The 55,676-nt window shown below is 41.7% G+C and overlaps 6 protein-coding genes across 16 annotated transcripts; 3 read left to right on the top strand and 3 right to left on the bottom strand.

The window, feature by feature from the left end:
- Positions 1 to 2,609: 2,609 nt before the first annotated feature.
- Positions 2,610 to 4,293, bottom strand: LOC144704803 (uncharacterized). Its single transcript, XM_078577334.1, has one exon. The coding sequence runs from the start codon at positions 3,421 to 3,423 to the stop codon at positions 2,827 to 2,829; it is 597 nt and encodes a 198-aa protein (XP_078433460.1). The 5' UTR covers positions 3,424 to 4,293; the 3' UTR covers positions 2,610 to 2,826.
- Positions 4,294 to 4,448: 155 nt separating this feature from the next.
- On the bottom strand, positions 4,449 to 12,058 carry TUDOR1 (TUDOR-SN protein 1). 2 transcript variants are annotated; one of them, XM_078577326.1, is made up of 17 exons: positions 11,902 to 12,058; positions 11,206 to 11,371; positions 11,020 to 11,094; positions 10,816 to 10,929; positions 10,636 to 10,740; positions 9,574 to 9,780; positions 9,287 to 9,493; positions 9,107 to 9,214; positions 8,856 to 9,026; positions 8,564 to 8,761; positions 8,141 to 8,467; positions 6,968 to 7,198; positions 6,465 to 6,653; positions 6,306 to 6,383; positions 5,574 to 5,768; positions 5,120 to 5,500; positions 4,449 to 4,788 (listed from the first exon to the last, which is right to left on the bottom strand). In XM_078577326.1, exons 2-17 carry the CDS (start codon positions 11,353 to 11,355, stop codon positions 4,597 to 4,599), a joined length of 2,928 nt encoding a protein of 975 aa, XP_078433452.1. In that variant the 5' UTR covers positions 11,356 to 11,371; positions 11,902 to 12,058; the 3' UTR covers positions 4,449 to 4,596. The 2 variants fall into 2 exon arrangements, with proteins under 2 accessions (XP_078433452.1, XP_078433453.1); XM_078577327.1 differs by having other exon boundaries at positions 11,858 to 12,019.
- Positions 12,059 to 12,352: 294 nt separating this feature from the next.
- LOC144704802 (P-loop containing nucleoside triphosphate hydrolases superfamily protein) lies at positions 12,353 to 14,744 on the top strand. 2 transcript variants are annotated; one of them, XM_078577333.1, is made up of 3 exons: positions 12,353 to 12,539; positions 12,654 to 12,725; positions 12,806 to 14,744. In XM_078577333.1, the coding sequence occupies exons 2-3, from the start codon at positions 12,704 to 12,706 to the stop codon at positions 14,290 to 14,292; spliced, it is 1,509 nt and encodes a 502-aa protein (XP_078433459.1). In that variant the 5' UTR covers positions 12,353 to 12,539; positions 12,654 to 12,703; the 3' UTR covers positions 14,293 to 14,744. The 2 variants fall into 2 exon arrangements, with proteins under 2 accessions (XP_078433459.1, XP_078433458.1); XM_078577332.1 differs by having other exon boundaries at positions 12,353 to 12,564.
- A 238-nt stretch (positions 14,745 to 14,982) lies between these two features.
- Positions 14,983 to 21,022, bottom strand: LOC144704801 (Amidase family protein). Of its 3 annotated transcripts, XM_078577328.1 has the most exons (13): positions 20,793 to 21,022; positions 19,682 to 19,780; positions 19,433 to 19,546; positions 18,821 to 19,045; positions 17,839 to 17,921; positions 17,673 to 17,773; positions 17,465 to 17,588; positions 17,215 to 17,369; positions 16,900 to 17,036; positions 16,652 to 16,822; positions 16,368 to 16,592; positions 15,260 to 15,493; positions 14,983 to 15,186 (listed from the first exon to the last, which is right to left on the bottom strand). In XM_078577328.1, the coding sequence occupies exons 1-13, from the start codon at positions 20,958 to 20,960 to the stop codon at positions 15,079 to 15,081; spliced, it is 1,944 nt and encodes a 647-aa protein (XP_078433454.1). In that variant the 5' UTR covers positions 20,961 to 21,022; the 3' UTR covers positions 14,983 to 15,078. The 3 variants fall into 3 exon arrangements, with proteins under 3 accessions (XP_078433454.1, XP_078433456.1, XP_078433457.1); XM_078577330.1 differs by lacking the exon at positions 19,682 to 19,780; XM_078577331.1 differs by lacking the exons at positions 19,433 to 19,546; positions 19,682 to 19,780; positions 20,793 to 21,022 and adding an exon at positions 19,123 to 19,398.
- A 10,516-nt stretch (positions 21,023 to 31,538) lies between these two features.
- Positions 31,539 to 33,545, top strand: LOC144704207 (SNARE associated Golgi protein family). The gene is made up of 2 exons (XM_078576523.1): positions 31,539 to 32,003; positions 32,895 to 33,545. The coding sequence occupies exons 1-2, from the start codon at positions 31,711 to 31,713 to the stop codon at positions 33,322 to 33,324; spliced, it is 723 nt and encodes a 240-aa protein (XP_078432649.1). The 5' UTR covers positions 31,539 to 31,710; the 3' UTR covers positions 33,325 to 33,545.
- Positions 33,546 to 34,782: 1,237 nt separating this feature from the next.
- LOC144704208 (Cysteine proteinases superfamily protein) lies at positions 34,783 to 48,530 on the top strand. Of its 7 annotated transcripts, none has more exons than XM_078576530.1 (11): positions 34,783 to 34,926; positions 36,263 to 36,463; positions 37,934 to 38,007; positions 42,527 to 42,581; positions 42,671 to 42,745; positions 42,854 to 42,927; positions 43,033 to 43,081; positions 43,174 to 43,258; positions 43,383 to 43,439; positions 43,551 to 43,618; positions 48,328 to 48,530. In XM_078576530.1, the coding sequence occupies exons 2-10, from the start codon at positions 36,302 to 36,304 to the stop codon at positions 43,595 to 43,597; spliced, it is 678 nt and encodes a 225-aa protein (XP_078432656.1). In that variant the 5' UTR covers positions 34,783 to 34,926; positions 36,263 to 36,301; the 3' UTR covers positions 43,598 to 43,618; positions 48,328 to 48,530. The 7 variants fall into 7 exon arrangements, with proteins under 7 accessions (XP_078432656.1, XP_078432652.1, XP_078432650.1 ...); XM_078576526.1 differs by lacking the exon at positions 48,328 to 48,530 and adding an exon at positions 43,768 to 43,956; XM_078576524.1 differs by lacking the exon at positions 48,328 to 48,530 and having other exon boundaries at positions 43,551 to 43,766.
- The last annotated feature ends 7,146 nt before the right edge of the window (positions 48,531 to 55,676 follow it).

Raw genomic sequence — 55,676 nt, 5'->3', positions numbered from 1 at the left:
TTGGATGTTACATTCATATTCCTCTTTTTTAAAGTTTATAAAATCGAATAAGAATCTCGGCATAAAATATTATATGCAACTTCTTTTCTATCATTTTTACTGAAGTTCAATAATTTTTTTAGTGAAAACATGTTTGTATCAATAGAAAATGAATGAAGACTCCCATAAATAGTTAATATTTTTGTATGCTAAAATATCATTCCCCTGATCACATTGTTCACCCCATTCTTCTGAGCTCTAGAAATTGAAATAAGCTTGATATCTGCATTAGAAAGCTTAGCTTTTGAACACAGTATTTGCAAGTTTCCAAAATTTATTTTCAGGGATCTCGGATCCAAAGTTCCTTTAATTTGGGGATATTGGATCCGAACAAGAGAAACATCCATATATATTATTAAAGACCAAATAATCTCCCTAAGAATGTAATTTGCTTCGTCCCATCTGTCCTGTCTCGTCCACTGTCTAGTGCCCCGAAAAGGATGGTTTCTTTGTCCATGGATGAGAAAAATATCTCATTCGGAGACCGGCGGATGCTTCAACGTCCCGTCGTTCATCTGAACGCTTGGACAGGATGATTTTTTTGTCCACGGATGAAAAATGAAAAAAACTGTCCCATCCGCGTCCGTGCACTTTAGGTGTAGCTTCCAACCCATGGCCTAAAAACACAACCTATTGATTCTCTTAAATCAATACTTAAATAACTAAATGTTACAGACCCATGGGAGTCATAAACTATAGGGTCACATGCTAGTAGTATTTTGGATACAATTAGGTATTCTAAATTTCTAGGATTTTTAATGAAAAAATCTCGTTGAATAAAAATAAGAGAAAGCCCTAAAAAATCTAACAAGGCAAGAGTTATTCAGGCACCTATCCTTTTTCTACCCTATATCTCAGGTGCCCTCCACTCCTGATGCAATTGGGATGAGATTAGACACACTGGGGATTGCATGGAAACATCTGGATGTTGGTTAGTTGAACACCATTATATGTCTTACTTAAGGGGAAAAAATCACAAATGCAATCAATGCGAAGGTGATTTAATAATAATATTTTAATTGTTTGAAAGGGATGTTATGGTTCTGTTTTATCCTTTGCTGTTGTAATTTTTTAAATGAGCATCTCAGCCGCACGATTAGAACCCAACATTGAGATGGTCAAGATCTTATGATGCAATATGACTTAACTTGTCAGTTCATTTTTGAATGAATCATCCATCAAGTATTGGTTGAGATTTTTGAAAACACTAAGGAGAAAAACATGTATATTAGAGAATATCTGGAACTAGAATAGAGAATATATGGAACCAATAAAAAACATGTCTCAAATATCATCTGACATCTTTAGATAGTGAGTTGGAATTTAGTTCCTATTTTAGTGAAATAATTCTATTAGAGAATCAAGATAAAAAAATACATACACTCCTAACATATATATTTGCAGATTTATGTCCCATCATGTTCACGAGAAAAAGAGGACTATTAATTTCCCATAGAAGCAACTCAACTGTAATTAAAATATCAATGAAATAGTTAATGATATACCTCTATTTTCTAGTATTCTCCATGAATTGACTTTGTGGTTTAAATCATTTATAATCACATATAATACTTCTTATTCATGATTTGAAAGTTCCATTATTTTTATATTTCATGTTATTAATACTAACATGAGAAATATAATTCTGGGATAATTTTTTATATTTCTTTGTCATCAATAATTAACTCATATTTTTTCAAAGGAAATAAATCATTAAAATAAATTTTATAATATAGTTTCATATCGTATGTTCATCTTTGATGTATATAAAGCTCCGTCATTGGGCTTATGATGTAGTTTTTCATTCTATGAAAACCTCTTAATGCTTAATGTTATCAAGATGTTTTTATATATACTGTCGCAACTAATGACGGAGAATGTCTACATTAATAGTGGGTCAAATGTGATTCTGCTAGCCCTAGAGCAGTTCGAAAATGAAACAACCAAACATCAATGGAACATGTGGCTATCATTGTGCTTTTCTGCTAAATTTAGACTTCATTCAAATCTCAGAATATATTTAAGACTTTAAATTTTGATTTTGTTGCACTATTTTTGAAGGAAGCATAAAATAATATAAGGTAAAATTATATACTCCCAAATGGATCTTATTTGGTGAGTGATCCAAACTTTTTCTTCAACAAAAACTCGGTGGAAGTCTTTGTTTGTGATGTTGGATTTATGATTGGAAATTTAAGACGAAACAGTGAGTTATTATTATATTCATATCGTGAGATGAAAATTCCATTTTTAGTTTTCTTTTGCTTGTGCCGTAATCAATAAAGCTATCCCATCAAATCCCTTTTGACATTTCCCTGTATTAACGTGGATAATCTTACAGCTTTTGGATACTTGAGCAAAAAATAATACTCTCTTTGTACAGTACTGATGAAAGTTGCTTTCCTTTAATAAAGATCACATTGACTGCACTACCTAGACTATAACCTTTTCGATTAGATACTTTCTTCGCATTAAATGTCTAAGAAAGAGAATATTTATTTCAGAATAGAGACGGGTCAGTCGACTTGCTTTCTAAATTCTCACAGCCAAAGCACACAACCCCATCAAGATTCCGAGTCAAACCCTGCAAAAACCCAGTTCAAGTTCAAGACCTCTATCGGGTCAATAGCAACAGTCACGAAGGACAAAGAGGCAGAGTAGAAGAGCCCAAGAAATGATCACCGAAGGCAAAAGATCAAGAAAAGAATAAAGATGAAAAAAAAATTACAGACTGTTCAATCTTTTTCCTCTCATCGCATATCATCCTTTCTTACTCGAGTACAGAGACTAACGAAGAGGGGATTGGTGAATTATCAACCGTCCGCGAACCTTATCGACGAGCTCAATTGCACCAGAGACCATCCTTGTTCTCCCAGTCGGCGTCTCCTTGATAGTCTCCAGCTTGGGTTTCCAAAGCTTGGCCTTGTCAGCGTTAACGAGCCTTCGGTAGTCCTTCTCGAGAGCGGGCGTGGTGCAGACACGGCCGGCCGGGGCGTCGTCGGAAACCCTGATCTGAAGCTGGCCGGACGACGTTCTGTGCACGTCGAACTTGCCATGCAGAACGATGAGTTGACGGGCTATGGCGGAGAAGGAGAGGACGGACTGGAAGACGTGGACGGGCAGGAGGAAGTACACGTGTCCGGGGAGGAGAAGCTCGTCGCCGGCCATGGCGGGGATCTTCTGGCCGACGGTGAAGGCGTCGGAGCGGCAGAGGAGGTGGCCGGGGTGCCAGGTCAGCAGCTCGGACGCGCTGATTGGCTCGAGGAAGTACACGTGGCCGTCCGGTTTTATGAGCTTGGCGCGGCCGCCGTCGGTGGCGGCGGCGGGGGTGGCGGCGGCGCCGAGGAGGGATTGGAAGCGCCGCCGTAGGAGATTGGCTTTCATTGGGAGAGGGTGGAGAGGTGTAGAGAGAGAGAGAGAGAGAGAGAGAAAAAGGCCAGATAGAATGCTTTTGCGCAGCCTGTCTATTGAGGACTACACGAGCGTGTCGTGCCACCTAAGTACGATCTAAGCAAGTCTCTCTCTCTCTCTCTCTCTCTCTCTCTCTCTCTCTCTCTCTCTCTCTCTCTCCTTTTATTTATGGGTTGTCCCGCTCTCTCTCTATTCCTCTCTTCTTTTCTCTCCTGATTTTCTTTATCCTTCTCTCTTCGACTCTTTCTCTCTCTCTCTATTCCTCTCCTCTTTTCTCTCTTGATTTTCTTTATCCTTCTCTCTCTCTCTTTCTTCTGTCCTCGACTCTATCTCTCTATTCCTCTCTTCCTTTCTCTTTATTTTCTTTATCATTCTCTCTCTATTTCTCCCTTTCTCTTTCTCTTTACTCCTATTTTCTTCTCTCTTTGACTCCCTCCCTATTTCTCTCTTTCACTTTCTCCCCATTTCTCCCTTTCTTCCCTATTTCGCTTCCCCCCATTACTCCCTTTCTTCTCTCTTTCACTTTCTCCCCATTTCTCCCTTTCTTCCCTATTTCGCTTCCCCCCATTACTCCCTTTCTTCTCTCTTTCACTTTCCCCCCATTTCTCCCTTTCTTCTCTCTTTCACTTTCTCCCCATTTCTCCCTTTCTCTTTCTATCTATTTCTCTCTTTCTACCTCTCTTTATTTTCTTTATCCTTCTCTCTCACTTTCTCTCTTTCTCTCTTTCTCTGTCTATCTAGTTCTCTCTTTATTTTCTCTCTCTATTCAATGTAGGGCTTTTGCTTTGTCTGGGGTCTTGAGTTTTGACTGCCAGGCTTTGCCTCTCACCTTTCCCCAGCGGCTGCCAGCACCACTCCGACAGTCTTAATCCCTACTTCATTTCCAACCCATCCCTAATTCCTTACTTTGCCAATCAACTCTCTCTCTATATCTACACAGTGCACAGGACTCCAGCCCGGCATGGCAGAGAAAGACAAGTACAGAGCCAACATAGCCCTTGACCGGTCAGAGAACCCAAATTATTCGGAAAAGCCAAAAACGATGTTCCCAAAACTCTGTCCAACTAAAGCATAATTAAGACTCTTCTCTCTAAATCTTCTCTCTCTCTCTCTCTAGGGTTTCTAGCCGCAAGGAGGGAGGTTAGTCTACTTGCGGGCCCCACCGGGCCTTCTCGCCGGTGGGCCCGAGTCTTCGTCATCGGAGCCCACGTCCCCATACTGCCATATGCCCAGCCTCTCCAGCTTAGCCTTCTTCTCATGTTCTTCCAAGTTCTCCAGCGACGCCTGTCTCTCTCTAGAATCCCATCTCTTCTTCCTCTCCAGCCTCGCCAGCCCTTCCTGCGCATTCATCCCACATCATCAATTTCAATAAATAATCCACATCCGGTGTTCGTCATCACCGCCCACGACGACGAAAGGACGAGGACGACGACTCTTCATAGTCAACTTCTTTTGCCTCTGTGATGGTCAACAGTTGACGAAGAAGTGGTCATCGTCCTCGTCATTCGTCTGCCACTAGGATGAAGATGAGAATTCTGTACTCATCATTCCAAGAGCAGATGAGGCCGATGGCGAGTCGGCCCCGTCGTAGATGAAGAACTCGTCATCGCCGCCAGACTGCAACCCAAAGAGACGACGGAAAGACGAAGTCTTTGAGATTGATTCATACCCGGAGCATCTCGGCATTGACGCTGGATCCTGCCTCCACATCGACGAGGGTGACGAGAGTCAATGGCCCAGTTCCCTGGCCTTTGACTTTTCCAGCAGACGAGTCTCTCTCCTCGACCTGGGCCTTGAATGCTTTGGGGCCGCCGCTGAGGGTCCGCTCGCTGAGGAACTCTGCTGCCTCTGGGCCGAAGTCCTCATCGAGGTTTGGCACCCGGACAAAGGCCAGCGAGCACAGCTGGGCCAGTGGTGGCGACGAGGCGAGGGGCGGGTCAAGCGGCCTCAGCCGGCTGTATGGCACCGTCTCCTGATTCCCGTAGTCAATGTAGAAGACCTCGAACTTGTCGTCGACCGATGCCACTGCCCCACGTGGGCCGTTGACAACCTGAAGTCAAAGTCAAGGGAAAGGGTCAACAGGAGGAGAGAGGTGGGAGAAGGAAGTCAACGACGGATTTTACCATGGCTCTGTTCCAGGAGTTGTCCACGCTGAACTGGGCCAGGACAAGCTCGCCCTTTTCCGGGTTGAAGGCACCGAGGACGGGGGCCTCGAGGAGGGTCAGCCCAGCGAGTTGATTCTGGAGGGCCACCACCCGTTGGTCGTCTACCGTTTGGACATAGAATTTGCCACCGCCAAGCACTTCCGTTACCGACACCTGCACCCAACATGAGGGATGGACCATAAATCAACCCCGAGAAGACTCAACTTCAATCTATTTGCGTTTCTCTAAAACTTTCTCTCTCTACAGATATCTTTATCCCTATAAATCTATCTCCATCTCTCTCAATGAATCTCTTTCTCCAAACATCTGTCTATAAATATATCTGTGTCTCTTTCTATGCATCTATCCCTCTCCACATACATCTCTATGAATCTCTATTAACATATATCTCTCTCTACATATAACTCTATCTCTATAAATCCGTCTCTATCTCTTTCTGTGTATCTGTCCCTCCATACATCGATCTCTATGAATCTCTAAAAATCTCTCTTTATTGAATATCTCCCTCTCTACATCTATCTCTATCTCTACCTCTATCTCTATCCCTCCCTGTACATCTCTATAAATCTCTCTCCCTCTCTTTTTTGAATCTCTCTCCCTCCCAATACCTATCTTATCTAAATAAATCCCTATAACTCCACCTCTCTATATTTATCCTTATCTCTCGAGCAGAGGTCAACGAGGTGGTACCTTCAGGACTTCCTTCCTCCTGCCCTCCGGAACAGCGCCATTCACAGGCTCTTGACCCTCGACATAATTCTCCCAAATCTAAAAATATCAGAAGAGAGATGATATAGTTCAGTTGCGAGAGACAGAGAGAGAAAAACAGATTTGACTGGACGAACATACTTTGAGTTTTTGCTGCTTCGCGGATTGCTCAGCCTGGATGAGAAGGTGAGACTCGGGGATTTTATCTGCGCCAAAAGAAGGCTGAAACTTGGCCAGTCCAGCTTCCAGAAGACCAATAGCGGCGTTCGTTCTTGATTCCCACAGGGAACCCAAGAATGTCCCACCGCGGTCAACGGTTTCCACTTCAATCTGAAATAAAGAACCAAAAATAAATTAAATAAATTGAAACCGTGAGATAGATAGAGATAGATAGGTAGATAAAGATAGATATAGAGGGTAGATAACAGAGATAGATAAAGAAGTAGATAGAGAGATGGATACATAGATAGATGAGATGGATAGGTATAGATGGAGAGAAATATATAAATAAATAGAGAGGTAGATTGGAAGATCGAGAGATAGGTAACGAGTTAGATTGAGAGAGAGAAGATAGATACACGGATCGATGATATATAGATAGATTATTGATAGACAGTAAGCTAAAACATTTAAAGTCTCCCCACCTCAACATCTCTTTGAAGGATCCTCCTCCTCATGAGGGCAATCGCCTCCTCAGAGTAGGGTTCTTCTCTTCCTGGGCATCTAACTCCAGATAAAGCAAAGGCAATGCTGCAGGTTTCTTTTGGAATGTAAAGCTTGAATCTGTGACCACTCAGCACGTATTCCACTACAGCCGGTTGCCGTCTACCCCGTTGCAGGAAAGGTAGGAAATCCCTGGCTTTCTTTCCTGCCGCCTGAAAAACACAACCCAAAGTCAGCCAATCAGATAAGATTAAGAGAAAAAGAACGAGTTCTAATTCCTTCCCCAAAATGAATATTAGGGTTGGACGACAATCATCATATTCATAATTCATGTGCGTCTTGGAAGAGTGATGATTTTTTTTGAAGAATTGGACGAGTGGTGATGAAAAATTCAACAGATGGATGAGGACAACGATGATGGCAATCGGAAGCTTAATTATGACCATATAAATAAATGCTCTATCCTAACTCGGAAATTGATGGATCAAGAAAACAATGACAAAGAAGTCTCTTAGAAAGAAATGATGGCTACGGCGATAATTCATGGACTGATGAATGACTGTGATGATGACGTTTGTATCTCTCGAAAACCAGAAAATGATGACCCGATTAAGTGCTCTATCTTAGCTTGGAAACGATGAAAATGACGATTTGTCCTCTACCAATTGATAGCGATGGCGGATGTTGATCACATACTAAAATGCTACATTTTAGCTTGGAAACCAATGGATGCATGAATCCTCTCAGAAACCAGATAACGATGTTGGTGATGCTTTGTCATCAACCAGTGGATGGCAGTAATGATGACATCCCGGGGAAACCAGATGACACTGACATGATTAAATGCTCTATCTTTAGCTTGGAAACCATTGGATGAAAATGATGTCTCTTGGAAACCTGATGACAATAGCGATGATGATGACATCTCTTGGTAACCAGATGACAAAGGCAATGACGATGATGACATCTCTTGGAAACAAGATGACAATGGCGATGATGATTCATCATCGACTGATGAATGATGATGCTGATGACGGCACTTGGATACCAAATAATGATGGCAATGACAATACGTCAGTGTCATCCTCCGCTAGTCATAATCATTGTTAATGACAAACCGTAATAATGAATTTATAAGGAGGCCTGGTGATAACCGTGGTCAGATCGGTGACGTGCATCACAGGGGGGTCCTTGGCCGAGTGCATCCCCTTCTTGCCAATGGTGGCACGGGACTCAGCAGCCAAAAGGGCATCGTAATGGCTAGACCTCTCCTCAAAATCTCTGTGCCTCACGACTGAAGCGAACCCACGAGCCACCAACAGCTCGGCAACATTGACTCCAGGTTGACTTCCACTTGCGGGGACAGCCTCGTCTTCCTTGGATGGAGAAACCAGGAACACAGATCCAAAGTCCATTAATCTTGCATCGGCGGGTCCATCGGAGGGATTGACTTTCCTCGAATATTCCATAGAAACATTCACCTGAAAAAGAGGGAGTAAGAGTCAACCACTGGGTAGATAACCAGGAGCATATCCAGATATAAATAATTTCTAGAGAAACAGTGAACTAGAGTGTACTTGACGGCCAACAAGGCGACTGCGCAAGAACTCCTTGGCCTCCCGAGCATAGGGAGCAGGTTTCTCATCCCGGCGGGGATTTCCAATTTTAGGAGATCTGATACTTGATAGGTTAACTCTTCTCTCAGCTTGTGGGCTCCCATAAGGCACTGCATCATCTGCAACGATGACACAATCACCACTGACGACCTCCACCACCTATGAAAAGAAGATTCACCATTATAGAGGTTGACACAAAGAAATGGGAAAGAGTTTTTTGAGTGTAATGTCCAGCTCTGAAAACGAGATTTACTTTTCCAGAAAAGTTCTGATTGTGAATTGCTTTTGAGTTTGTTGCTGGAGGAACGTAATTTATCCACAGTCGGATGCGTTCTTTCTTTGCTTGAAGTTCAGCAGACTTCAACTTTCTTTTGGCTTCCTCTTCCATCATATTTGCACTCCATTCCACATATTTCGCCAAACCCTAGAAATAGGAATACCGGTTTAGTTTGACAAATAACTGACAAAATAATAGAAAATTCGAAAGCAAATAAGACGACATACATTCTGTATGAGCTCTAAGGCAAGATCCTTTGCATCATTGCCATCCGGATAATATACGGATCCAATCAAATTGTTGAATTTGTCCAATCCTTCAAGCACAATTCGGATCTGGCAGTTTAATTGTTAGAATTGAATAATCATAGAAAGTTCCTGAACTCTAGAATAGGCAAAGATACACACTTCTCTATTCAAAACCCGAATCTCTGTGAAATGCTTAGCCTCTCTGGCAAAAGTATCTGGCGCAATTTCTGAGGACGCAGAAGCTGCAAGCCTTTGTGCTGAGGTTAGAGTTGTCTGACCGCCCGTCGCACTTCCATTGGCGTCATTGTCATTTATTTCCACCTCAGGAAGAACTTCAACCGTGCCTCTTCGTCCCATGGATGGAGCCTTGATACATATGCAAATAAATAGGTCGTGTAAAGAATAAAAAAGGGAAATAGGAGCAGTGCGCTGAACTGAAATCTTACCTGGATCCCAGCAACAAAAATCTGGACGAATTGGAAGTCAGGAAGCAGGTACGCCCGTACAGTGCTGCCGTCACGAACTTGCTCAACAATGCCTTGAATGGGTTTTCCCTTATTAGCTGATAAGAATCCCATGGCATCAAAACTACTGGAATCTCCAATGGCTGATGGAGGGAGAATTCTTTTCGAAGCCTCTTTCTTCTCTGGGTCCTGCACCAATACAAATACTGAAATATTAGAAGATTTGAAACCACCACATACTAGGGTTTGTTGTCCTAGATGACGATGATGAAATATCATTGTCCTTATCTTTCAACTTTATCGGGATGGCAATGACGATCATGGCATTGTCATTGCCATTTATCATCACCGTCACCTAGAGGCCGATGACTGAAACGAAGAATGACCAGGATTGATAGAACGAATTTATTTTAGATAAACTAGTTTCGCCTTCTAAATTCGAATCCTTCAAGCTCGCCGCTTTCAGGAGACGATTGAACCATAGCGGCTAATCATCATCCCAGTCATTTGTCCGCACGCAGGATAATGATGGCAATGACAATTTTGTAATCATCATCGTCATTTGTGCATTGCAAGGATGCCAACGATGTTGGTGTTGTCATCAATATCTGATGATGACGATGACTATTGACTAGGATGGCACATGATGATGACGAATTCGTCCTTGTCTTCTAGGCTTTATCCTGGTTTATGACTAGCCGTCACTTATTCTGGATAAAAACAAAGAAAGAACACAAACTTAATTCGGATGATCTTCCAATTAAGGTTTCCCACGCAATGATGCGCTTGCCATCATGACAAGGATGGTGACGATTAGACATTACCCATCGTCATATGAAAGAGTAAATAAAGAAAATGTTGAGCAAACAATGATGAGTGTCTGGATTGTCATCCGTCAACAATTCAGGACATAGGATGTTGATAATGGCTACGACTCGTCATCGTCATCTTGGTGAAAACGAATGATGGGGATGTTGACAACGGACCCTGAAGCAATTTAGAATATAAATAGAAGATAAGAGAGAAAACGGCCGGCAGAATAACCTGGCTCCAAATTCCGAGGCCCTTCTCCTTAGCTTGTTCCTCCAGATTCTTAAGGTCGTCAATAAAAGGGCTTGCCTCACCCTTCTGTTTACCTTGATCTCTGACCTGAGTAATTAAGCAGATGAATTCTCATCATTCATCTCATAACAATGGAAAATGCCAGACAAATAAAAATACTACCTTTGCCCAGCCTTCAGAAACTACAAGCGCGGCAACATTCTTCTCACCGAGGAAAACGGAGCCAAATTCACGGCCTATAGATGGCACTGCGTAGTCCACCTTAAAAGTCACATCCTGAACAAGAAAAACAAATTGAAAACCATTTTCGGCTGGAATTAAGTAAAAGGATTAGGGAAACCCAGATAAATGATGTCGAGAGAAGACCTTTCCAATGCAGAGCTTCCTCAAAAATTCCCTACTATCCCATGCAAAAGGTTCATCATCAGTGCCTCGCCGCGCCTAAAGTGGAAATCATAAGCATCTTCATAAAAAGAAAGAAAGATAAAAATGAAAAAAAAATATATTACATTTACACAAAAAAGATAACTTTCTAGGAAAATGTTGCGGTACCAGTCTAGGAGCAATGAGAGAAGACAAAGTAACAGTCTTCTCCGGTGGGATCTCCGACTTGGAACTTCCCATTATCACAAGACAGTCCCCCGAGGAGACAGATTTCACCTTGCCCCTTAGCCATCCCGTGGCTCCGGCTGCCGTCGCCATAAAGGATAAATAAGATCTGCATCGTCAAAAGATGAAATGAATTAGAAAGATTTTGGTAGCAGAGGAACAAGTATATTAAACGCAAATACAGGGAAGAAAAATCAGATCTTTTCCCCAATCACAAGTCCTCTCGTTAGGACATCTGGTCCAGATTTACGGATAATTATCCAAATAAAACCAAACAATTGGAAGAAGGTTCAATTCTTGCGTAAATGTCAAATCTTTGCGAGTTTCCGACCATCGGATCGGTAGGAAAGGACCCAGATCGCGACGGGAGAAGACATGCATCCCATTCCAAAAAGAGCTAGATCCGATTCGAATAACGCCACACCTCCGAGTCATTCACGTAACACGGGTCGGAAGAAATCAACCGCCCAAAGCAAATCCAAGGAGGAGTGACAAAACGGGAGAATCAAACCGATGCGCCGGCCCAACAGTGATGAAGGGGGGAGAGATCCAAGGAGAAAATGAATAGAAAAACGACTTGGGACGATGATAATACCCCAGATCTAACGAAAAGATGAGTCTTCGACGTCAACAACAGACCTCGATTAAGAGAAAGGGATGAACAGAGCGAGAGATCTTGAGATCGCGGCCCGATGGATCCCTCGCTCGTCTTCGATTCCCTTCGATGTCGCCGAGACGCGATGGATAGAGAGAGCCGCTGAAATTGCCGCCGGTCGACGGAGCGCAAGCAATGGCTATTAATGTGAGTACCAGAGGCCGATCTAAACCATCCCCCTCAAAGATCCAAATATTTACAGAAATACCACTTCAAGTCCCATCTTAATTGACCGAATCGACTATTGCAATGTAAACGCGCGTATGAAGAAAGATCCAAAACATTGACCAAGTCCCCGCGTCCCTCTCTCTCCATAACGCCGTTAGAGAGAGAGAGGAAACTGCCGTCCACGCTCACGTCTGGGGGACACGATAATTCCCCTAGCCCGCGGTCCACCGGACCGCTTCCCGGGAAGAGAAACGTTCTTATTCAGAAGATTCGAGAAAGAAGACGAAGAATTAGGGTTTTGGTAAATCCTTCGATCTCGCCATGAAATTCAGCGCATTCGTCTTGGACTTCGCCACGGATTTCCTCTGGATTCGATTTCTTGGCTCTAGTTTTACCTCAAGTCCAGCCGTCGTTCTCGAATCAGATGGAGGGAGGTCGAAGAATTAGGGTTTTGGTTGATCCTTCAATCTCGCCACGAGTTTCGTCTTCCATTTCTCCTTGGCTTTCCTTTTGATTCGATTTCTTGGCTCTCATCTCATCCTAAACCTAGCTGTCGTTCTTGAATCAGACGGAAGGAAGACGAAAAATTAGGACTACGGTAGATCCTTCGATCTCGCCATGAATCTCGAGGAGGGAGGAGGTACGCGCGTTCGTCTTCCTCTTCGCCGTGGATTTCTTTTCGATTCGATGTCTTGGCTCTCATCTCTTCCAAAAATCTAGCCGTCGTTCTTGAATCCGACGGCTCGGAGAGCCCCGTGAAGGAGAGCTGCTGGAGCCAGAGAGAAGCGCTCCCCGGCGAGCCTCGCTGCGCGATCTGCGGCCGCTACGGCGAGTACATCTGCGACGAGACAGATGACGACGTCTGCAGCTTGCAGTGCAAGAAACTTCTTCTGGACAAGCTTCCGATCAAGAAGAACGCGACTGCGATCGCGAAATTACCCGCCCTCGACAAATGCTTCTACGTCGGCGACCGATCCTCCGCTCGATCCGAATCACTCTTCTCGGACTGGAAATTCAACCTCCCGCGGAAGCTGCTCGAGAATTTGAAGTCGGCCGGTTTCGAGATCCCGACGGCGGTTCAAAAACAGGTAATTCCGGCAGTTCTCGATCGGAAAAACTTGCTGGTCTCTGCGGAAACAGGTTCGGGGAAGACGATTTCCTTCCTCGTGCCATTGGTCGCTCGCTGCGCAGAAGCCCGGCTGAAGAACCCCGAAGCTGAGAAGAAAGCCATAGCCCTTGTTCTTGAGCCAACTCGAGAGCTCTGCGTGCAAGTGGAAGAACAAGCGAAGCTTCTAGGAAAGGGGCTGCCTTTCAAGACCGCGCTCGTCGTCGGCGGCGACGCCGCCGCCGGGCAAGTCTACAGGCTAAGCCAAGGGATAGAGATGATCATCGCCACTCCCGGTAGGCTGATCGACCTCCTCGTCAAGCATCCGACCGTCGAAATCGACGAGATCAGCGTCCTTGTTCTTGATGAAGTAGATTGCATGCTGCAGAGTGGGTTCCTCGACCAAGTAATGCAGATATTTCAGGCCCTCTCCCAGCCCCAAGTCTTGATGTTCTCTGCCACTGTGACTGATACTGTGAATAGAATTGCCTCGGATTTGGCTAAAGATCTGGTGATCATCTCAGAGGGAAGAGGAAGAAGGCCCTCTGAATCTGTGGCGCAGATTGCCATCTGGGTGGGTTCCAAGAACAAGAAGAAGAAGTTGTTTGAGATTTTGAAGAGCGAGAAGCATTTTGTAGCTCCGGCGATGGTTTTTGTGGAGTCTAGAATGGGTGCTGAGCTTCTTTCTGAGGCTATTACTGTTTCTACTGGGCTGAAGGCTTTGGCGATTCATGGGGAGAAGGAGATGAAGGAGAGGAGGGAGATTATGAGGGTGCTTCTTGCTGGGGAGGTGGAGGTGGTGGTGGCGACGGGTGTTCTTGGGAGAGGGGTGGATTTGTGCGGGGTTAGGCTGGTGATTATCTTTGATTTGCCTAATTCTATGGATGAGTATGTGCATTTGGTTGGGAGGGCTTCGAGAAGGGGGGAGAAGGGCACGGCCATTGTTCTTGTGAGTGAGGAGGACAAGAGGTTGTTTAAGGACCTGGTCAGTGTACTTAAGGCCTCTGGAGCTCAGGTTCCTCGTGAGCTGGCTGGGTTTTGTCAGTCCATGGAAGCTCAGCGTGGTGGTTCCCAGAAGAAGAGGAAGGTAGGAGTCAGCTAGATAAGAAAATTTATCTTCGTCTTCATTTTCAGTGTTATGCTCCAATGAACTTCAGAAAAAGAAGAGGGAATCAGATTGATGGTCACAGAGGAGATTGACCCATCATGAAACAAGATCAAAGTCTGAAATTATCTTGTTCTTGAGAAAAGGAGATTGAAGGGTTGACCACTTGGGAATCAGATCAAAGTGTACACTGTACAGAGGTTAGATTTGTCATTGGGAAAAGAAAACAGAACAAAAGTTTGGGAGATTGAACGGCCAATGAAAGGGGGAAAGAATGACCCATCATGAAATCAGATTAGAGCTCACATAGCCTAGAAGTCACTGCGGAGTTGTACAGCAAAATACTGCCCAGTTGCAAACAGATTATAAGAGTGAAGAATGTAATTGATGGTTTTGTTTTTTGATGAATCGTGAGAGGATAAATATCTTTATTATAAATTTTTGGATAATTATGAGTTCCAGCTTTAGTATTTTTATTAATCTTGGTACAATAGATCAAATACACTAGCTAAAGTAACATTGAAACAATTCCACTTTAGTTTATTGGTAAGGTTTTTGACGAACTTTCTGCTAGACTTGACTTAGGACTTCAATCCTTTAGTTTTAAATCTATATAATTTCTTGTTCCTGCATAGGTTCCTATACATCTATATGTAGCAGGATGGGAGTCGTTGTTTGGGGATTAACTACCAGGAGGAAGCTTTCTATTACCGTACAAATAAAACAACAGTCACCCGGGCAGCTGAAGCTGTAGGTGACTGGAAGACAGAAATAATACAAAATCTAGGGTGATGGGGGAGAACTAACAATTTCCTCCATCGCGTCGTCTATTGGTGGGCGTTGTCTGTGGTGATCAGTTACAGACTGATAAGTCATGCCCAGTGCCAGAGCCTGGAGACACATTCTGATTAAATTAAAAGGAACGGGGCAGAATCGACTTGAATGATTATAGATCGAAACTTACAATGTGATCATGATCTGGAGGGGCGTATATTCCGGTAGTCTTGGTGGTTCTCCGTTGGGTTCCCCCTTTGGGTGGGTCGTCGATCTCCTCGAAGCCTGTGGGAACAACAACTACTGGCATTCCCACGAGGTTACCCACGCAGACCTTTTCCCAGTCCGTGGCGTTTCCGATGAAGGCGTCCACAATGAAACTCTCGCGGACTTCTTGGATCAGCCTCCCCCGCGCCCTCTGCGCCTGCCCACAGCCAGTAAGTTTTTGAAGTTATATGAACAAGAAAATAATAAAAGCTTTGGTTTCGGTTTGTGTTATTTCTTTGTTTGCCTAGCTTGTTCTTTTCACGTTTGGATTTGTTTTCAGAGAAATAACGAAAGAAGGAAAGAAGAAAAACTGCGAGAGGGGTTTTCTGCAGTTGAGAGAGGACGCAGAGAGTGACAGAAATGCTGAGGGAGATTTCTTTTGCTGCAGTGAAAAATGAATATTTTGCAGTTGAGTGAAAAGAGGAACAATGTAGAGACAGAAAGGGGGAGAGAAGGTGAGTGATCATGGAGTGGAGACAGCAGTGAATTAAACGCAGTCAGTGACCGAATTTGAGAGAGAGAATTTGCAGGAGATAGAGAAGTGAATGAAACGCTGGGAGTGACAGAAATGGGAAGAGAGAGAGAGATTTGGCACTTGGCAGTTGAGAGAGGTGAAGAAAAAAAACAGAGATATATTTCCCTTGAAATGGGGAGGTGAGGTAAAGAAAATGCCAACTGAAATGGGGAGGGAAAAGTGAAGAACACGAAGTGACATAAATGTTGGGGAGGAGAGAGACGTGTATCGTAAAACAGAGAGAAATGAAGGAAATGCATGGATTAACACAAGTGGGAGAGAGATTTCGCAGTAGAGAGTACAGTGAATAAAAAACAGGGAGTGACGGAAATGAGAGAAATTTTGCAGTAGAGGGTGAAGTGAATGAAAAAATAGGGAGTGACCCAGGAAAGTAAAAGAAATTATGAGAGAGAGAGAGGGAGAGGGAGAGATATTTGCAGCGAGGTGAAAGACGCAGGAAATTAAAAGAAATGGAGACAGATAGAGACAGATGAAGAGAGGTGAAGGCGCTTCAGACCTGGATGTAGTCCACAGCTGGAACAAGCCGAGCCCTGCGCAGCTCCACAGGCCACTGGTCTTGGGCTTCGTATTCATCATCCTGACCAGATCTCTGCCACTTGTCGAAATGAGCCAGCATGTCCACGTCCATTGTGAAGTTAAGGATCGACTGAGCAGATTCCACGCTGTATCTCAGCTCAAAAGGCACCATTTCCACTCCTTGGGAAGCCAGCACGTCAACCATCTGCCAAAGAAATTACTTATTTTTTTATGAAATTATTTATAAATGTCGCCTAGACTAACCTCCGTGTCAGCATCTTTTAAGTACCCGACGCTGAGCTTTTTCAGGTCAACGCGAAATGGGTCCATCAAGTTGACTTCCCTTGATGACGGGTCGTTCGGATCATGCCCCCTTATGGTATCAATGATGACTGCGCAGTCAGCCGCGGTTCGGCAGATGGGGCCAAGCTTATCCTGAAAGCCAAATTCTAAGAAAATTAGTACTGTTTCAAGTGATGACAATTTTGGCAAATCAAAAAAGGGAAATCAACCAGACTCTCAGAAATGCTCATAACGCCGCTTCGCCCAACCGTCCCAAAGGTCGGTCTCAGAGCTGTCACCCCACAACGTGCAGCCGGATAAGTCAACGAGCCGGCTGTCTCTGATCCAATTGCAAATGGAACCATCCCTTCAATTTTAAACGTAAACGATCTTGGTTATCAGTCAAATCGTGAGGCAACGATGTATAATTATGTATCTATCTATATAAACGGACACAGCATTGGAAAAGTACGTATTAGTATAAATAAATATAGAAAGACAGATAATGTGAGTCCGGGAATGGATCGAAAGATTGAGCAAGTCACCAGCAGAAGTGCAGGCGGCAGGCCCAGCTGATGATCCTGTTGAAAACTCCTTAACGTTCCACGGGTTTCTTGTCCTCCCGCCAAACCATATATCATCATAGGCTAGCGACCCAGTGACCAGTTTCCCAACGAGAACCGCACCAGCAGATCTTAACCTATTGAGCAGAAAAAAAAGGACGATTTTCCATGAAAAATTCAATTATTGCCGATCTCTGAAGAACATCAAACCTATTGAGCAAGTGAAAAAAACCTCTGGTAGACCCACGCCTCCAAGTCCAGGACCTGGTCTTTGAACGCCTTCGAACCCCACGTTGTCTTATAACCTGGGACTGCTATTATATCCTTCAGACCGTACGGTATCCCATGTAGTGGCCCTTCACATCAATAACTTCAGTTCCTTCCGTGATTAATTACTAATAAATTTGCAGTAAAAAAGTTGTTTTTAAATTCATTCTTACCCAAATACGTGCCCGCCTGAAGCAGTTCATCTGCCCTCTTCGCCTGACTGTACGCCAGATCATCTGTAACTGTGACCACCGCTTCCAGAACACGATCATATCTGCGGAGATAAATTAAATGATGTCACCCTGGGGTGAGAATGACGTCACGGGTGGCAAGACCCACTTCTTCAATCTCGTTATGAAGATGCGGGCGAGCTCCTGAGACGTGATCTGTCTCGTCCTGATCAGCTCTGCAAGCTCCAGGACCTGTACAAACTGGCAAGGCTTAGAGAAGGATGACGGAAGACTGAATAGGACGGGACGGCACTGAGGTCAATCAATCGTGACAGAATGTCACGATTGAAGAAGTGCCACTTCATGACGAAACGGGACGGAAGGATTTCCTTCCGTTTCCATTCAGAGGTAAGGATGGGTGACTGATGATGGTAAAGGACTGAACGATTGACGGTTTGTCATCCGTTTCAGTCTTACCTGCAAGTATAGTTCAGGGACGCGGACGGGACGATTTTTTCGTCCCGGGACGAAAAAATCATCCCGTCCAAGGGTATGGACGAAATTCGGGACGAAAATTCGTCCCAGGGACCATCGGACGGGACGGTTTTCGTCCCGTGGGACGAAAAAACTGTCTGCCCGGAAGTCTTTGACAATGGACGGACGAATGTGGACGAAAAAACTACCGGATTCACATCCGACGGTTCAGATGTAGCCATGTGGCCTCACTCTGACAATTTGCATCAAAGTCCCTGTATTTTTTTGCACCTGCAAACTGACGACGCTCAGAAACAATTGTACATATGTCCATTTGGATTCTCTCTCCTCCATATTTCCCTAAAAAACTTAGAAAAATCTATATTAATATACTACAAATATCAAATGGTTTTTTTCGTCCGGGACGCGGGATGGGACGGTTTTTTCCCCGGACGGGATGAAAATTCGTCCCGGGAGGGCTGGACGGGACAGTTTTCGTACCGTCGGACGAAAATTCGTCCCCTCCTTTGTCCCTATACTGAATCCGGACGTTGGACGGGACGAAATTCGTCCCATCCCGTCCATCGTCCACGTCCGGGACGATCCAGAACTATACCTGTAAGAAATGTAAATGGGAAATACTGGAGGGCAGATTTGTGAAATCCAAGAGAACCCACACTCATGAAGGCAATGTCTTCTTCATTGCTGGGCTTCTTCGTGCCTGCAGCAGTAGGATAGTTGAACCGAGGGCTGATTCTCTGAGCTTTGTTAGAACTCCAGTCGGAATTGAAGACTAGAACAGATGGGTAGTGTAGGCCTCCGTCTTCAGAGGAAACCAGCTTTCGATCTTGTCCAAATGCAGGTACGTTCAGCTCCCTCGCCCCTTTGACCATCTCCTTAACCTAAAGAGAGGAAAACAACATAAAATAGATACTCATCCAACTTTTAGACGAAGTTTTCTTGAAGTTTCATGATCTACCAGAATTTTCGGAAAATGGACCATTTATTTCCTGGCAGTTTTAGTTTCTGTGGGACATCTCGCCGTAGCCCGGGGTAATGTTGAAAATTGGAGAAGAAAACTAGTATTGCTTCTGCCTTGGAGATGTTGAAAAAGGGAAAATCTATACCCCGTTCCAACTTTTGAGGGGAATTTTTCTTGATGTTTACTCATCAATCAGAATGATCAGAAAACGGGCCATTTCCTGATAGATTTACTCTCTGTGGGCCATTTCATCATAGCCGGTGCAAATTTAGAAAAAAAGTAAAAAAGAAAAGAGAACTGAGTTTGCCTTGGAAATATTGAAAATATCGACATCGAAGAGATCTAGCGTATCCTTGAGGTGCAGTGCCTTGTCATCCTCATCTTCATCAGCATGTTTGACCAGTGGAGCTTCTTTTTTGACCTAAAATTAAAAAAAAATTTATTATTGCAAGTAATACTCAACTTGAGATGTGAGACACAAGAAGTCAATGATGAAAGTGTCTACAGTAATCTCTCACTCCCTCGATGTTTTTGTATCTTATCTATCTACCCCTACCTTCCAAATTTTATAGTATCCTTTGACCTGCATCCGAGAGCTAAGTCGTTTTCTGGGACAAGAAAGTCCCCACAGGTTCTTCAAATGGCTGGAAAGCGCCTTTCAGGTCAAGAAATTAAGAGACAGTCGGTGCCTTTTTTTGCAAATAATTTGAATGATAAAGGAAAATAAGTCTGTACGAGTAGAAATTTATTTCATGTTTTTTTTTCTACAACAGCAATATGTACGTGCCGCAAAGATTATGGTCAACACCAACTGGTGAACAATTTAAAAAATAATGGGAGAAAATTATTTCCATTTAACAATAAATGTTATTTCAAGTTTTCTCTAGGTAACAGCAATCTGTTGGTGATGCAAAACCGGCAATGAATGAGAGGTGACATATGTGGAATGGGATGGAAATTAACAGTGATCAAGGGAAAGAGATGCATGGAGAGTAACATAATTGGAGGAGAATAAGTCCGTATAACTACATATATATTCGAGTTTTCTTTCTAACAGCAACCTGCAGGTGATGCCGAAACGGTGAAGCAATGAGAGAGTTAAATACATCGAATTGGATGGTAATTGGTTGAGATAAAAATAAAAAATGGAATTATGTGGTAATGTGGTGTGATCAAAAGAGGGATGCATATCGTAAAATAGTTGGAGGAATAATTGGAGGAAAATAAATCTGCATAGCTCTATATATTTCAAGTTTTCTCTCTGTAACAGCAACCCCTAAGTGTCCCGGAAGATGATACTCCGCGCCATCTGGCAAAGGGTTTGAATAATAGAGAGAGGAAAATAAGTCTGCACAACTATTTGTATTGCATCTTTTTCTCTATGCGAGAGCAATCTGTCTGTGATGCCGAAACGGTAATGGACTTAGAGATTAATAAATACGTGTAATTGATTTTCATGTTCAAACAATAGATTCGGTATTTAAAAACGAAAGCAAAGTCTTCTGTTCGAAAAAATTAGGAAAAAATCGACTGATCCGTTGCCGCGGGCGAATTATAGCTGATTTGTCCCAATCCAAGACAAATAGGGACAAGGAAAATCAACCACGAGCGATCCAGGTAGCCAGAAACATAGATGGAGTAACATAATTGGAGTTTCAACCAAATACCATAGATTCCGGGAAATGCCGGCGCCGTGCTACGTCTGCGGCCACAATTGGGGCGGATCGAAGAAATTCAGCCGCATAGAGGAGGAAGAAGATGGTTGCGCAGGACGCATGGTGAGCGGCGGCGAGCTTTGCTGGCTTGCTACGTGGTCGCCTCTCAGGAAGACTCATGGCGGCATCTGCAGGAGATCACTGCTGTACTCGAGACTCGAGAGGATCGTTTGGGGGGAAATTGTCGGAAAAAATCGCCCATATTTATACCATTCAGGAGTTAAAAATATTATTTCGGAGGATTCAACGTTAAAATAAAATAATAAGCAGGATTTAGGGACCGACCTTGGACCGATGACAGATCGTCATCCGTCCGAAAACCGTCATCTATCCTTCACTGTCTGGAGCGACGGACGGACGGATGACTGAACGAAGATCCTTGAGTCATTCATCATTCGTCATCTGTGACGGATGATGGGGGATGGAAATGACGGATGACTGAGGATGACTGATAATGTTTTTGGATGACGGAATAATGAAGAAATATTATTTAAAAAACTATAAAAGCTATTTATTCATTTGAAAAAATGAGGGCAGGGATGACGATAAGCGAGGACGGGGACGGGGACAACCGAGGAGGGGGTGGCCGTCCCCCGAGAACGGAGACACATGGACGACAAGCGAGGATGGGGACGGGGACGACCGAGGCTGGGGTGGATGCCCACCGAGGACGGGGACGTGTGGACGACAAGCGAGGACAGGGACGGGGACGATCGAGGACTGGGTGGACACCAGCCGAGGATGGGTGGGCGCCTGCCGAGGACACATGGACGACAAGCGAGGACGGGGACAGAGACGACCGAGGACGGGGTGGATGCCTGCAGGGGACAGGGACGCATGGATGACAAGGGAGGACGGGGACGACGAAAACTGAGGACGGGTGGACGCCCGTCGAGCACAGGTGGATGACTGCCGAGCACGGGAACGGGTGGACGACCAAGAACGAGGTGGATGCCTGCCAAGGACGGGGACGTGTGGACGACAAGCGAGGACGGGGACGGGGACGATTGAGGACGGGGTGGACGCCGGCAGAGCACGGGTGGACGACCGCGGAGGACGGGAACAGGAGGACCACTGCCGAGGATGAGGATGGCGAACTATAAATGCTCTAGAACTTAAATAATCTTCATAAAGTTATCAAAGTGTTATACATGAAAACATGTCTTACACCTAAGGAAACAAATAAGAAAGGAAAAAAAGCGAAGGATCCCCTGCTTATATGACTGCTCGCAGAAGCTCGATGTTCGTGGCCTCCTTCATTGTCTTCGCAATTGCAGGAGTATGTAGGTAAATATCTCAAGACTCATGCACATCCGTTGGAGTGGGATGGTCATCATTAGTAAGTGAACTAATGGAGGCAAGATAGCAGGTACGCAATGAAGTCGTCAAGGCTTCGAGGATCGATCAGAGCTATCTTCATTGACGTATCAAGAAGCGTTGATGCTCCAATGCATTCATTACGGCGTATGATACTTTCATATTTGTCAAACTTAGGTTGCATGGCCTTGCATGCATCCTGAATTGATTCCTTCTGTGAGCTTGGTAACAAATCCATCACGGCAAAAATATCATCATTGTCGAATCAATCCTTGGCATCACTAAGGTGATCTGATATAGTCCTTATCACGACAAGCACTATAGTTGCAATGACAACCTATGAACTACTTATGAAGTTAGTTGCCTCGAGAAATATCAATTATATATTATAAAAACCCTCCAACATAGCCCATTCCTCAAACTCTAAGCTGTAATTCTTCCTGCTCATTGAGACGAGCGCACGCGCCATTTGATCAAGAACATCTCGCTTATCTATGGCACCGCAAGCATAGTGTACATTGAGTTCTACCTTGTTGGGCAATCTAGAAGCACTTTGTCATTTTTTGTCTTTGCAAGAAGCTTGCATATCTGCTTGTAGTTCTCCCTCTTTTTAGGTGAACGAGAGATAGCCTTTACAAGTTCGCGAACTCGGGCCACTGCCTCCCCAAGAGAGGTCCTGTTACGTCGATATGATGTGTCAATTGATCTCTAACCTCGTCACATACACACTGCTCTATTCCTGTTGGTGTCAAGCAAAGGCTTTTTAGGCTCGCCCTCACAATCAAGTTCAAGACATGTGCCACATATGGCAAATGTCGATCAATACTAAATGCGGGATTCATAGGCTGCAACCTTCTCTCCAGAAAACTACATCATTTTTGTGTTGTTTGCATCGTTGTCGATAGTGACAATAGAGACCTGCATGTTAGTGAAAATTTAGATATTTATGCTAATAAAAATGTCGGCAGTGAGAAATATCGATGGGAATGAAAATGTTGATCATACCTTAGAGTGAAGGTCAAAATCTTCTAGGACATCAACAACGAGCCCACTCATTGTCTCCCCATCATGCTTGTCTTTGATGTGACGTATGCCAAGAATTTGCTCTTGAAGCTTCCATTCTGCATTGATCCAATGGCTAGTTACAACTTAGAAGGCATAACCGTTTGTAGTCCAAGCATCCACTGTGAGGGACACACAATGTACATCATTGAACCTATTTGGAATAGCTTTATTCAGTTGAGTGTACTCTATCTTGTCAGTGTCCTTAATTACCCACCATCCATACGTCTTGCAATTGGACTGTGTTCTGAATTGCCATGTTCGTTGGAATGCATGTGTTAGCAAATGAATGCATGGCAGTGCAATACAGACGATAAGCCGGAGAATTTCTTGCTTCTCCGCCTCTAGAGTAACACAAGTGTAGTACTGTTTTGTTGAGGACAAGTTGGAAAATACTTCTGCAACGGAACATTGCAAAGTCGCTATACCTTTGAGTTCATCATGTACCTTCCAATGAACTGCTTGTAAATATCGCCATAAAACATTTGTGCTCCCATCTTTACTTCGTTATAAGTAGACTTTGTTTGCGGAGTTTATACCATGGCACAGTTCACATATATACTTCAAATCGTCCAATGGCATGAAGTACTTGAAGATTTTTGCCCTAAGTGGCTTCCTCGAATTTGACTTCGCCCTTGAGGGTAGTTCCTACTATCATTACCTACCCCCACCTCCTGCTCGCCTTCACTGCGATGGGGCGGTACATTGTACGCACTGGACTCCACGAAAATCTGATATTACTCAGGAAATACTTTTCTCCTGGAAAAAATTGCCAACTTACTCTAAGTTGAGGCATACATATAGATTCCAACGCATGTTTTGGTGCAGAAATGGAAGCTTGATCAGATAAAAATAAAATAAAAATGCCAAAGAGTGACACGTGTTTAAAATAAATAACTCAAGAATAAAACATCTTAAAAATGACTGCATATGGGACCTTCATAAAAAATATTTTTCTGTTAAAAAATTATTGGGGGCCATCCACATGGTTTCCAATAAGTGGTGGGACCATGTTAAACATGCAGTGGTACAGAAAGAATACAGCATCATCATCATTATAATTCACATCATCACAATTTGATGTAATGGAGTTGGATTCCAGTATATTCTGTCTGCATAACATCTGAGGAAAAATATGCAGTATAGAGTTGGATAAAACCCATCACTCGATCGGTCATATATCCATCCAAAGTATCAACATACTTGAGACCACTCACAGCCCCTTCCCAATCTTCTATCAAAAGCTTGGCCTCGCCTCTTTGTCCATGCAGAAATACAGATGAGAAGTTCAAGATGATTAGCAGTTGAATCATCGTCATTAAGCATGATTATAAGTATTTTTTATGATTTTGCACACACGACAATTTCCACCTCCAGCTAAAAAAATATATGGTCACATAAATGGAGTACTTAGGGAAAGGTGGAAATCTCCACATACTTGTGATGTAATGTTCATTTTTGGCTGATTGGAGGCGATTGAAGTAAACACTAAAATGGTTGATCTTTTACTACACTCTATCTGCTTCATTCACAGAGATAGAGATATACACTTTTGACCAAGGTCAGTCTAAGTAAATGTGGGAAATATCTTTGTCACACAATTTATAAAGCAAAATAATCATTGATTAAACATGATGATTAGTATCTTATCAATACCCACAAGAAATATCTTTTCTTGTAATTTTGAACTTTGCTTCCCTACTCTAATTTAAGGAGATTTGAGCGGGAGCATGACTCATGCATTTTCTCTCCTCAAATCCTTCTTCTGCCGGATCTAGTAGCGACATCCCTTTAAGGATTATCAGTTGCTTATTTTCTTCACACTTTACTTGAATGGGGAACGATATCGGAATATCCAAGTCATGGTTTCAGCAGAAATACCACGACCATAAAAGACACTGACAATTGAATAGATTCATCATGCTATGTGATGTAACGCGAAGAACGCCGGGATAGAACGGCTCGTGTTACACCACATGGAGGGCGAGGGCAGTCATGTCATGTAGTGGAGATAACTTATGTGGATTAATGCAATTGATGATGCGATGATGAAATCGATGAGAAGTAAGTCACCCAACGTCGACAGGCACCAACGAACACTAAATCACTATAAGTAAGACCTGGGAATGCCACTAGGCTCCCGATGATCCGGACGTCGGATCGAAGACCAGCGGTGCGACCTCGGTTACTTCCATTAATGCACACACCCTCGACAGACCCAACCAAGGACGTACCGATTGAAATCCTATCCCTTCAGAACGAGAATCCTATCTATCACTAATCTAACCCCCGGCGGTGGAGAAAACGTTCGGAGGCACATGAAGAAATAATATAACGCCGAGCGGGAGTTATGAGCGTGTCGGTAGCAGCAAACGGCGATGTCTGATTTGACAGTAGTGTGTGACAAGCCCCACATATGCGGGATGACAACCCAGATAGACACAACAGTGTGAATAGACGTGCCGCCATGAGTAGACGTGGTTGTGCTCATGACAGCGAACGCAGCAATGGGCGCAACATTGGTGCAACAGTAGCAGGTTGTGGTGTCGCGGCGAGGTGGCGAGGTACGGCGGCAGCGAATGCAACGGCTGGGCATGGCAGTGTGGCGCCGACAAGGCAGGGCAGTGCAGCAGAACGGTAGAGGTGGCACGACAACGCCGTAGTGGCAAGGCGCGGTGGCATCCGGGTGTGACGACAACGATGGCGGGTGGCAACAAGGCATGGCGGCATAGCGCGATGAGGCACGACGTCAGCAAGGCATGACAGTGCAGAGGCCGCGAGGCATGGCGGCGTGGCAACGGCAAGGGTTGTAGCCGTGGTTGGCAATTGCAATCGCGGCAGCAGTTGTGGTCGCAGTGGCGGCTGGCAGCCACAGCTGTAATCCCGGCTGCAGTGGGCAGCCGCACCTAGTGCAGCAGACCGCGAGAGTGGCACGGGCGGCCCATGATGTCTCAAGAGCGGTGAGGGCGGGCGTGGTCGCAGGCAGGGCACTGGCAGGCGGCGGTAGCCGAAGTTCTAGCGAAGACGGCGGCAACGGTGGTTTTCGGCGATCAAGATTAGGGATTTTTCTCTCTATTTTCGTAGTAGCAGTTTCGTAAATACTACAAAAACTAAAAAACACTAAAAAATCGGGGAAAAATCCTTAAAACTCACATTTTTTTCAATCTTTTTTTCTCTTCTCCTCTCCTATTGGCGGCCCCACCTTTTATAGGGGCAAATATAGGCCTTCCCCCTTAGAAATATAGGGGAGAAGGCCCAATTAAAGTAATTAGGCCCCCCTAATAGGAGAGAGAGAGACCCCTAACATGCCCGTGCATGGACTCACACACGCGCAAACGTGTAGGTCCATACGGCGGTCCAAACACGTGCGAACAAACAAAAAACAAACACATACGCAGCCGACATACATGACCTACTAAACAAGGAAAATGTAAGGAAAGATAATGATAACACCCTAAATTCGATCTTTATTTCATGTTATTAGCACAATTTTATGCATTTAAAGAGCTTAAAATGGGGTTGTTATAATATATTTACATGAAAATATTGTTTTTAAGTGATTTCTGATTTTTCCCTAATTTTCTGTTAATTCTATGAATTTTAAAGGATTTATTGGAGCTCGAAATAACTATTTTTGAATGAAAATGGCAAGTTTAATATTTCATTTTGGGATTTATTAGTTTGGGGATGAATCAATGAATTTTTTAGAAATTTTTACGAATTTTTAGGATTTTTCTGAGATTTTTTTGAAGAGGAAATGTATTTATTCTAAGGAAAAAAGGTATATTTATAAGAGGAAAAAAAGTATTTACATCATTTTCGAACTTTGAAGGGCCTCTTTGCAAAGTTTCGTTGCAAAAGACCCTCAAAACAGCTCTCGGTCGTGACTGCAGGCGTAAAGATGTGATTTAAAAAAGTTTTTGGGTTTATTGCAAATGTTTTATTAATTGTTTTAATGTTTTAGGAAAAAAAGCGGAGGAGAGAGAGTGCGCAAAGGGTATATGCGCAATTACTTGTGGGCGGCGTCATATAGTGATTCCAGAAATTCAGAAGGGTCTTCTTACAAATTTGCAAGGAAGCCTCCGTCCGATTGACGTGGCCTCATCGTAGCCGTCGGATGATAATCCGACGGCGTGTAATGAGAGCCAGCGCTGGGAGGTAAAGTCACCGCCCACACAGCGCATACAATGCGCGTGTATGGCGGTGACATGGTGAAGTATAAGTGGACAGAGAGATGAAGAAACGCACATGTACGTGCGTATTGAAATGGATTCCAAACGCGCCGTTTGACAACTCTTTTTGTTTTTATTTTTTGTCAGGTGGGTACGTGGCGCGCCAAGGATGTGCCTGCTTGGAGGAGTTGAAGAGTCGTCATCCAATCAATGGAGGACACCTCAGCGCGAGCCAAAAAAAATATAAACATGAATAAATGAGTTTAAATCCAATGGCTAATATTGGTTTAAATTCATTTATTCATAACTTTTGATCCAGAAGTCCGTTTGAAATGATTTTTTTATGGATTTGCTCGTTTTGATCCCCTCTTTCTATCTATATGGTTGGATCATTGAGATCAAGCCTGAATTGATAGATAAAATTTAATTACTAATTAGGGGTAAAATGGTAATTTATTCCATTTTACCTAGGTATAAAAGCCGAATTTTGAGAGGGAGGGGTCATTCTTGATGGTGCTCTATCACAACTGCAAGACAGAGAGGAGCCCCAGCCTGGATCAACCTGTATGGTACATTTTCCTTTCATTGTATTTGAATTTTGGTGCATTTTGAATGAAATTAGTTCAATTTCTTGTTTCTTCTTCTTGATTCTGATCTGAACTTCTAAATCGCTTGGCTTGAGCGGCATGTACAAGCCCTGATTAGGATTGAGAGGAGAATTTGAGGGATTTAACTAGGCATTCAACTGCATTCCCAAAGAAAAACTCTAAAAAATTTTGATTTAATTTTTAGGAGATTAAATTACCCCCATTTTATTTCTGAATTATCAAACTTACAAAACCAACCCAACTCAAATCAAAACTTCCTTATCAACCTCTCTAATTGACCTCTTGGACCCTTTTATTTGGATCAAAGAAGCCAATCTAGAGCTCCCTATTTCTTCTATTCATCTCATCTCTTCTACCCCCCTTCTAAATTTCTCTTCTAATTAGGGTGAGTTGATCCTCATTGAAGATCAAATTCACTCTAATTAGGGTTAAACTACCAAGAAGATCATCAAATTGAATTCCTTACTAGCTTCCCTTGGACGACACTCGTACTTATCACTACACATCTTAAGTAGAGTTTTTATAAATATTATTGTATAAGCTAAAATTTACAACAACAAGGGCTAAAAACCGCATAATTTTACCCATATTTTTGGCTTATCAGATAACATAAAACCGTTGTGGCCCATTGACTAGGCCGGATACTCCGAAGGCTGGGTCTCGTGTGTGAACCCTCACTCGACGAACTGGTTCAACGGTGTCTTCGAAGTTGGATGGTCCCCCATCACTATGCATCATGTACCATTATCAACTTAAGATACCATTGATACTAACTCAGATACCATTGGTATGAACTCACAAGTTTATATTGGGGAGAGAACGAGAATGGAGGGTGAAGATGTTGGGATGGTAATCAACACATGATCATAATAAAAGCGGCTCAAAGGATACACCTGAAAAGTTGTATAAAAGACTAATTATTATTTACGGGTGACGGCACCAAGCGATGGGCGACCGCTCCAAGCGTCAGGTGATGGGTGAAGGCAGCGGAAGCGGGCGCGACAAGCAACTGGAGGAACAGAGGAGTTCCAACAACAGGAGTACTTAATCCTTTGCCCATGTATAACCCTTAGAAATATACAACATCCTATAATTTTAACTATTAAAACTAGATTTTTTAGAAAATGGAAGTCTCTCGTCATCCATTCGTTCATCATCAGTTCCATTTTCTATAACATACGAATGACGGAGCGGGACTGATGAAGGAGTTGTGACGATGATGAAGTCCAGAGGGATGGCAAAACTGATGAACTTAAGTGTTATGGACAGATGACTGGACGGAAACCCGTTCAGTCCCGTTCGATCCGTCCAAAATTGTCATCCGTCATACCTCCAACTTCTCTAGACCGACCCAAACCGAGCCGACACTGTCGATTTGGGTTCTTTTGACAAACCGAAAATCTGTTCTCAGCCTTCAGACCAAATCAATGTCTTATCTCTAAAATATTGATTCTATCTCTCTCTCTCTCTCCGATTCTGCTGTCTTACTATTCATTTTATGGTTCCGTCTCTCTCTCTCTCTATTTCGTCTCTGATCTTTCTATTTACCCCCCATCCTCTCTCTATAAACTCTCTATTTTATGATTGAAGTCTTTCTCTGTCTAGTTATCATTGTATCTATATATATCTCTCTCTATTTCATTTCTGCTCTCTCTTGATATCTCTCTACTTCGCTTCTGCTCTCTCTTCTCTCTCTTGGCATATCTCAAATTTGTTTCTGCTGCTCTCTCTCTCCTGATCTCTATCTCTTGTTCTAGTGATCTCTCTCTCTTTAATCTGGATCTCTGTTCTTTCTTTTTATAGTTTATCTGTCAACCTCTCCATTTCTCCAATGATCTCTCCCCATCTCTCCCAATTTTGTACTGATCTTTTAATTTCCCTTTTCTCTATACAACTTAAAAGTTCTAATGTTTATAAGGCATACCTTTTTATCAATTATTTCTTTGATTTTGTTTACTTTTTTTGGTTCGCCATGTTCTTTATGGTTCTCTCTGGTATTACAGTTTTGAATTAATGCTTCTATTGTTACAATTAACTTCATCAGGTATTCACTGCCTCTGATGTCTCCTACTTTCTCCTCTCTCTTATGTGAGACTTTCTTGCATGAAAATTTAAAATATTAGATGGATTTTAATACATATTAAGAATTATATCCAGCGATATAGAGAAAGGCGAAAAGAAACCCCATTAGGGAGAAAAATTGAACATGAAACTGTGAGCTCTCAAGCAGTGGGAGAAGAATGAGCCGGCGGCTCATAGGTTTTGGCTTGGTTAAGGGAATCCACCAGAGCTGTAGTAAAAGCGAGTTTATATAGGGAAATTATCACTGCTTATGGACCTAATCCTGGGTGATTTATCCATGACCAGGATGAAGCTTGGGTAAAACTAAGTAGAGGACCGCACCAACTAACGTTGAAGAATCAGTATGTGAGTGTGGTTAGGGGTGAAATGCCACTCAAACCCATAGCTAGCTGGTTCCCCCCAAAATGTATTGAGGCATAGCAAACGGACATCTAGGGGCGAAACAGAGTTTTGGTGCAAGCCACAAGAGCAGTACCAAATTGAGGCAAACTCTTAATACTAGCTATGACCCCCAAAAAACAGAGGTCAAGGTCAGCGAGCAAGACAAAGGGGCATAAGCTTCATCGTTGAGAGGGAAAGCAGCCCGAAATCGCTAGCCAAGAGCCTTAAATGATCACTCATTGATAAAGGATATAGAAGTGCCAAGACAGGCGCGAGTTTTGCCTAGAAGAAGCTACCCTTTTAATATTGTGTAATAGCTCACTAATTGAGTGCTCTTGTACCAAAGAGGAACGGCCTAAGCGATTTGCCAAAGCTGTGGGATGTAGAAATGCAATAGTAAGGGGGCGTTCTGCCTTAGATAGAAGCACCTGGGAAGCACGAGTGAATGACAGGAAGTGAGAATGTCGGCTTGAATCATACAAATATTGGTGAGAATCCAATGCCCCAAAAACCTTAGGGCTCCTCTGCAAGGTTTGTCCACGGAGGGTGAGTCAGGGCTTAAGACCAGGCCGAAAGGCATAGTCAACGGACAACATGCGAATATTCTTATACTACCATCGCTGGTCCCTGAGGGACGTAAAATAGTTGTCGGCTCAAGGATGCAAGGTGACCTTGATTTTTCAGGATAAGAAGGGGTATATTAAATACTTATACCTTGATTTAACATCATCTATATTAATTGTTGTAGTATTCTGTATCACTAGACATGGTTGTTATGTTGTGTTCATTTGAAACAAACAAAAAATTTGCACAAAAGAACCGCACGGGGCGTTGTTCTTTGTTCTATTCTTTTATTTTAAAAACAAACAAAAATCACACAAATTCGCACAAAACTAGAACAAAATTCGCACAAAGCTAACAAAAGAACCGCACACGGATCTGTGCGATGTTCTGTTCGAATTCATTTTTGTTCTGTTCTGAAAACCGAACAGAACAAACAATTCGCACAAATATAACTGAACGACCATATCTATGTATCACATGCACAAACAGAACCACATTCGTCATGCAGGATGAGGGACTGTTATATTTACAAGTTTACAAGTTTATTTCAACATTGAATTCTCTTGAAATGATTACATTTCAACATTCACTTTATAATAATGTTTACAAGTTTATTTTATTTACCCGTGGATCAAGTTTCTTCTCTGTTCTAGCGGATCGTCGCGCTTGTTCTCGGGGAGGAGAATGGGGAGGAAGGTGGCGCTGCTGATCTTCGTGGCAGCGGCGGTGGTGATGATCAGTGGAAGGATGATGAACAGGGACGCGGCGATGGAGTTTGTGCGACAGATTTCTGATAGATTGGGGCCGTGGGCGCTGCCGGTGTTCGTGACGCTACACACGGTGACCATCGCGCTGTGCTTGCCCTACGCCATTTTCTTCGAGGCGGTGGCGCCTGTCTTGTTCGGATTCTTGCCCGCCGTTGCCTGTGTCTTCTCCGCCAAGCTCCTCGGCGCGTCTCTCTCCTTCTCGATCGGCAGGTTCGTCCCCTTTTGTTTCGCAGATCTTGCCGATTTATTAGTTATTCATGATTTCTTTCAAAGAATAGATTTTGGCAAGCGATTTCCGGCCAATTGTTGGACTTTCCAATTTAAAATGGCTCTGTCAGATAATTATTCTTTTAGACTGTGATGGGATTATTCTTTTAGGATCGAGCATGGTAATCGACGGATGAATCCATCATCATCGGGAGAACTATCTTTGTGAGATGCGTGAGTGTTTTTTTTATGGATTTAATGGAAATCGTGATCAGATCGAAAAGTTCTGCAGAAATGAAAGAAACTAGGCCGGAATTCTCACCGAGAGATTATCAGCCGAACATTAGATTTTTCTTTACGAGATGATTTTTAAAGAATCAACTAATAGGTTTACTTGGCTTCTCAGTTGAGATTTTTCTTGAAGGATCGAGAATGCCAAACGCGGGATGGAGAGAGAACAACCTCTGTGAGAATCACGAGTTTTTCTTCAAAGGTTTAGGGGAAATCGTAGATCAGATCGAAAAGTAAACGCGAGATAATTTGAAACAAGATTTGACCTGTCCTTTGGCCGAGAGATTATCAGCCAAACGAATGATTATTCTTGAACAATAAACAAAAAATTTACCTGGCTTCTCCCAGAGAACATTCTTGAAGGATCGAGGATGGTAAACGAGGAGCGGATCAATCATCATCGGAGAACAATCCCTGTGAGAAGCATGAATGAGATTGATTATCACCCGAACAAGAGGCCATTCGATGAACCATAAAACAACATTTCACAAAAACTAACAAATTAAGCTCCTTATTCTGCAGATTGATCTTGTTCAGCTCCTTATCATTTACAGCTTTCTTCATCTTCTAATCCTATCATCCTGGCCATTTCTTTTTCCCCAGATTGATCTTTAGGAGCTCCAAATCGGCGATGGAGTGGGTTCGAGGAAACAGATACTTCCACCTTCTTGTTAGAGGGGTAGAACACGATGGCTGGAAATTCGTCCTCTTGGCAAGATTCTCCCCTCTCCCATCCTACATGATAAACTACTCCCTCGCTGCAACAGATGTAAGCTTCTTCCTGGACTTCCTCCTGCCCACTGCGATCGGCTGCCTTCCGATGATCCTGCAGAACACCAGCATCGGCAGCCTCGCCGGCGCCGCGATGGAATCTGCCACTGGCTCAGGAAGATTCAATCTCTCCTCTTACTTATTCCCTATGCTGGGAATCTTCTCCAGCATTCTCATTTCCTTGAGAATTAAGAGATATTCAAGCTTGATCACAGCTGCTGAAGATACCAAGAACAACGATCCTAGTAAGAAAATAGACTAACCGGGTTAGATCCTTTTTCATAATCCCTTTCAGCAGAATTACCCTTTTTGTTGATTTTCGATGCGATCCATAGTAATTCTCTCCACCCCCATTTCATGTTTAGTAGATTTCGTCGACTAACTTTCTGACCAGAGTTGGTGTTCTTGCGGTTTGAGTTTTTTTTTTCTTGTTGGCATGTAAAGAAAAAGTGTTGAAGAGGATAATTGATTGTATTTTGTTGAGGTTTACCTTCCATAAGAAAGGCATCAGAACTTCAATTCCATTAAGAAGGTGACTTAAGGTAGTCTTTCTTGTTCCTCTGTTTTGATCAAGAGTAGCTTTATGTGCCTTCTCATAAAGCTAATTACCATGGCCTGTTAGATCGGAACTCGACTTAATGCGCTTAATTTTTTCATTTTCATGGTGGTCGTGCAATAACAAATGGGTTGAAGATGTTTGTGGATCATGCCTTTTGAAATTCATCTAACTTCTGGAAGTTTATGAACTGGCCAGCCAGAGCCCATATGCGGGAAATACTCTCAAGGGTGGTCTAGGACCTTATAAAATCGTAAATATAAAGTATCAACCAACGTGCATAGTTTTTATAGTTGATGCTGTTGTTTGGTTGGATCTCTTGTCGACCTTAAATTTTTACGACCTTAAATTTCACTGCCAGTAATAATATTTACGACCTTAAATTTTAATCGGTAAAATATTTACGGGAAAATAACGTTGAAGATAGATATCTGGAAAGGGCATGGAAGCTCCATTTGCTTGACTATATCTAAGAAGAAAGAAATTATATTCTCACATTTCTTTACTCTTCTATCTCCCTCTTAACCTTTTTTCTCTCTTTCCGGGTAACTTCCTCTCTCTCTCTCTTCCTCTCTTCATCCCTCTCTCTCTCTTCCTCATTCCTTCTCTCTCACCCTCTATCTCTTAATCTCTCTCCCCTCTTTTATTCTCTCTCTTTCCCTCTCTCCCTCTCCCTCTCCCTTCTCTTCAGTTGCCTGTCTTTATCTTCCTCCCCCTTCTCTCTCTCTCTCTCTCTCATCTTCACTCTCTCCCTTTCTCCCTCCCTCTCTCTAGATCCCTTTTATCTTTCTCCCTCTCTATTCCTTTCTCTCTCTTCTTCACTCTCTCCGTTTCTCCCTACCTCTCTCTTTCTCTCTCTCTATCCCTTTCTCTTTCTCCATCTCTCTCTTCCTCTTCCTCTCTCCCTCTCTTCCTCTCTCTCTCTCTCTTTCTCTCTCTTTCTCTCTCTTCTTCACTCCATCTTTCTTTCTCTCTCTCCCTCTCTATCTTGGTGAGGAAAATCAGGAAATTAATCTACTTGGGTTGCCAAAGCGGATGCCATGAGCAGGCTCAAGACTAACTCGTAAAAGAAAGAGAAAACACGTTTTTTTTTTTGTCAAGTCAAAGTGGTTTTTTTTTTGGGTTGGGGGGGGGGAATTATATTAATTGCGTCACAAAAATTAAATTAATTGGCCCTCCAGAATAATAGGTAGCCAATCGATCGAGGGAATCGGGTTGGAAGACTGCCCGGATATAAACGGCAGTCACAACTCGCACGCGCCGTTGATCTGGGCAACCGCCAAAGAGCATCGTCGGTGAATTGGGGGGGTTGGAGGATTGACCCACTTCATTGAAATTTGTTCTGTTTGATTCCTCGACTTTGGTTTCTGGGTTACTTGATTTTCTCTTCTCTGTTGGAGTTTCCGTTTTTTTTCTTGTTCTTTGCAATTTGATTAGCTCCGCCGGAGATCGGGAAAAACTGGCGTTTTCTAACCCGGCAGGGCTAATACATCCCGGATTGGTTTTGGTCTGAAATCAGACATCACCCTTTTGAGGAAATATCGATTCGTTACTGTAGAGTAGGCCTGATTTTTCTATTTTTAAATGCGGGAAACCTAAGGTCGTCTCCGGAGTTATAAGCGTTTGGCTGTCTGATGTTTTCTGCAACCTCGTTGAAATGAATTTGTTTTTTCTTCCTTACTGTTGTTTGTCTGAGGGGGGGGGGAAGATGTTAGTGCGTAATGAAATCACGAAGCTGGTAATCTGGAATTTATCTTTAATTTGAGTACTCAACCTTTGTGAGTGTATGTTGAATAGTATTTTCAATCGGGTTTTAATGAGTTTGTCGACTTTTTAAGCCCAGTTTATATCTTAAACAGCCACACGCTAGTCTGTGACACGCTTCTCAGACGCTGAGACGTCATTTTGGGAGAATCGGAATCAATGATCTTCAATATTCAGCTCCAAAAGGATCATTCAGATCGATAGATTGTATTCCGAGATCAAAGAACAAAGGGAAACAGAGACACAGTGTGAGGGAATGAAGAACGATGAATATAAGTAGATGAAAATTGGAGATGGATGGATTGAATAGCCGGATTGGCCTTGTCACAAAATCTGGATTGGGAATAGTTCCCTCGCTCCAGCACATCGCCGCAGTAACTGTCTTCAATATTTCGAATCCCTTCTGGCTTATTGCCACCCTCTATTATAGGGCCTGCTTTATTCAACGAGTGGACATGCGTCCTTACCGTGACTGGCACTTCTTTGACCTCATGTAGGTTTGGGGAAGACTCATAACAGTCTGATAATTATATACTATTTAACAATTTTTGAGTTTTATGCATAACTGTAAAGATTATAGGCTAAAAGTTATCTCAGTTTGTTCCTTTACGAAGCAGCTAACAGGATGATGATTAGGAATTCCCTTATTAATTTTGGTGGACTAATATTGCAGAATTGGCCTATCTGAAAGGATCTCTTAAAGGATCTCTGTCAGATTCCTATTTAAGTCGATAACGTAGAATTATGGCTCGAAATTTTTTTAATCAGTGATTATTTTATTCAAAATTCCTGTTTTTGTTCCGTTGGTCTTGGTTCTCATTTTTTTTCCGTTGCCCTGAGAAAGGGATTCGTCTGACTGAAATTTTACTTCTTTACTCAGGCTTTCAATCTTTGTTTCTGTGTCTGCAAAGCGTCTTTCATGACACATTCCTTACCAGAAGATGGAGAACGCATTTTATCATCTTCAGGCCGAACAAATCATATTGAAGATGATCGAATGATTGCCGTAATTCTTTCTGAGGAGTATGCCACTATTGATGGCACAATTCGCCAGCAGGTGCCGAATTTTCATCCTGCTCGTGTAAGTCACCGCTTCATTCTCTCTTTATGGTTTTCAGCTCATAGACAAACGTTATTTTTAGATATTTGTCTTACACTTTTATATTCTTCTCTCCGCTCCTTCCTCTCGTGCCTTTTATATTCAATGTTACTTGCATCTCGGTGCGAAGAAGGCTCCATGGCAAACTTTCTTTATTTGGGTATGAATCTCCTCGTGGGCTATTTACATTTGGGTTTTGTGAGTTCAGGCGGTTATTATTAATGCTCAATCGAAGTTGAGGAGACCAAAAAAATCTATCATGATTAGAATATGCCTGGATCTATGTTGGATAAGTTATATAGACTATTATATTATGACAGCAGAAGAACAGAAGAAAAGAAAAGAAGTTGACAACAGAAGAAAAGAAAAGAGAAGTTTATTTCACTCTTAAAGTATATCGCATTACATCTGTACATGTCTTTTTATACTAGTCAATAATGGCTAGCTCCAACGGTCATATAACGGCTAGTTTTTCTAGCCGTTATTGATCTGATGGGCCTGATATAACGCCCGATACTGGGCTTGAAGGGGCCCGATACATTTCTCCTTTATTCTGGGCTTCTCAATCAGCCCATGTTCTCAACATATTATATACCATTTATAGCTATATTATAAAAGTATAAAATATATCATAGCAGATAATCTAATCAAAATCAGCGGATTACACATTTATGACCCCCCGCCGAGACGGTCAGGAATCATCAAAGTAGAACAACTCTTTATAGTTAGACCAGTATTTTTTTAGAATTACTAAGCCATTTTTGTGTAATTTTATATTTATTTAGATGTTATTATTCATATTTATTTTTTTAAGATCCTATTTATTTAGATGTTATTATCCTATTTTTTTAAGATCCAAAAACTGATCATACTATGATCATGGTATAATGGTGGTCGGGCGGGACGCCCCCATTGTCTAGCGGTTCAAGACATCTCTCTTTCAAGGAGGCAGCGGGAATTTCTCTCTCTCTCTCTCTCCACCTCTCTGATTACACTTAACAGTAAGGGTTTGTAAGATAAGATAAGCCCCCATTCAATAACTCATAGGTCCTTCATAAATACAGGCTACATTTGTTAAAGGGTCAGGTCCAGTGACTGCCCTTAGTAGCCTCATGTGTTATGGGCTTAACCAAATGGTACTTTACAAATACATAAAAGAAAAAGGTTTAAAGAAATATGGAAGCTGACAAGAGGGGTTTTAACATAACAAAGGAAGATGCTGGTTAATCATATGTGACTTTATTCAAGAAGCTTCTTTCTGTGGATTTAGTTTTATCTAGCTTAGCCTTGTCTCCTTACATATAAGGCTTTGTTGCACCCTTATTTATTTGTTTTGAGTCTTCTCTACCGCCATCTTCTAGCTCTACTATTCAGTTCTTTCTTCCTTCGTACTTCTAATGGACTCTTCCTTTTAAATGTTGCAATTTATGTTGTATCTTTTTATGATTTCAGCATGTTCCACGTGTCAACTCATTCGTTCCTACGTTAGGAAATGGAAATCATGACCATGAACGTCTTAACCAGAGGTAGATAAAATTTTCCCTTTCCCTTCCTTACTTTTTTGGTTTTCTTACTGATCTTTGTCCGCATGAGAACATCGTTGTATTCTTATTATGTTATTTCTTCCTACTCTGTGTACTCAGCACACTAACACTGGCCCACGTTGTGACCTTATAAAAGATGCGGATTTGTTTTGAGAATCGAGTCAATCTCAAAAACACTTGCTCGTCCTGACTACCATCTGCCTGCTCCACCACCACTTGGAGGAGAAGCGCTGACATGGTATCAGAGATCCAGGATAAAAAATGTTACCTCTCCCTCTCTCCTTTTCCTGGTTGGCTACTGCGTGGGTTCTGTTACGGTGATGGTGGTACAGTTGTGGCATTCTGTGGGTCTGCGTTTGCGTTGATGGTGGTCCATGTTGTACGTAGTTCCAGCAAAGGCAACTGGGATACTCTGAAGTAAGTCATGGGTAACCTATTACTGAGGGGGGAGAATATGCGTTACAGGAAAGGAAGGCTTGGCTCATGCATCGTTAAGTGCCGACCCTGAATCTCCTTTTGAATCCTGAACGTTGACAGAATGTGATAAGCTTAAGGAGAATTCAGTCTGCTTGAAGAGTTGGCTCTTGAAAACTACGACTGAGTTTAGCGAGACAGACTTTTTACAGACTTGTGGCAGAAGAATCAGGGCCAGGGAGTCATCAGCTCTGGCCATCTTTCCTGTTTTACCCGAGGTCAAAAAACTGAACGGCTTCAATCTCCATTAGAGCGAGCAAGTTGAGATGGCCCTTTGGAGTAATGGACTAGATGACCACCTTGACACGATCTGCATCGAATTGGTAAGAAAAGACCAAGAAATTGCACTTACAGAAGTAAATGTCGCCATTGCAAAGCCATATCCCTCATCTGAAATTCCAGTGATCGCCTATCCTCTTGTACCTAGCACCTCCAGGTGGTGCAAACACCCTCAGAAGACCCTTGCCACATACAGCTGGTCTCTCCAAGATCTCCCACCCCCTACAAGAAGTCTAATTGCCATAATATGCCTTTCTTTAAGGTCTCACCTCTTATTTATAGGCATTCTTTATTCCTTTACCACTCCCAGTCAAGACTGGGGATTAGTAGCCACGTCATCACCACATGAGGTATCAGGTCCCTGTTGCCTGTTGACTCGTCAACCTTCTTTATTGGCTCCCCCCTTCTTTTTCTTTTCTCATATATTCTAATAGGAACCGTACGATACCTCACACAGAAGCATGGAAGCAAGATGATGTGAAAGTAATTATATCTAATGACTAAAAAAAGGATTTGGGATCATCTTCAGAAAATCAATGTGAAGAAGAATCACACCAGGAGAATTTTCAATCTTGTTACCAAGGTGAACACACTTGTACAGGGTGATGTCTGTTGAAGAATATGTGAAGGAGCGTTAGACTCTGTGGCTGGCAATTGATCATATCAGGCCAATCAAAAATTCTAGGAGTAAGGTCAACATTACAAAATCGTCCCTCAGGTTCTTGATGAAACTGAACAGAAAATATCAAATTTACAAAGCCAAATTCTCAACTATGAGCATTTACTTGACCTCGAGGAAGCCATCCAGATAGTATTGAACGAAGAGAATCACCTTAAACTAGTCCCCGTAAACGATAAAGACGATGCTGGGCCAAGTTTTTGGCAAGACAAAGCAGCAGAAGGGGGCGTCTGAAGGACATGAAGGTAGAAACGAAAAAAATTCAGAGGAAGACGGGGGGGATGTCTCAATTCACGAGGGACAAGGAGCAAGTGTAAGTCAAACATGCAGTGCTCATACTGTAAGAAGAGAAATCACACAAAAGCCAATTTCTGGATCTTGAATCCACATCTCAAACCAGCACAAGTTCACTCAACTGATCCCAAAGAAGTTGAATCTGGAGCTGGGGAAGGATGAGGAGGTGGAACAACTATACCTACAGAAGATTGTTACAAATTCAAGGAAGAATTTAAAAAGGTGAAGGCTAGGATAAGCTCCATGTCTTTGGCCTGGGCTGACGAGCCAATATCATATTCCCCTCACAACTCTCCTGCTGGATTGTTGATACAGGTGAAACCAATCATATAACTTCCCATTATATGAAATTTCATAATTATACTCCTTATGAAGGGAATAGATGAGTATTTACTGGAGGGGGATAAATGTTACTGGTCACTCGCAAAGGCAGATAAATGCTCTCAACTCTGTATCTATTCCAAGAACACACTACGAGGCAGTCCAAGAGTGGGATGTGGATGGGTATTTACTTTGAATTATCAACCAGATTGGAGTCTAGAGAGATACAAAGCTAGATTAGCGGCCAAAGGGTACCCACAATCCTATGGGATATAGACTATGGGGAGATTTTTGTTCCTGTTGTTAACATCAATATATTGCACATCCTAATTCCTCTAGCATCTTGTTATGGATGGAAACTTTCACTGTATTGGAAGAGTGTGTTTCTCCACGTTGATCTGAATGAAGAGATCTATATGAAGTTACCTCCTGGGCACCCTAGAATAGAGTTGGATTGGAAAGTCTATAAGTTTAAAAAAGAAAAAAATTTGGACTTAAACTATCGCCAAGATCTTGGTTTGGAAAATTCTCATGCAGCCTGAGAGGCCTGAGAGGCATGGATTACAAGAAAAATAATGTTGACCACACTTTATTTGTGAAACACTGCAATTTGCATACAGTTTCAGTTCTATTGGTGTATGTTGATGACATTATCATCATAGGCGATGAAATCGAGAATCAAGCTTTTAGGGCTAGATGATCAGAACTGGTTGAAAGCAAATCACTTGGGAGACAGATATTTCCTGGGAATTGAGGTGGCCACTCCCCACAAGGCATATTTTTATCACAGTGCGAGTATGTCCTGACAAAAATTAGTGGGTGCAATATGAAACTGGGGCATAGCGAAGAAGAGTATCCCATTGACAAAGGCCAATACCAAAGGCCGATAGGGAAAAACTAACTATCTCAATCGTACAAGGCCTGATATTGCATTCGTTGTTGGGATGTTAAGCAGATTCATAGAAGTCCCAAAAGCCTCACTTAGATGCTGTTTACAATGTATTGGCATATTTGAAGGAGTCTGCAGGTCATGGGATACTGTATAGTCATCAAAAGGGAGTTGATGTCAAGTGTATACAAATGCTGACTGGGGAGGATCATTGATAGATAGAAGGTCCACATCAGGTTATTGGTCATTCCTGGGAGGAAATTTGATCACCTTGAGGAGTAAGAAACAATTCAAAGGTTGAGGAGTGTTAGACAGCAGAATTTCAAGTTTTGTTTCCAACCTTACAACCCATGTACTTGTTTTTATATCCTCTGTAACGGCTGTTTTTTTCGACCGTTGTAACTGGGTTCAAACGTTAAGATCCGACGCCGCTAAGCTTTTATAAAGGGCGTTAGCCCCAACGAGGAAGCATAGAAAAACTTTTTTTCTTGTGTTCAACCTCTCCTCTTGTTACTCTTCTTCTCTGTTCTAGGTGGCCTAGCGCTGTGCTGGAGCTACCCAAAGGCTGTGGTGTTCAGAAACTCCAACAAGCCAGAATATAGAGGTTTGGCAAAGGGCATTATAGAGACCTTGTTGATCAGAGATATCCTCATAGAGCTGGAACTGAAACAGAACAAGCCCATGGTTATGTACTGTTACACTTAAGCGGCGATTTATTTTGCTCATAACCCTGTTCTACATGACAAAACAAAGCATATTGAGCTGAAAAAAATTGACCGGGGGTGTCATGATCATACACACCAAGTCAACAAACCAAATTTCTTATATTTTCACCAAGGGATCAACGAAGACATTCTTCGTCTGGCTATTGAGCAAGCTGGGAATCAGTAGCATCTGTCACCAGCTTGAGGTGGAGGGTCTCAGCGAGTCAGCCTCGTCATCTGCTTATTAAAATGTATCTTTTTTATTTTCTATGTTATTTCTTTCTATTTTGTAAACTCAGGCCAGGTACACTGGGCCCACTTTGTAACCCCACAGAAGATGGTGCTGACTGTTAAGAGAATTGATTCAACCTCAAAATCCTAGCTCGTCCAGAGTACTGTCTGCAAGCTCCACTGCTGCCTGGAGGAGCAGCACTGACAATTAAGACTTAGACTTCTTTGCCTTTGGCCATTCTGCTGTTATAACTGACAGCCTTTCCTTGTACATTGATATAGTGGATCGTCATGCCAATTTACTACGGTGGTGTATTTTATTACTTCGTCAACTTTATGTTATAATTTGTTTCCAACATTTGTTATTGGCTTTACCTAATTTGGCATCCACTCAAAGCTGTTAAACTCGTCTCGAGATGAGAAACTTCTAGTCGTGGCCATAGTGTGTTTAATACAAAATCCATGAGAAACTTCTAGTCATGGTCATAGTGTGTTTCATGCAAAAGCCCAACAATTTAGTTTGTCAAATGTTGACCTTTGGTTCATAAAATACAGTCCCGAGCTTTTCTTGTATAAACAGACTTGTTCATCATCACTTAAACTTATCTGTTTACCTGTTTCTAATGACAGGTTAAGTGCGTACGGTCTGATTGAAATGAAGGTTTCTGGTGATGGAAACTGCCAGGTCAGCTGTCTGTGAAGTCTCTACAGAAACATAAGTTATTGTTTTTAGTTTGCCACACTTGACATGACATTCTTCCCACTTGAACACAGTTCCGGGCACTCTCAGACCAGATCTTCAAATCAGCAGAACATCATAAATTTGTCCGGAAGACAATCGTACAACAGGTAGGGAGGTTTTGATTCACTTTCTGCTGACTGTTTTAAGTCTACATTCAAAGCCATACCTTGCCTAAGTGGAGTGATAATATATTTTTTGGTAAATATTTTACACAGCTGAAGGACCAAAGGTCGTTTTATGAAGGATATGTCCCTATGAGCTACAAAAAGTATTGCAAGAAGATGGGAAAGTAAGATCTTAATCTTCGTAATTTTATCTTTGCTGTTTTTAGAAAAATTATTTTTAAATTCTTAAAGTTATTTTTTTTTTATAAAATGATTCTGCCTATTTGTAGATCTGGTGAATGGGGAGATCACGTCACCTTGCAGGCTGCAGCCGATAAGGTGAAAGGCACTCAATATAAGTGATTCAGCTAAGCACTTTTTTCTATTTCCAGTCAGGATTAATTTGCTTGCTGTGGAAATTTCTTGTGCAGTTTCATGTGAAGATTTTTCTGGTAACTTCGTTCAGGGACACTTGCTTTGTTGAGATTGTTCCCCAGTGCGCAACTCCTCAGAGGGGTAAGTGTTCCACAAGCAGCCAACCTTTCTCTTTGGCTCTTTCTTACATTTTTTCTCGAGGAAACAAGCAAAAAGATAGATTTCGTTGTTTATTTCCATGACTCCGTTTACCTCTCTCATGCAGAACTTTGGCTGAGTCTGTGGTCAGAAGTGCACTACAATTCATTGTACGCTCACCGAGGTCAGATTTTTCTTAGTAATTGGAGATGGCACTTTTTCATAAAAAAAAATAAAGATGGTTCACTGCTATTGCAATATTTTTTTAAAAAATCTTTATTAATCTGATATGCAGATATTCAAATACGCCAAAAGCCAAAGAAGAAACATTGGCTATTCTAGGGCACCCCCTCTGGTTTTCAGGTATTTTATTCCTGAAACCATATTTTATCCTGGGTATTTATTAGTGAATTTAGCTAATAAGGATGCCGTGATACCCAGTTTCTTCTGACTTTTATGTTGTTAGTACAAAAGAATTTTGTATATAAACATATAAACATTTATTTGCATAGATCTGCCTATTCGCATTGCAAAGCAAACTACATCAACAACACATCATCTCGGCCAAGAATCTAGCACAAAGGGTAAGAAGAAAAGGGCCAGGGCCAGGAAGGAAATATGTATGATAAAGGAACACACAATAAATTGAACCCTACATAATTTATTTAAGATATTCTATGAAATGATGATCCTTAGCTTTCTCTTTTGAAAATGTCAGGAATTTTTATTTGGGTTTGGGGAGGGGGTTCAAATGAAATAAAAAGAAGCTTTTATTTGATTATCTTCATAGATATTATTTACTCAGATTCCATAAATCTATTATGGAAAAATAATTATTTTGAATATTGGTCATCTTTAATGTGTTTTAGAATTTAATATGTATTTATCTGAACTCTACTCTTTTGTCAAGTGTTTTCTTAGGAAAGTTGACATGGCATAGTCGTTCATCATAATCCCATTTAGTGGGGAGGTCTATTGAGGGCTTATTGATCGAAAGAGTAGTGATCTACTTGGTCATGGTATTATATTTATCTTGGTGGGGCCCAAAATATTTTGACGAAGACTTTCAATTGACATACGTATACTAATTTTTTGTTGACCTAAGTGATGGCACATAGTACAACTCAAAGGACATGAATCCATTTCACCTTTGTCAGGGAAATGCCTAGTTACACAATCAGACACACCACCTGTTTAAGTTTGGCCGTCTCTTGTGTGGACTGAGAATCCAACTCTTTCAAACAGAGTAATGCATTAGTAGAGACTGAGCCATGCGACAATATTCCTTCATTTACAAGGATAAGGAACATACACAAAAAATAGCAGTTCCTTTATTTTACATGTCAGTTTTGCCAAGATTGTGGTTGAGCAGATGAGACCACACAAATGGAGATAGGAAGATGACAATATTCTTATGGGAAATGCTTGAACATAGTCAAGGAAACAAGCAAAAAGATAGATTTATATAATAGTGGAGCATACATATATAGATGGTTATTACAAGAGCTGTTACAGCAGTTAGTTATCATCTAGTGACACGTAACATGTGAGCTTCACGTGCTGTATTAAAGCACCTCCCCCCAAGATGAAGTGTGGATATTATCCATACCAAGTTTGGACACTGAATAATCATGTTGATGCCTGGTTAAACCCTCGGCCAAGAGTTCAGCGAGTTGAGGCTGGGTCAACACATATTGGATGCCGAGAATTTTTTGGTCCAACTGCTGCTTGATGCAACTGCAGGCGAAAGACCGTGTGCTTGGTGTTCATCATAGACGGGATCATGTGCAAGAAAAATATCAGCTTGACTGTCACAGAGGAGGGTAGCTGGTTGTCACCTGGTCAAATCCTCAGCCAGGATCATCGCTCGGATTGAACGCGTGCTGGCCTCCACGCTTTGGAAGTGTTGATTGTACTGATTTCTTGGAGAGAAGAAACTGAAGATGGAGCAGAGGTTTGAAACAACAAAAGAAAACCTTACTTCCATATGCGATAAAAGGGCACATTTAAGTAGCCGCTTATAACGGCTAGTCTAACTACTAGTAACGGCTAGTTTTGACTAGCCGTTAATTACCCAATAATGGGCTTACCCGATATGGGTAAGTAACCCGATCGGGTAATGGGCTTAGTAACCCAGTAAAAAACTGCTTATTTTAGCGTATACAAAATAAGATTTTTACATATATCTAACATACATTCCTCAAGTGCAGGAATGTATGTTAGACATTCCAAACTTGGACACCAGATGCAGTAGGTTCTTTGTAGGTAGGCCCTTAGTGAAGCAGACACATTGGTCTTCGGAGTTGACATATTCTGTCTTCAAAATTCCTTGCTCCAAGTGATCTTGTATATAAAATCTGTCAATATTCACATGTTTCATTTTGTCTTGCTCCACTGGGTCATGAGCTATGCTGATTGCCGATTTGTTGTCGCAGGGGATAATGACTGGCTTTACGTATGTAATCTTTAAGTCATCCATTAAGTGTTTTATCCACATGGCTTCATCACTTCCCTTTGACATAGCTCTAAATTCAGCTTCAGTACTGGATTTTGAGAGGACACTTTGCTTCTTACTTCTCCATGTTATTAAGTTTCCTCCAAGAATAGTGCAGTATCCAGTAGTTGACCTGTAGTCAAGTCGAGACCCAGCAAAGTCAGAATCCATATAGAGAATAAGATCAAGCTTACCTGTTTTCTTGTATGCAATGCCCAGTCCTGATGTTCCTTTCAAGTACCTGAGAATCCTGTTGACAGCTTGAAAGTGAGAGTTTCTAGGTGAGTGCACAAATTGACTTAATACATTTACTGCATAGCGTATATCTGGTCTCGTATGTGACAAATATAACAATTTTCCTACAATACCCTGATATGAGCTAATTTCTACTCTAGGTTCATCCTCATTAATAGTTAGCTTATGCTTAACTTCAATTGGTGTCACATTGACATGACAGTTTTTATGTTTAGTTTCATCAAGAAGATCAAGTATATATTTCTGCTGAGTCATTAGGATACCTTCATTTGATCGCACAAATTCTATTCCTAAAAAATATTTAAGGGGTTCTAATTGTTTGACTCTAAAATACTTATTCAGATGTTTTTCAAGTAGTTTTATTTTGTCAAGTGCATTTCCGGTAATTATAATATCATCTACATATACTATCAAAACAGTAATCAAATTTGAGGATTGGTTTTTGAAAAATAATGTGTGTTCCCCATTACACTGTTTATATCCCAAGTTCTTCATAGCTTGGGTAAATCTCCTGAACCACGCTCTAGGAGATTGCTTCAAACCATACAGTGCCTTTCTAAGTCTACACACCTTACCCTGGTTTTCTTCCATGTAGATTTCTTCCTTGAGGTCTCCATGGAGAAGCATTTTTAATATCATATTGGTTTAATGGCCAGTCTAGATTTACTGCTAAGGAGATTAAAATTCTAATGGTATTGATCTTTGCTACGGGAGCAAAGGTTTCTTGATAATCAATTCCGTATGTCTGAGTGTATCCTCGAGCTACAAGTCGTGTCTTATATCTATCTAAACTACCATCTGGTTTGCATTTAATTGTATAAACCCGTCTACAACTTATGGGTCTTTTATCCTTCGGGCATTCAACCATCTCCCAAGTATTATTTTCTAACTAGGCTCTCATCTCCTCGTCCATTGCTTCTTTCCACCGAAATATCCTTCATGGCTTCTTGGGGAGTCTTTGGAATAGGAATGTCCTGAATGTTCATAAGAAATACTTTGAGTCCAAATGGAATATTCAGATAATTCAGGTAATTCACCATATCATAATGTACAGGTTTCACACATGCTCTAGTTCCTTTTCTCAAGGCAATTGGCCATTCATTTTCTATACTTTGAGGAAGTATCTTTTCACTATCAGTTATCTCTTCCCCTTCTGGGAATATTACTCCCCCTTCTTGGATATTACTCCCCATTCTTTAAAGACTGGTATTTCTGTTACCTTCTCCTTTCTTCTTCGCTGATAATACTTTGGGTATTGAGTAGGCTGTTGAGATCCCATATTTTTCCCTGTTTCATTTGACAAGTTTGCCCCTAACATTTCGTGCACCTGTGTCAATTCAATAGGATGTGAGTCATCCCGAATTATTGGTATAGTAATATCAGTTATATATTCTGGGTCTTGCTTGATAATTTCGTAAATACATGTTCATATGTCGTTATTTAGGGGTTTTTCAAACTTAATCACTAAAATTTATACATCCCTTAATGCGTAAGGGGTTGAACCCTAGGGAGGCCGTGGTAAATATTCAATTTTCTTTCTAATTAGGGTTTTGAATTTGAAACCTAAATGAAATGATGTTTTAATTTCTTATTTAAATGCTAATACTTGTAAATTTTAACTAACATTCTATCCTTTTAAACTTAAATGATTTTAATGATTCTCTATTATTAAATAATAGAGATATAAAATCACTTAAGTTTATCTTTATATTTGATTTAAAATCTTTAATTGTTTTGATTTATACTTTTTTTTTGTTCTTTTTAATGAATTTGAAATCGATTTCTCAGGTAGATTTAACTCTAATTTTGTGTATTTCTTTAATTTGTTTCACTATTTTTATCAGAAGACGTTTTACTATTTTTAAGGAATAAAAGAAACTAATATTTATGCTCTTTTTCGAGCATTTTTATTGCATTTTTATTTTATCCTAATTAATTCAAAATTGCAAAAATGTCCTAAAAGAGCAAATCGTAAGTATGATTCACGATTTGCTAATTTCAGAACTATTATATTGTAAATATGATTCACGATTTTTATGCAGATTAAAGGACAGCTAGGATTTGATTTAGGAGTTTGATAACCAATCCACACCAACTGATTTAAAAACAAACTAAAATCTATGAATTAAGACAATTAAAATTGAAAATGAAAGAACAACTGCGAGCATAAACGGAATGCGAATTTGAGAAACTTGAGTACGAAATAAGATGTGGAATGAATTCACATTGAGCCTAGAAGTACCGGAATCGATTTGTGAGTCGATTTGAAGAGATTCCGCGCAACGAACAATGCCTAATTCCACTGATTTCTTCTTCGGATTAGGAAAAATCGGCAGATTCGGATCGACGGAAATGCGGTCCAACCTCGAGCTCCAAATCGTTCCAGGCGATTTCTTGAGACTTCGAGCAGACTAGGCGATCACTCCTTGAGCTTCCAAATCAAGAACACCCCCTGAAATCTCGTTTTCTTCTCTTTTATCGCCGTGGAATCAGAAGAACAGCTCTTACGATTCCGTTATAGTTTTTCTCTTAAGCGTGTTGTACGCCGAGCGTACAACACGTTCTTTATTGGCTAACAGGGTATCGTGTACGGGTCTTCCTCCGTGCGCACCGCAGCGCGTACGCGTGCTTCACACGGTGGAGGACCCGCCTAGTGCTATGCATAAGCTTAACTCGCTGCGTCGCATGCAGAGAGTTAAGCTGCACACGATTGGTTGCGCGAATGCCACGTGCAGTGCGCGACATGCACGATGATGTGTGCGTGTGTGTCACGCAGCGCGTACGCTTTCTTTATTCTGTGTATCCTGCACAAGTCATCAACCAATTAGCGCTTGAACTGGCCCAATAAGGCCAGTTTATTAAGAAAAATGATTATTTATGAGAAGTAAACTGAAATAAATCCTAAAAACCATTTATTAATACTTAGAATTTTGTTAATTTATGAAGCAAATTTTATTGTTTAATTCCTTTTTATTAATATTAATAGGTCAATTACTCATTTAATTTCATTTAAAATTCATTTTAAAAACATTTAAAGTGTCAAGATTGACCTAAATATTGATTAAAGGTATTCTTTAACTTGAAATTCAAGGAATTTATTATTTTAACTTAACATCATGATAACATGCACTAAAAATAAATGTTTTATGCATTAAATGCCCAAAAAATATGATGACATTAACACTTTATCTACTCTTATTTGCATGTTATCATAATCCCCCAACAAGATTTTCGGGAAGTGCCATACTTGTCTCCTCACTAGTGAGAAGATGGGATATATCTCTATGAGCCTCATTTTTCTTTGCTTGTAGTAAAACAAATTCTCATCGAATACCACATCTTTAGATACTATGTGTTTATGTGTAATAGGATGATATAACTTGTATCCTTTTTGAGTAACAAAATATCCAACAAAAACACATTTGAGTCCCGTCGATGACCATTTATTTTGTTTACAAGTATGATTGTATATGTATCCAACACAACCAAAGGTTTTAACTGGTAGACCAGTTTTTAGTCGAACAGTCGGATAGTAAGTTTCAAGTATTTCCAGGGGACTTTTAAAATCTAAACTCTTCGATGGAAGTTGATTAATGAGATGAGTAGCCGTCATAACTGCAAAACCCCATAAGTCTGCAGGTACATTTCCATCTACCAAAGTGTTCTCCCTTTATCTACTATGTCTCCGATTTTCCTTTCAGCTACTTCATTTTGTTGTGGAGTGTAGGGGCTTGAAGTTTCATGCCTTATGCCCTCAGATATAAGAAAATCCCTTAACTCATTGTTCACAAAGTCCTTAGCATTGTCTGTTCTTAGGCATTGAACTCGGTCACTGAATTGTCGTTTGATCAAGGCACATAATCCTTTAATATTTCTGGTCACTTCGTGCTTAATCTTCTGTGAAAATACCCAACTATACCTACTATAGTCAGTACATACTAGGAAATATCTATGTCCTAGTATGTCTAGATGAGGGGAAGGTCCCCAGACATCACAATGAATCAAATGGAATGGCTTAGTCATCCTGGTTTGAGTAGGTGAATAAGTAGCACGCTTAAATTTACCTAATTGGCAAGACTCACAGATCAAATTTTCCACTAAAATATCCTTAAACAAATGAGGATACATGTGTTTTAAGAGGTGATAAGATGGATGACCCATCCACTGATGGATCTTTATAAGGGTATCCTGGGATGATGCCTTTACAACAACCACCTTGGATGTATCCTCTGATAGGTGTCTTGTGTTCTGCCAAGGTAGATAGTAAAGGCCCTGCTGAACCTTAGCTAGTCCAATCTTCCACCCGAATTCCTTATGACATAAATAGGCATCCAGATTATCAAACAGAACATTATGTTTATCTAATTTTGAAAGATGCTGTACTGAAATTAAGTTGACAAATAACTTGGGTACATATAGCACATTTCTCAATTCTCCAATTGGTTGGATGTTCAAACTACCAATGCCAACTACAGGAAGTAGTGTACCATCAGCTGTTTGAACATACATACTAGGAGTAATGCTTTCATATGTCATAAAGAAATCTCTTCTCGATGACATATGATCTGTTGCCCCTGAATCAAGGATCCACGCATTCTTTGGATCCTTAGTAAACAAAACAAAATTAGTAATGATTTCTGTTTTACCAGAATTAGCCATAGATGTTAATCCAATGGTTGAACCTGAGTTGATGATAGACTTCAAATTTTGAAGTTCTTGTATCATCTTTTGGAAATCTTGAGCGGTGGGAAGATCGTCCCCAGAATTAGGAGCTCCTTATTGGGCCATATGAACTCGTGCTATGTGTGGGGGTTTTCCATGAAGCTTCCCGCACTTGTCCTTTACATGCCCCTTCCTCGTACAGTAGTGACAGGTAATGTCTTCTTTATTCACTTTTTCAGAATCAGTCTTCTGTTGACTCTGACTTTTCATAGCGTAAGCCGTCCTTTCAATGTGTCCTCGAGCTGCATTCAGACGACTTTCTTCTTGCATGACTTTAGATACTTGTTCATCCAAGGTTGGTTCCTCCTCCCTGTTGTATAACTAGCTTCTGATCATTTCAAACTCAGGTCGGAGGCTTTGTAGAAACTGACGTAGGCGATTTGTAGCTTCATGACCTCAAGCTACTGGATCAGTGGAGGGAGGTCGGCAATGATCTAGCTCATTATGAATGTCTCTTAACTTGTTAGAATAAGTTAGGACATCCATATCACCCTGTTTAAGGGTATAAGATTGCACAATCAGATCAATAATCTTTGTTTTAGAATGGCTTCGATGGATGGCCTCCCATAAGGCTTTGAATGTCCCATACGTCAAATATATGGCTTGTTCAAATGCAATAGAGTCTAACATCCATGCAAACACAAACTCTTCCTCCATAAGCCATTTTAGATAACGTGGATGATCTTCACTTGGACCTTCTTTTGTAAGATACTTAAGAAGCTTTCAAGGCTTCAGAGCTGCCTGAATAGTGCACTCCCAGACTAGCAGATTTTTCCCATTGAAGACATTGCATTTAGCAATAATTGGAAGTTGAGTAAGCCATCGATCAGCAAACACAACTTGATTCACTGATGATGACGATCCAACATTTGAAGTAGCCATAGTATTGAGCTCTGTGGGAATCTTCGTCACGTCCTTGCCAACAGCCATAGAGTGATCTTCAGTTCAGACAGCCCTCTTATCGGATGACCCGGTGCTTCAATCCTGAATACTGGTGGATCCTGAATACCACGTGATCACGCTTTAACTAGTCCTCCTGTAGGATGACCTTGACACCAAACAACTGCTTGAACTGAAGATTCTCAGGCAATCACGTGGTAGGCTCTGATACCATGTTGATTGTACTGATTTCTTGGAGAGAAGAGACTAAAGATGGAGCAGAGGTTTGAAACAACAAAAGAAAACCTTACTTCCATATGCGATAACAGTACACATTTAAATAGCCGCTTATAACGGCTAGTGTAACGGCTAGTAACGACTAGTTTTTTGCTAGCCGTTACTTACCAGATAATGGGCCTACCCGATATGGGTAAGTAACTCAATCAGGTAATGGGCTTAGTAACCCAATACAAAACTGCTTATTTTAGCTTTTACAAAATAAGATTTTTAGATATATTTAACAGGAAGAAATGCGGAGCAGGCTTTCCTTGTGCAGTAAGAGTCCCCTTGCAATAGCTTTAGATTGCTTGGAGGTTGAGGAGAGAAGGTAGGGCTATGCGCCATACATGAGGTCATTGTATTACAAAGGACAAGATTACATCTTAGCAGTAGGCATCACCTGAGGGAAGACCGGGGATGATAACAAAGTAACAAGACGAGGCGCAACGCACGCCTGGGTAGTGGCACTCTTGCATCTTGAGGCCCGTCTCCCCACACAAACTCCTGCTGGCACCATTGCTACAAGCGTGCCCCCAGGACGAGCACTGTGCACATCCAAGCCTTTACGCTCCACGTGCCACCAACACCTGCGCTGACACCCCCACGCTCAATCCCCATTGGAGCCGTTATGCTCGGCACCCCAAGCCTTAATGTTGTGCCATTGCCTTAGTCTCCTGGCAGAATGTCTCCCACCCTGCGCCCGACACACGTAGTGCATGTGGCGTGCGTGCGCAGTTCCCACGCGCAGCTTGTGTGCTTCTATTGCATGGCTTGCGTGCATAGGCCATGAGCGTGTGCGACCTTGGTGGCCCATGCACGCTGCGCCCATGGACTGCGTGGGCGGCTTGCCTTGAACCACTGCGCTTGTGCGCCGACTAGCACAAGCACCTAACAGGCATTGGCTTTAAGTTCAGGGTTGAGTGTCACTACCCATGATGCGTGTGGTGTTAACACATGCAAACTTGATCCCCTATTCCGAGTCCAAGTACACGTACATGTCCTCACAGTTAGCACATAGGCCTCCGTGCAAGAATGCCACATACTAAGGGGGCTTGACTTTGGTTGATAGAGAGGGAGCTCCAACTTGGAGGAGATTCTGAATCCATAGAGTTTCACATATACCCTTGAGTAAGGCACAAAATTACACTTCAATGTTGGGGAGAGATATCTTTTTGTTGGCGATGAGATTCCCACAAAAGAGGGAACATTATCTGGAAGTGGATCTGTGATCAACCTGTGATCCATCAATGTAGGTGTCAATATAGACTCAAGAAGATGAGGATTACCTCTCTTGAAGGTGAGCCAGAAACCAATGGTCCCTTTAAGGTGGCTAAGTACACAATGAGCGGCCTGCAAATGCGATACTTTAGGATGTGTCATAAATCGATAGGAACATTAATTGTGTAAGAAATATCAGGCAAGAGTATGAACAACGTATGTGGGCTTCCCCACAAGTCACTCATAGGCTTGGAAATCTGTATCCTGCTCACAGGAGTAAACACATTGACATTGTAGGTGCCCAGTGTCATTCACGAGGTCATTAATGCATTTTCACATGTAGAAGGCGATATAGTGAGCGGAATGGGCCACCTCAATGCCCAAGAAATAGGTCAGTACCCCTGACCTCTTAATGTCAAAGGTGTCGTTAAGATGTTTACTTGAGATACCAAGTCTATGCGAATCATTTCTGGTAATAAATTCTGTTTCGAAAACATATGAGGCGGTCACCTGAACAAATTGGTAACCACCTGACAATAATGTCATCAAATTAGGCAATGAGAGGAGTTATCTTCCTACAATTATATTTATAAAATTAGGTATGGTCAGCATCAGATTGATGATAGCCCAGATCAGTCATGGCATGCGTAAAGTGTGTAAACCATGCAAGAGGAGACTGTTTGAACCCATATATTGCCTTTCAAAGGACATGTTTGAACAGAAAGTTATATCCCTGAGTAGGATCCATGTAGACTTTATCTTTTAAATCTCCGTGTAAAAACACTTTTTTTATGTCATACTGAGTTAGTTCCCAACGATGACACACCACTAAGGACAATATTCTGATAGTATTCATTTTTGCAACCTGTGTGAAGGTTTTTCTAATATCCAATACTATATTGTTGGGTATATCATTGGAAAACCAACCTTGCATTGTAATTTTCTAGTTGACCATCTGCACTGTACTTCACATTTTATACCTAGAGACGATCAATACCACGCTTCTTGCCAGATAAAGAAGTCAGTTCCCAAGTCTGATTTGAATGAACCACTTCCATCTTAGCATCCATAGCTGTTCTCCAATGAGGTAGAGTGACAGCTTCATGGACAGACTTGAGGAAAGACTTGTTGAAGGTTCGTCAGGAGAGCTCTATGAGCCTGAGTAGCATTCTGTTACATGAGCATATCACTCAATAGATTAGTATCATAGAGTTAGGTACTATCTTGTAGAGTCATAGCCTGGTCAATAGCAGTGGTTATTTCTTCTATCGAATATACATGGCTTGGTTGTTGTACTATAGGCATTGACCTTGCCTTTTGACGAGTGTAGTGAGAAGGATACTCTAATAGACTAGGGTACCGGCTCAGCTAAGGGTTGGTGCTCATGCACACAGATGTCACCCAAAGGAGCATTATCTGTTTGGCTGAGGTGGATGAATCATTATTGCATGATAAAGGGGGAGCCTACAAACGTATATACTGAAAATTTGATTTTCTCAATCAAGTCATTGTATGCAAGTTTTTTTACTCATTTGTCATCCCATAGTGCACGGTTGAGTTTAACTCCTGCTTCTCACATCATTTGGTGTGGGTACTTTCTTTCTTATTCACTTGTTTGATTCCAGGTTGTCAGATCGCTCTGGTTCAACTTCTAATAACCTATTGTACGACATATGCTGTGTGCTTAGGCCCCTTCTTCTCTTAGAAAATGAAAATTTATTTCTTTAACTTAATAACTGACTACAGTAACAATAATGCAAGAATATTTACCTCCATAATCTTATCGTTTTCTTCTTTGAAATTCAGGAGTAGTCGGTGCAACATAACTTAGCTGTTCCTCAATAGGTAGGCAAGATGGTCGATAAGTAGGGCAAAGAGGAGGACCATGAAAATTGGTACTGTCTTTGACCTGTCTCTGGCCAAAATGGAGTTTTTGGTCATTTAACATGACATCTTAGAGTTAAGAAGGCATATCATAGGAGGGTAATAACACATATACCCCTTTGTGTATTCGAATACCTGATGTTGGTCTTGTGGGAGTATAAGTGAACGTATAGTATTAGGATAGGAACGTAGTATTAGGATAGGAAGCTATTTCAATATTCAAGGTGTTTTATCTTAGAGTGTAAGAGAGGGTAAACAGTTAATCATGTAGACTAAGAACATAACAACTTCTCCCTAGTAGCTCTTGGGAACCAAGCTATAAAGTGAGGGCTTAGGTCTTCTCTAAATGTGTCCTATGTTTTGCTCATGTACATCGTTTTGTTGGGGGGAGGGGGGTAAGGACATGAAGCTTCATATATAATACCCTCATTCTTAAAATGAGTTGTTGTATCAAATTATAGTGTCTCATGCATTACTAATTATTATTTCTCTATCTTCTTTAATACTTTCACTCCAAAATAAACTTCATATTTTATATGATAGCTGTCTACTTGTGGTTTGATTATTTCTCATCATATATTTTCTATAAATTAAAAATGGAAAATTTAGAACAATACATTTATATCGCATAAATCAATCCATTTTAGGCTTACCACTGTTGATACAAAATCACCTGGGAGGACATGTTCA

This window comes from Wolffia australiana, chromosome 6 (genome assembly GCF_029677425.1).
Source record: "Wolffia australiana isolate 7733 chromosome 6, ASM2967742v1".
In the NCBI taxonomy this organism is placed as follows: Eukaryota; Viridiplantae; Streptophyta; class Magnoliopsida; order Alismatales; family Araceae; genus Wolffia; species Wolffia australiana.
The sequence above is the reverse complement of the archived record's forward strand: the minus strand, read 5'-3'. Positions and strand labels throughout refer to the sequence as shown.

What these genes read in the sequence shown, in the direction of transcription:
- LOC144704802 (XM_078577333.1), top strand. Translation starts at nt 12,704, where the DNA reads ATGAATCTCGAGGAGGGAGGAG. An exon ending in GAATCTCGAGGAGGGAGGAG is followed by an intron (nt 12,726 to 12,805) that starts GTACGCGCGTTC and finishes CCAAAAATCTAG; the next exon opens with CCGTCGTTCTTGAATCCGAC.
- LOC144704801 (XM_078577328.1), bottom strand. Translation starts at nt 20,960, where the DNA reads ATGAGTCTTCCTGAGAGGCGACCACGTAGCAAGCCAGCAAAGCTCGCC. An exon ending in TGCCGCCTGCACTTCTGCTG is followed by an intron (nt 17,037 to 17,214) that starts GTGACTTGCTCA and finishes TTAAAATTGAAG; the next exon opens with GGATGGTTCCATTTGCAATT. An exon ending in CAGCTGTGGACTACATCCAG is followed by an intron (nt 15,494 to 16,367) that starts GTCTGAAGCGCC and finishes GGCTGTGGGCAG; the next exon opens with GCGCAGAGGGCGCGGGGGAG.
- TUDOR1 (XM_078577326.1), bottom strand. Translation starts at nt 11,355, where the DNA reads ATGGCGACGGCAGCCGGAGCCACGGGATGGCTAAGGGGCAAGGTGAAA. An exon ending in CCTTAGAGCTCATACAGAAT is followed by an intron (nt 9,027 to 9,106) that starts GTATGTCGTCTT and finishes TCCTATTTCTAG; the next exon opens with GGTTTGGCGAAATATGTGGA. An exon ending in CGAAGCAGCAAAAACTCAAA is followed by an intron (nt 6,384 to 6,464) that starts GTATGTTCGTCC and finishes TGATATTTTTAG; the next exon opens with ATTTGGGAGAATTATGTCGA.
- LOC144704208 (XM_078576530.1), top strand. Translation starts at nt 36,302, where the DNA reads ATGACACATTCCTTACCAGAAGATGGAGAACGCATTTTATCATCTTCA. An exon ending in CTGGTGATGGAAACTGCCAG is followed by an intron (nt 42,582 to 42,670) that starts GTCAGCTGTCTG and finishes ACTTGAACACAG; the next exon opens with TTCCGGGCACTCTCAGACCA. An exon ending in TTCATTGTACGCTCACCGAG is followed by an intron (nt 43,440 to 43,550) that starts GTCAGATTTTTC and finishes TCTGATATGCAG; the next exon opens with ATATTCAAATACGCCAAAAG.
- LOC144704207 (XM_078576523.1), top strand. Translation starts at nt 31,711, where the DNA reads ATGGGGAGGAAGGTGGCGCTGCTGATCTTCGTGGCAGCGGCGGTGGTG. An exon ending in CTCTCCTTCTCGATCGGCAG is followed by an intron (nt 32,004 to 32,894) that starts GTTCGTCCCCTT and finishes CTTTTTCCCCAG; the next exon opens with ATTGATCTTTAGGAGCTCCA.
- LOC144704803 (XM_078577334.1), bottom strand. Translation starts at nt 3,423, where the DNA reads ATGAAAGCCAATCTCCTACGGCGGCGCTTCCAATCCCTCCTCGGCGCC.